The following is a 72,089-nucleotide window of genomic DNA, read 5'->3' as shown; positions in this document are numbered from 1 at the left end:
CACAAACCAGGATCATTATAGAGAGTGTGTTTGGGATGCTCAAGTCACGGTTCCACTGCCTTGACATATCTGGTGGAGCCTTGCAGTTCTCTTGAGCCACATGTGCACACATGTTCATAGTATGTGTCATGCTACACAATATGATCCTGTGGAAACAGCTGCAGCAGGAACAGCACAGGGAAGAGCCACACAGCCCACCACCATTGCCAAGGTCCCCACAGACACAGAGGGACTCATAGGCGGAGGCCCCTGAGCCTGCTCCAGTAGGCAGACAGAGGTGTGCCCAGTATTCTCAGGCCTTGGCAAAGAGGCAATGCATAGCACATACACTGACACTGTAGGGACCCCAAGGACTGACACCTCTCTCTGAATCGCACACACAGTAAAATGGATGACACACACATCACATTACCTGTAACTTACCATGTATAGGCAGTGTACTGTGTGCATCCAACATAGGCAGCCCTCAAGCACCATCCTCACAACTGCCGTAAGCACAAGGTAAATCAGTCTTCTTATCAATAAATGAATGGAATAGTATGTTCTGAAAGCATATCTATGGTAATGCTGCATGGATGAAAGGGAATGGGTTGGCCTACTGGGATAGCATCACACAACTGACAGCTATGTGGGACACCAAGAAATGTCTGGCCAAAACTGGCCTCCACACACTGTTCAGTAGTACCCAAGGTGGCAAATCCCACTGCAGTATATGTGTGGGGACAACTAACTGTTGTTCATAGGTCACAGGCATGGATGTCAGGGTGGGGGTCCCATAACCACCCCTCACACCCACACAGCAAATCAGCTGTAGAAAACCACAGAGAAATGTCTGGTAAAGGCACGCAAATGGCAGCAATGTTGAATTAACCCCCTATATACTCACACAGTGATAGCCCAGCAGGACATTCAGTTGCAGTCAGGCTATGAAGGATAAGAAGTCTGAAACTCAAATGTATGCCAGTACAATCTGACCTGGGCTCTTTGCTGATATGCCTGTAGTCCCCAAGACAGGGCACAATAGTATGGTAAATGGAACCAAAATGTAAAGCAAATATCAGCACAGTCTGTGCAAGTGTGTACAGTTGACAGGTGTCCTCCCATATACTCACACAAATACAGAAACATATATGTTTGCAGGAAAATAGCACCATAGCACACATTGGCAGGGCTGCACCAATACACAACATGTTGCCTGTCCACAATATGCAGGGGTCAATGAGCTATGCGTATGTGTGGATAATACTGTATAGATATGGCCAGCATGTTCTCCTGGCAGTTGTCTTGTACTGCCCTAGGTACAGTGCTGGCTTTGACAGGGCCATGTGCAGATAACTGCAATGACAACTGTTATGTATGTCAGTGACACCCACTGCTCTGCCACTGACATACCTGGAAGTCACAGTGGTATGTGGAATATACTACACATATTAGTGATATCTTGAAGGATGTGTAGCAGAGGTGCCAAGACTTTTGTGAATATAAGCGCTTTCTGGTACTGTTGCCAGTGATCATTCTCAATAATCCCTTTTTCTTATGTTTGGTTTTACAAATAATGGACATGCCTGCACAGCTGAATGCATTCTGTACCCACAGCCATAATTCCCAACCTCTGACAGCAAGATGTCTGGACAAGGACAGAAATACAAGGGAACAAAGGCACAATGATAGGCATGTGTTGCAAATATCGCCCTTACATGCTGAGAAAGTTGGTAGGGTGAGGGGTTTGCAATAGTGGGAATTGTCTGAAGGTTATGTATTCTGAAACAGTAACGTTTGTATTATTTTGTAGCATCACACTTCAATTATATGTAAATAACTTGCCATAAAAATACAAGTTTACATAGAAAGGATGAAACCTCTAACCAAACACCTGGACAACCTGCCAAAAAATGTATAGGTCAGAGGTATGACCACACAAGAATATGACATCTCAGGTTAGAAAGATACCACACAAGCAGGAGATCCCCAGCCAGTATATCACCAGGTTGCTGGACTGTTTACACAGCTGTGTGTCATTACTATACTGGCTGTACCCACACCTCACAAATGGCCTTGTTGGGCAAGAATTTACATATCTGACCATATAATATTGGTCTATACATCATACAACTAGTATTCCTCTGGTAAAGCACTGTGTTGATCTGAGGATGTCTGGCACTAGGTAATGACACAATACATTGCAGTTTCAGACTACAGATATCTCAGAAAATGTCTGCTAAACAAAACAAGTACCCTGAGGAAAGTCCTGTGTACCCATGAAAGGTATGGCTGTAGCACACAAAACCCTGGACTGGAGTACACCTATCTCTGGAATGAAGTCCCACCCTAACTATAGAAGATCACACTGGCCATGCTCCTACACTTAGAGAATCACAGGACATGTTGGAGTCTACATCAGAATATATAACTGCATTGTGTATATATGTCCATGCATACAGACAGTTATGTAGACCTCAACTGTCTCCACACACACACACACACACACACACACACACACACACACACACACACACACACACACACACACACATCATACAGGATTACCCTCAGCTAGCTGTAGGAGGCTCATATGTGATACATCTGCATCGGTTGTGTGAGATACACACACATATATATGTGGGTAACAGATAACATATGTCAAGCATACACACACATAGATGTGGGGAAATGAGAGACAGGCAGTGATACAGAGAGAGACACAGGGGGACACAGAGTGAGTCACACACACGGATACCCTGAGTGGCATATAGTGATGTCCTACTATAGTAAAAAATCACTAGCTAGACAGGGGTTCTAATCTCAGATCTGGCAAATGAGTATGTGTGTATGTTTGTAAGAAGTATTTTGATAAGTCTTCCACCCTGAGTCACACACATGAATACCCTGAATGGCATACAGTGATTTTCTGCTGTGAAGAGTGCATACCAGTTGTAAGCAGCTGCACAAGCCAGCCTAAAAGGTGAGCCCCATTGTGTAACAGTACTGAGGCTGAGTTTATAATATCACATCACCTGCATGTGTGTTTGTGTGTCTCCATAGGTCCAAGTATTAGGAGACTCTTCCCACTCAGTACATTTCACATTGCCCTACTTCACAAGATCTGCTGCTTTCATTCACCTTAGAAGTACCATTGGACACCAATCACTCCTATAAGCCCTGTAGCACATGCAATAATTGTGGAACACTATAGTACAAATAACTAGATAGGGAGGGGTTCTAATCTAAATACTAGCAACTGTGTGTGACAGTTGTGTATGTGCAAATGAGAGAGTGTGTTTTTGTTTGTAGGTGAAATAGTTTTAGGCCATTCCCACCCTCAACACTTTCCAGTGTGCCCCATTTTATCACTCCTGCTGATGTCATTACCCTTATCAGCACCTATGGCCTTCATCCTAGTAAGCTGCTTAGTATGTGTGATAACTGCATAAGACTATAGTACAAATTAGTAGCTAGACAGAGGTTCTAATATCAGAGCTGACAAATGAGTGTGTGTGTATGTTTGTAAGAAGAAGTATTTGGATAAGCCTCTCACCTACTGCCCTACTTTATTGCTCCTGCTGATGTCATTCCCCTTATCAGCACAGTTGGCCAGTTGTCAGCCCATTAAGCTCTGTAGCACATGCGATAACTGTGTAACACTATAGTATAAATAACTAGATAGGCAAGGGTTATACTCTCAGATCTGGTCAATGTGTCTGGATGGATAAGTGTATGTGAAAGTGTGTATGTTTGTAAAAAAAAGTATTTTGATAAGTTTCCCACCCACTGCCCTACTTTATCACTCCTGCTGATGTCATTCCCCTTATCAGCACATTTGGCCAGTTGTCAGCCCAGTAAGCTCTGTAGCACATGCGATAACTGTGTAACACTATAGTACAAATAACTAGATAGGCAGGGGTTCTACTCTCAGAACTGGAAAATGTGTGTGTGGGTGTATAAGTGTTTATGTTTGTAGGAAGAAGTATTTTGATAGGTTTCCACCCACTGCCCTACTTTATCACTTCTAAGAGATGCCACGGTGGGTGTGTCTCCCCTCCCCTGGGGAGCCGGGAGGACAGGATTCCAGACCTGGCTTCCTCAGGGCAGTCCTGTCCCTCCACCTGGGAAGGGACACCTGGACCTGGTTTCCCCGGATAGCCCTTCGCCCTCTTCCAGGAACCTCCTGCCCCCCCACCCCTTATCAGCAGCTTTGGCCAGTTGTTAGCCTAGTAAGCTCTTTAGACTATGCAATAACAGTGTAACACTATATTACAAATAATTATATAGACAAAGGTTCTACTCTCAGATCTGGCAAATGTGTGTGTGGGTGGATAAGTGTGTGTAAAAGTGTGTATGTTTGTAGGAAGAAGTATTTTTATAAGTTTCCCACCCACTGCCCTACTTTATCACTCCTGCTGATGTCATTCCCCTTATCAGCACCTTTGGCCAGTTGTCAGTCTAGTAAGCTCTGCAGCACGTGCAAGTAATACTATAGTACAAATAACTGGATAGGTAGGGGTTCTACTCTCAGATCTGGCAAATGTGTATGTGGGTGTGTAAGTGTGTATGTTTGTAGGAAGAAGTATTTTGATAAGTTACCCACCAACTGGCCTACTTTATCAGTCATGTCAATGTCACTCCCCTCATAGGTTCATTGGTGTGTACTAGGCTAATGGCCCTGGAGCTGTTACAAGCCTAGCCAATAGAAGTGCCCTGCCATTGTGCCACCTCATGTTAGTTTCCATTGCATCCATCAAGTAGAGCCGCTGAAGTGATCCCTGGGGTGAACATTCTATTACCCATCACTCATCAAGATCTCTCTGGAACAGGGTATTCTAGGAGCTTTGCTTGACATGTACGGGAAGTCTATTCCAGGGCATGTGCAGTCTCTGCATGAGAAACCTGTCCCTCCAGCATGTTGATTGTGGTAATGAGGTTAAGGTCCCTGCAGTATGTGGTGCAGAGAGGTTGGGATGTCTTTAAATATAACATTTGTAAAAGAGCTTGGTCAGACATGTCTTTGCAAGTCAAGCAGACATTGCCTATAAGTAGGCGATATGAGACCGAGAATAGCTGGAGTCTTCTGAGTCTGTCTGTATAGGACATGTGTTTAATGCCTAGGATCCTCATTGTCAGGTACTTCTGTGGCCTCTCAAGCTGTTGAAGGTGTCTAGTGAGGTACATGCCAAATGGGCCATTATATTTGACTGGTCTAATGAGGGAAGAGTACACAGAGATGATGACCTCTTTCTTCCTGAATAAAAAACCCTTGGTAATGAGATGTGCTACATAGAAGGATTTCCTGAACACAGTGGCAATGTGGTGGTTAAAGGAGAGGTTGCTGTCAACCTGTGTCCCCAGATCTCTTATAATGCCTGCAGTGTTCAGTGGGCTCCCATCAATGTGGTACTTAGTGGGAAGTGAGATTTTACCAAAGGGACTGATTAGGCATTTTGTGGTGTTAAGCTTCAGGCCATGGTTTCCACACCAGTCAGTGGTCTAAGTGATGCCTTTCTGTAGGATGCCTGCTTCACTTGTGGAGTTAATGATGACTCACAGCTTGCAGTTGTCTGTGAACTTGATCAACCAGAGTTCTTTTGTGTTAGCCTGGACTCCTGAGAAGTAGATGCTGAACAAGAGAGTACCCAGGAGTGATCCGTGTGGGACTCCACTAGGGACTGGCTGGCAGTCTGACTTCGAGCTCGCTACTTTCATGCTGTGCGTTCTATCTGTGAGACAATTTGCAACCCCTCTAGTGATATAGGGGTTGATGCCTACTTTGGTGGGCTCTTCAATAATTCCTGACTGAGGAATGGTATCAAGAGCCTTGGCCAGATTGATATAGGCTGTATGCAGTGCCTTACTGTCATACACAGCCCTGGTGACTGACTCAAAGAAGTCAATCAGGATGAGCAGGCATAATCTCCCTTTCACAAAGCCAAACTGTGTGGTGTCCAGAGTTAAGAGATTACCTATATGTTTGTTGATCAGATCCCTGATGATGCATTCCATAGCTGTACATATCAGACTCATCAGGCTAATGGGCTGATAATTCCCAGGGTCTGAGGTTGCCACACCTTTATGGAGAGGGATGACTGCAGCAGTGCACCATTTAGTAGGAACAAAGCCTAAGGTGAGGCTGTGACTGAACAGGGCACACAGATGTGGTGCCAGATATCTTTTTAGTTCATGTAGAACACAGCCAGGGATAATTTTGGGTTCCATAGAAGCTGTATTTTTGTCTGTGGACAATGCAGGTGTAACCTGGGTGGCAGTAATCCTGGGTGCCTGGCAGTCTTCTGGCATTCTGATTGTTCTTCTAGGGGGGAAGAGGGGTAAAGCTGGCACCGAATGTGTTGTCAAGAATATTGGCAATATCTGTTGGCTCAATATAGGCGGTAGTATTGTGCATTAACTCAGAGCACTTCTGGGTATTGGTATGGAGGTTCTTCATATAATTATCAAAGGATTTGTGATTGTTGCCAGTGTCTGCTGCAATTTTGCTGTCACAGCTGGATTTAGATGATTTCATGAGGGATCTCAAGTTGTTGTTGAGGATATTAAGGGAGTTTTTACCACTCTTGGGACTCCACTATTTTTTGCAACAGTTACTTCCTTCTGTTGTACAAGTTATTAATGGCAGGGGACCACCAGATTGGCCTCCAGTGTTTTGAGGATAATTTGGCAGTCATGCAGGTATTTCCCATTGGCATGGGTGCTGTGAAGTTAGCCACCTCTGTTTTTAGGAGTCCAAAGTCAGCTTTGGAGAAGTTTTTCACGGTAATTACCTTTGCGGGTGGTGTGGATGAGATGTGGATTTCCATGGTGATTACCCTATGTTGGATCTGACCAAGTAGGGATTGACTAATGTTGTCAAGCAATGGTCCCATATGTTAGTAATCAACACAGGTCAAGGATGTTGCTTTCTCTACTGGGTGTCAGAATGAGCAGGTCCAGGGCATTGGAACTGATGAATTCCAGGAAGCGTCCGGCCAGTGTATTGGTGCTTGAGTATCTTTCCCAGTTGATGGAGGGGTAGTTTATCTCTCTTAGTATAAGAGTGTTGGAGTGGACCTTGATAGATTCCAGGGTGTTGAGGAATGTGGATTGAGAGTCTAGGGACATGGATGGGGACCTATAGCAGGTTATGACATGGATTGCACTATTACCTAATGTCAGTTGTACCTGAAGTATCTCAGATGCATTATGCTGGGACACTACTCTGGAGGTGTACATATCCATTATTAATATGTAAATAATACCACCTTTGGAGCTGTGGTCCATGTTTTGAGGCTGACAGGTGTGGAATGAGTGATAGTCTGGTAGTGCAGGGGTGCTGTCTGCTGCTGTAAACCAGTTCTCTGTTACAGCACAAATGTCAATGTTCTCCATTTTGAGTAGTGCTTCAAGTGGCTGCATCTCGAGATGTAAATGTCTAGTGTTGAGCAGCATGATCCACAAACTGCATATATGCATAGCTGTTATGGTGGTAATTTGATTTGGAACACCACCTAAAAATGCACTATGGGGTGGCAAGACACTTAGTCAGTACCTGGAAACCCAGGGGGTAACAGATGCAGGCCAGCTCTGGCAAGCCATCGCAGTCTGCCAATCATGTCATCCCAAGCAGACAGATACTGGATCCCATGAGAGGGACACCAGATACTTAAGCCAATTGTTGAAGTCAATCATTTGTTGTTTGTACTTCAGTATCACTCTGCGTGAAAGTAGTATACTGCTCAGGGTTACTGTCATACGTGTCTGGCCCGCATAATCTGAGAGCTCCACCATGTCTCTTTTCATGTAGTCCAGGGAGGTGTGTCTCAGGTCATTCACACACATGGATAACAACAGAGTGATACTTGTAGTTGTTGTGGAGTGACCTGACTTGCTGTTTTATGTGTTGAATTCTGGCACCTGAGAGACAGCTGACTGTTACCTCCTCCATGTTCAACCTAGTGAGTGGTACATCTGTGTGCCTCACTATTGAGTCACCTATGATTACTGTATTAGGCAAGGTGGTTAGCCTTATGGGCTTAGGTTGAGGGGCACACTGTGTAGGTGGGATATGTGTCCTGTGGTTTGTGCTGTGTTGTGGTGGTTGAGTGGGTGTCTGTCTTGGTGGTCTCCACTGTATGGGTAAATGTCTATTGAGTGCCTCTGTGAAGGTGGATGTGTGTTTTTTGTTTGTATGTCAGAGCTGTGATAGTTGGTGTTCTGGAGGGGTATGTGTTCCATGTGGTGTGGTGCAGGTGATGACCCTTCTCCTCATGACCAGCTAGTCCAGTCTTCGCTGGAAAGTGCATATCTTCCAATTCAGTGATATAGAGGTATCTTTCACAAGTCTGAGTATTGGGAGTTTAGAGGAGAGGGTTACCTATGTACATGAGGCAGTCACAACAGTGCCTCAGAATGTCCAAGTGCACCAGGTTAATGGGCAAAAGCACAGAGAACTGCACTTTAATCATGCCAGGAGGGGTGGTCATGACTACTAAGTACTGCAGCTAATTCCATGAGGAGCGACTACTGCTGATGGCTCTCAGGTGTGCTAGAATAATTGATACAAAAACCTGTTGAAGTGCAAAGCTATTAGGCTATTTAAAGTGCAGGAGAGAAAGAATTAGCAAGATCTAAGGGAAAAACTGAAGGCAGACTTTCTGACACCTGTAATAGTTTACCTCAGCTGTGCAGTTGTCAGCACAGTAAGCTCTGTAGCGAATGTGATGACTTCATAACACTATAGTACAAATAACTAGATACACTGGGGTTCTAATCTCTCTTTGTATGGGAATCATATACTGTGCGGCTTATACCATTTTGAGTTGTGTACCACCCTGTAAATTTCCCATCCCCCTACTTTACTAGACCTGCTGATGTCATTCACCTTAGACGTACGTTGGGACTAGATGAAATCATGTACGCTCCATGGCACAGCTGATAACTGCCTAACAATACAGTAGAAATAACTAGATAATTAGGAGTTCTAATCTCAATACTGACAACTGTGTGTATGTTTGTATGAAAATCATATACTGCATGTGTTGTAGCATTCTAAGTTGTCTACTACGCTGTAAAGTTCCCATCACCCTACTTTGCTAGGCCTGCTGATGTCATTCACATTAGCAGTATATTGGGACTAAGTGAAATCATGTAAGCTCTGAAGCACATCTGATAACTGCCTAACATTATAGTAGAAATAACTAGATAGGTAGGGTTTCTAATCTCAATACTGGCAACTGTTTGTGTGAGAATCATATACTGGGTGGGGTATACCATTCTGAGTTGTGTACCACCCTGTAAAGTTCCCATCACCCTGCTTTACTAGGCCTGCTGATGTCATTCACATTAGAAGTATATTAGGACTAAGTGAAATCATGTAAGCTCTGCAGCACATCTGATAACTGCCTAACACTATAGTAGAAATAACTAGATAGGTAGGGGTTCTAATCTCAATACTGTCAACTGTTTGTGTGAGAATCATATACTACATGGGGTATACCATTTTGAGTTGTGTACCACCCTGTAATCTTCCCATCACCCTACTTTACTAGGTCTGCTGATGTCATTCACCTAAGAAGTATGTTGGGACTAGGTGAAATCATGTAAGCTCCATGGCACATCTGATAACTGTCTAACACTATAGTAGAAATAACTAGATAATTAGGGGTTCTAATCTCAATACTGACAACTGTGTGTATGTTTATGTGAAAATCATATACTACGTGGATTATACCATTTTGAGTTGTGAACCCTGTAAAGTTCCCATTACCCTACTTTACTAGGCCTGCTGATGTCATTCACATTAGAAGTATATTGGGACTAAGTGAAATCATGTAACCTCTGCAGCACATCTGATAACTGCCTAACACTATAGTAGAAATAACTAGATAGGTTGGGGTTCTAATCTCAATATTGGCAACTGTTTTGTGAGAATCATATACTGCATGGGGTATACCATTTTAGTTGTGTACCACCATGTAAAGTTCCATTCACCGTACTTTACTAGGCCTGCTGATGTCATTCACCTTAGACGTACATTGCGAGTAGGTAAAATCATGTAAGCTATGTGGCGTGTCTGATAACTGCCTAACACTGTAATAGAAATAACTAGATAGGTAGGGGTTCCAATCTTAATAATGTTAACTGTGTATGTTTGTGTGAGAATCATTTACTGCGTGGGTTATACCATTTTGAGTTGTGTACCACCCTGTAAACTTCCCATCACCCTACTTTTCTAGGTCTGCTGATGTCATTCACCTTAGTAGTACATCGGAACTAAGTATAAGCTCCATGGCGCATCTGATAACTGTGTAACACTATAGTAGTAATAGCTAGATAGGTAGGCATTCTAAACTCAATACTGATAACTGTGTGTGTGTGTGTGTGTGTGTGTGTGTGTGTGTGTGTGTGTGTGTGTGTGTGTGTGTGTGTGTGTGTGTGTGTGTGTGTGTCTTTGGGTGAAGATCATATCCTTTTTGGCTGATACCATTTTGATGTATATACCATCCATGCCTGTTTACCACCTCCTGATGGCATTACTTTATATAGTATGGTAATGGCATCTGCCTCACATGCAACATGTTAAACCATTGTGCAGGCCATATCAGTTCTCTCTACAGATGTATATAGAATATCCAGATGTTTGCAACCTATATGTGTACTGTGTCCCTTAACAATACCCATGTATATGATATTGTTGCCATATTGGCCACAGTGAGTGTAGTGACAAGCATGCCAGCGTTAGGTATCATACCTGACTGAAACATCTTGCTGATACAATGTCTGCTACACTATCACTTGTCCAGGCTTTTAGGAGCAATACATGACTCCACATTCTATTTCTGGTGGGTTATCTCACCATCCATGAGGGCATTCATAACATTACATGTTGTAAGAGGTAGTGTGTTGTGTCCCATGCATATAATCTATGTGGGGCATGTCATGTGTATGTAGTAGTACAGTATATCAAGGTGGAAATGTAGGTTTACTAATCTGTCTATTGCCAACTGTGTTTGCGTTACTGTGTGCACATCTCTTGTGTCATTCCTTACTGTGTGTATACAAAGGATATACCATTTTGCCTCACTGTCCTACGCAGTGAACTGAGGAATACATACCACAAACCTGTCATACACAGTATCATGCATGACCTCATCAAATGCATCAGGGTTGAGTGTATGGGAAAGAAATGGCAGGGACAACAGGTGTTGACAGGTAAATCTGTTACAGTTAATGTAATGGCTATGCTTGTGAGGGACCTGCTGACAGTACTGCAGTAACCTGTTCTGTATGTATAAACCTGTGGTATGTATGCAAGGTCACACTGTCTGACAACAGTGTCCCTCACACAGTGTTGCGTGCATAATTACCTAGTACATGTACATATAAAGTTTTACCTTGCCTATGACACAGTCTGTGTATTCCCACACTGCCATATTCCCTCTTGAGAATGTCTGCAGGAACACAACCTGCAGACACACAGACACCTGGAACACAAACAGAATATAGCATGTCAGACTACATTCAGTCAGTGGTACTAACAGCAATAATGCATCCTGGCGTATTCCCACACTGCCATATTCCCTCTTGAGAATGTCTGCAGGAACACAGCCTGCAGACACACAGACACCTAGAACACAAACAGAATATAGCATGTTAGACTACATTCAGTCAGTGGTACTAACAGCAATAATGCATCCTGGCTAATCAGGTACATACACCTGTATGTTTACCCATAACAAATGCAAGCAGACAGCACATTATATAGTATTACATAGCTACAATGTACTATATTTACCCCGTGCATCAGACCCATATTAGCATGTCCCTGCATTGATGGTAAGGATGACAGGGACGTGGCACAGGTATCATATGAACAGGGTGTGGTGTGGGTTTGCCAGAGGCTTTGGCTGGGCCATACGGTTGACATCATGTGTGTGTGTGTGTGTGTGTGTGTGTGTGTGTGTGTGTGTGTGTGTGTGTGTGTGTGGTGTGTGTGTGTGTGTGTGTGTGTGTGTGTGTGTGTGTGTGTGTGTGTGTGTGTGTGTGTGTGTGTGTGTGTATGTGTGTTTGGAGGGGTATGCAATACATGGGCTGTGCAGAGGTGCTGTGTGTGTCTGGAAGTGACCTGTCTGTGATACAGATGTGTGTGAGTATGTATGCACACAGTTACGACATGCGGGTGCCCTACACAGGGGTATGTTGGACAGCTGTGGACCGTACATGGCAGGGTGTCCCATTCACTGTCTCCAGCCATGGACAAGAGAGCTGGTCCTGCCAGGAGTATCACTGTCACCACCAGGCCCAAGGCCAGATGCAGTACTACTTCCTGATGGTGACTGTTGTCTGCAGGATCCATGCCCCTGGTGGGACCAGTCAGGACCACGTGCCCATGGCCTGCTCCGGTGTGATGTGGACAGCAAACTCCTTTCAGTAATGCTAGTGTCACTGCCACTATGGGATTGTGAAGGTGCATGGCCCTGTAGACTCTCAGCTGTTGTTGGTGCTGACCTACGTCCACATGGCTGATGCTCATCTCCCACCACATGCTCTAGCACAGACATGCCATGGTCGAGGATTGCCAATAACTCACCCCACCGTCTATTCATGACCTCAGTATTTTGACGTGTGGCCTCAACAAGGTCATGTATGTTGCCATGTAAAAAACACAGTTGGCATCCACCACCCTGAGTATTTGTCTAGTGTGGCATTCACTATGTGCCTGTGCATTCATGGCAGCCCAAAACATGCATCTGGTGACTCCTGCTGTGACATTTGCGACAGCGGCTTGATGACCAGCGGTCCTCCTGCGAGCACTCCTGTACATCTGCCTGTGTGGGACCTCATCTGCATTCTGGCTATGGCCAGTGTCTACACTCACACCTGCCATAGTCACCACACTAGCCTCTTCAATGCCATCACCTGCCAACTGTCCATCATCTGTGGCCACTGGTGATGGGGTATGTGTGGGCATCATCACTGTGTGCGTGGATGGTGTGGACAAGAGTGGGATGCCAAACAGTGCATAGATTCAGCCCCTGACAACCCCACCTATACCTCGCTATTCTTATCATCATTGTCAGCGTCTGCAGAGAGAATGACATCAGTTTCCAAGCGGGAAGGATCCCAAACCACATCGCCACCTGTGAGGGGAAGACAACACATGTACATTAATACCTGCACTTTGAGGTTGGCTGGTATGCACACACACACACACACACACACACACACACACACACACACACACACACACACACACACACACACACACACACGCACACACACTTACAGGTGCGGTGGCAGAAATCTGTTACACAGACCACGCATTACCCAAGTGGTGACATGAATGACCCATGGCCCTCAACATCATGCATTGCAGCCAGTTTTACTACATGTAACTAAAAATATAGAGCTCTGTGATATGTGATTAGTGTTAGTAGGTGATGGCCCTTTCCCAGCACAGACTGCACCCATGTACACATCATTGCTGTTCACCTGTATAGCACACTGGCAAGTATTACAGAACATACCTCACAACTGTGCAGCTCCTTTTAGGATCTGTAGATGTCTGGCTCATATATTTGCACTGTTTCTCTTAACCCCTGTGTTTCTCTGATACATAACTGGGATGATCTGAGGAGTGACATCACTGATTAATGACACACATTTGAGTGTCAGACCTTCAAACCAGCAGTAAATGTATGGTCACACAATTCCTGTTACACCACCAACCTTCTAAACTTACAGTGGATATGATAAGTGTACACAACCCTGTTAACATGCCATGTTCTTGTAATATATAAGATGAGACCGCAATAATGCATTTGAATATGTTACCCACCTTTCCTGTGACATATGACCTGTGCTATCCAATTGATAAACAAACAAATGTGTTATGTGTAAAATATAATGACTGCAATATGTACAATATGGTGGTTGCATAAGTGTGCAAACCCTTAAAATGATACTTTGTTGAAGCACCTTTTAAGTGACTTACAGCATTCAGGCTTCTTGGGAAGGTGTCTATCAGCATGGCACTATTGACTTGGCATTATTTGGCCACTCTTCCTTGCAAAGGTCACACAACTCTGTCAGATTGCAAGGGGGGGCTCATGTGCACAGCCCTCGTCAGGTCACACTGTGTTTTTTCTAGCTGGTGTAAGTCTAGGCTCTGGCTGGGCCAATCCATAAACATGACTGTGTTCAGGTGGAGCCATTCATAGGTAGCTTTGAATGTATGCTTCAGGTCTTTGTCATGTTGAAGGCTGACACCCCTCCCCATCCTTAGTATTCTTGCAAATGCTTGATTGATGTGTGCCAGACTTGAGTGTTATTTTGAACTGTTCAGAATTCCCACCATCATTATGAATACAGGCCCAGTTCTGGCTTTGGAACAGCATCCCCACAGCAGGCCACTGCCACCAGCGTGATTCACCATGGGGATGTTGATCTTCAGGTTAAGAGAGGTGTTGCTTGTGCACCACACGTACCTTTTGGTATTGTGGCTGTGAAGTCGATCCATAGTCTCATTACACAATAACACATTTTCACATATGTCTTTGGGAGACTTGATGTGCTGTATTGTAAATTGTATCCACCCCTGTATGTTTTTTGGTGTGGGGAAATGCTTCCATCTTCTGACCTTACCCCATAAGCCAATTGTATGCAGAATACTGGAGAGTGTTCTCACATGTAGTGCACAACACCAGTACTTGCAAGAGATTCCTGCAACTCCCTCAGTGTTGCTGTATGTCTCCTGGCAGCCTCCATGACCAGGTTTTGACATGTCTTGTCATCATTTTTGGGGGGATATCAGGTTCTTTTCAACAGCACTGTTGTCCCATATTCAATCCACCTTTTGACAACTGTCTCCACTGTGTTCCATGGTGTATGCAATGCTGTGGTAATGTTGTACCTACTCTTGACTGATACCTTTCAAATATGAGATCCAGTTGCTGCTTTGTAAGCTGTCTGCAAGCCATGGCTGTTGCTGCTGCAGGCAACTGAGCAAATGTCATGAATTTCCTTTTCTTGATGGCAGATGTGTACCCAAACAAACTGAATGTTGTCAGTAAATCACAAGCTGCTGCAATAAAATATTATTTGAAGGGTGTGCACACATATGCATCCAGCTTATTTTAAGGTTTTTATACTCCATATTTGCTGCCTAACAGATTGATTGGTTTTACGAGTGAATTGTTCATGTTATAGGTCACATTACAAGTTGGAAAAGGTGTGGACTGACATATTGTGGTCACAGTTTGTATATATCATTAACACCTGGCATCTTAACAGGGGTGTGGACACTGTTTATATCCACTGTATAAGAGCAATGTTTTAGGCCATTTGTCCCCCCATTTTGTTGGTCTCTGTCCAGAAGTCTTGCATTGACAGGTTGTGAGGTATACTACAAGAATGTTATATTCTCTTCAGATAGGCCCCTGTGATGACCACTGTGATTCAATGCAGTTAACCCCACCACAAGAGAACATGCACATAAAGCAATATAGCTATGAGTGATGGTTGTGTGACACAAAAGAACAATTTCATACTCACCAGCTTTAGGCTGCTGTCCCACATGCAGACCAGAGGGACCTAGGTGGTTGTGGGAGAGAAGTATGGTCAGCAGACTCACATGTGGCATTGGTACAAGATGGATGCAGCATGTCTGCACATTTACAGTACAACCCCCACTACTACACAATTTGATGTCCTTTACCATAGTTGTGCACTTCTGTGTATTAGAAAACCCCATCCACAACTGCAATCTGACCTGACACATGCACATAGATACCCTACAAATACAAGTATGTCTGCTACACTAGTCTAGTAATTGCCACTGGGGCCTTACCTTCACTATCCTCATACACTGTCTGGGTGCCACCCACCTCCAGCATGTGGGGGGTCTGTACCCTGATGTTGTACTAGGATGGGTGCCGCAAGGTTGCCGATGAGCTCCTAGGTGGGTGTCAGTGGGGGCTGCATGGCTGAGCCCCCACCTGTGGCTGTGCATGGCGTATGAGGTCCTTTGCTCCATGCCAGGCCTGCTCATATGTATGTATATGGAGGCTAACATCATTTACCCTATGGACAAGGTCATCCCACATGCTGGTCATCTCCTGCAGATGCTGCTGGCTCCAGCCAAACATTATGGCATGGTTCTGTGGTATGGCTTCTATGATTATATTTGCCACAGCCGCTGAGAAAGTTGTCCTTTGCTGATGTGACATTGCACCTGGAAGACATAAAAAGGGAAACACATCACAGGACTTCATTCATTTGGCAACAGTATGTACAGAACATGCACATCTACATTGAATACCAGTAGCCACCACTCACAACCACACCACACCCCTGTAATCTATCAACATTTTATCAGCTTGCATTGCACTCCTGGTCCTGATGTGTCATTTTCCCCCCAATGAGGGCTAGTTCATTTCATAATCCTGTATTCCTCATTCATGTCTGAGTAGAGGAATGACACTGGCCATCTTCCATACGGATGGGATGTGGATGGTACCGAGGCTTGGTGTGACTACAGTGTGCAATGGAGCTGAGAGCACATGTCTGAGTTTATGTAGGATGTGGACAGGGATGTTATCAGGTCCCATGGATACTTACGTTTGTTGCCTTTCAGTAGGCAATATGTACCTACTAACTGGTGATGATGGGAGGGATGTGGGTGCTGTGCATATCCACCTATAGTGATGCTGAGCCAGGGGGTGATGTTTGCCCTAAACCTATCTGCAGCAGGTTGGCTATAGCTATGTTGTGTGTATATGTGGTCTGATTTACCTCCATTACAGGGTGGTTTGTTTTATTGCCTCTGAGATTGCAGACATATGTGAAGATGGCCTTGTGATTGGCCTTGGTGGATGTGTCCAATTTGTACTCATAGTTAGCCTTACAGTACTCCACCTGTGACCTTATATGCTTGATCAGACAAAGGCTGACTTGATGCCAAGTTGGTGCCTTCTCCTAATTTGCCCTGTACAGTGAATATAGAGACCACATCTGTGGTTTGTGTATTGCTACTGTCCAGCAGTGGGGATTACTCTACTTTGGTGGAGGCAGATTTTACAAGTATGGTATTGCTGAGTCCATACAGCTATGTTGATGTTCATATAGCTGTTTGTAGTAGGCATGGGCACACAGTCATAAAACAGATGGACACCTCTCCAATTTCAAACAGATAATCATGCTTATTGCAGTACCCATGGCTGTGTCAGGGCAATGCAACAACCAGTAGCTGTAGAAATGTCACTCTGTCTGATGCACAGTAACTAAGATTCCACATGTGTACAACATGTACAGATTATTTTACTGACATTTTGCATCCTATGTCTGTTGTTATGTGGTGGCCAGATACACCCACTCATAATGATGTGCACATGTAATACCTGATATACATTTTTGTTCTATGTCAGTATGGCACCCTGTATTCACACTCTTGCTACCCAGTCATCCCTCTCAACCTGTTAGAGCAGGACATCTGTAGGACGCCACACATACATGGGAGACAATGGGGTAAAATTAGTGACACTGTCTTAATATTGCTGTAACACACTTGAGTCATTCAATAGCACATTAGCCTTTGCATTAACAGACATACCCTGGAGGATGTCCAACACTCATATGACAGGAAGAGAGGAGAAAGGCTAGGAGTGTGGTAGTGAGGGTAAGAACTTTTAATGTTGGCAGTATGACTGGTATAGGGACAGAGCTAGCTGATATGATGGCCAGAGGAAGGTGGATATATTGTGTGTACAAGAGACCATATGGAAGGGGAGTACAGCTAGGTGTATCCAAGGCAAGTCACAATTGTGCTATCAGGGTGTGGATGGGAGGGGAAAGGTAGTAGGGGTTATCCTGAAGTAACAGTATGCCAAGAGTGTTTTTGGAGGATGACATGAGTGTCTGATAGAGTGATGTTTATGAATCTGAAAATTGATGGTGTAATGATGAATGTTGTTAGTGCATATGCTACGCATGTTGGTTGTGAGATGGATGAAAAAGAGAAATGTGAAGTCTGTTGGCTGACATGGTGATGACTATACCCAAGGGAGAGACAGTGGTGGTTGCAGCAGATTTCAATGGCCATATTGGTGAAGGGAACAGAGGGGATGAGGAAGGTATGGGTATGTATGGTGTTTAGCAAAGGAATGCAGATGGTGAGATGATAGTGGATTTTGCAAAAAGGATGGACATGGCTGTGATGAATACATACTATAACAAGAGGGAAAAGCATAGGGTGACATACAAGGGTGAAGGGAGATGCACACAGGTGGAATATATCCATTGTAGGAGGGCCAGTTTGAAGGAGATGGGAGACTGTAAAGTGGTGACAAGGGAAAGTGTAGTTAGACAGTAGTGACTGTTGGTCTGTAAGATGACTCTGATTATCAAGAAGACGAGGAGTGTTTTGGCTGCACCAAGGATCAAATGGTGGAAACTGAAAAAGGGTGATTGTGAGGTGGAGTTCAGGGAAGAGTTATGACTGGCACTGGGTGGCAGTGACAATTTACCAAATATCTGGGTAAGTGCAGCACAGCTAGTAAGGGAGACAGCTAGAAAGGTGCTTGGTGTGACATGTGAATGAAGGAAGGAGTGCAAAGACACCTGGTGGTGGACTGAGGAAGTACAGGACAGTATGCAGAGAAAGAGGTTTGAGATGAAGGACTGGGATTGTCAGAGAGATGAGGAAAGTAGATAGGAGTAGAAGGAGATGATGTGCATGGCAAAGAGAGAGGTGGCAAAGGCTAAGGATGAGGCATATGAAGACTTGTATGACAGGTTGGACACTAAAGAGGGATAGAAGGACTTGTACAGATTGGCTAGACAGAGGGACCAAGCTAGGAAAGATGTGCAGCAGATAAGGGTGATAAAGGATAATGAGGGAAATGTACTCACAAGCGAGGAGAGTGTGCTGAGCAGATGGACAGAGAACTTTGAAAGGCTGATAAATGAGGATAATGAGAAAGAGATGGCTGGATGATGTGGGTATGGTGAATTAGGAAGTGCAACACCTTACCAAAGAGGAAGTAAGGATAGCTATGAAGAGGATGAATACTGGAAAGCCTGTTGCTCCACATGACATACCTGTGGTAGCATGGAGGCATTTAGGGGAAATGGCAGTGGTGTTTTTAACCAGATTGTTTAATGATATTTTGGAAAGCCAGAGGATGCATGTGGAGTGGAGAGAAAGTGTTTGTGTACTATTTTAAGAATAAGATTGATGTGCAGAGCTGTAGTAACTACAGAGGGATAACATTAATCAGTCACAGCATGAAGTCATGGGAAAGAGTAGTGGAAGCTAGGTTAAGCAGGGAGGTGATGAGTAGTGGTCAGCAGTATGTTTTCATGCCAGGTAAGAGCACTACAGATGTGATGTTTGCTCTGAGAGTGTTGGAGTAGTACAGAGAAGGTCAGAAGTTGCTTTGTGTCTTTCTGGACATAGAGAAAGCATATGATAGGGTGCCTACGGAGGAGTTGTGGTATTCTATGAGGAAGTCATGAGTGGCAGAGATATACGTAAGACTGGTACAGGATATGTACAAGGGTAGTGTGACAGTGGTGAGGTCTGCGGTGGGAGTGATGGATGCATTTAAGGTGGAGGCAAGATGACATCAGGGATCAGCTGTGAGCCCTTTCTTATTTGCAATTTTGATGGACAGATTGACAGACAAGTTCATACAGGAGTCCCCGTTGACTATAATGTTTGCAGATGACATTGTGATCTATACTGAGAGTAGGGTACAAATTTAGGAGACCCTGTAGAGGTGGAGATATGCTCTAGAGAGGAGAGGAATAAGGTCAGGAGGACTAAGATAGAATATCTATGTGTCAATAAGAGACAGGGTAGCTGAATTTTGAGGATGCAGAAAGAAGAGTTGGCAAAGGTGGATACGTTTAAATAATTGGGATCAACATTTTAGAGTAATGTTGACTGTGGAGGACAGGTGAAGAAGAGAGTACAGGCAAGATGGAGAGGGTGGAGAAGAGTGTCAGTACTGATTTGTGACAGACAAGTACCAGTAAAAGTGAAAGGGAAGGTCTACAGCAGGGTAGTGGGACCAGCTATGTTATATGGGTTGGAGACAGTGTCATTGACAAAAAGGCAGGAGTCAGAGCTGGATGTGGCAGAGTTACAGATGTTAGGATTTGCACTGGTTGTGACGAGGGTGGATGGGATTAGCAATGCGTATATTTCAGGGTCAGCCTATGTTGAATGTTTATGAGACAAAGCCATGGAGACAAGATTACATTGGTTTGAACATGTGCTGCAGAGGGATGCTGAGTATATTGGGGAAAGGATGGTAAGGATGAAGCTGCCAGGAAAGAGGAAAAGTGGAAGGCCTCAGGTAAGGTTTCTGGATGTGGTGAGAGAGGACATGCAGGTGATTGGTGTGACAGAGCAGTATGCAGATGACAGGCAGAAATAGCAACAGATAATCCACTGTAGTGACCCCTAATGGGAACAGCCAGAAGAAAAAGAAGGAGATGTTGTAATGTCAGTCTTCACAGATTTGCCAATGATTTGCCAGACATAACACAACTGTATGAGTAAATGACTACAAATATGAGGCACACATACGGTCAGTGTGCATAACAGCTCAGTATATCACATGCAGTTCAACACACGTGTGCAACAGTATTTTACTATGCAAATACCACATATAGGTCTCTCACATTTCTGAGACAACCAAGTATATCATAGTTGTAGTCAAAGTAAGATATGGATATGTACGACATCCCAGTAGCTGGCCTAGCATTTTCACAGTTAGTATTGTTCAACACACACTGCAGTAGTAGACATATGTGAGCCATCCTTTCCTGGGGTGACTCAGGGGCCTGACCTATGATCTATGTCACTGCAGACAGACCCAGATGCTATGGCCATAGGTTCTGATCAGCAATATATCAGTACAGCAAGTCTTGTTGAGACATATATGTTACAGTTCCTATTTTCCATTCTTACATACACGCTACTGCAGCCCATTACATGCTTACTTGTTCAACGTACCTGTTTATTTTATTAAAGTGTAGCTGGTTATGTCCTGCTTGTTTTTTATTTTTATTTTTGCTGTTTCTCTTTCTCTCTCTGTCTCTCTTAAGGATATAGGGTGTATATCTCTTTTGCATAGGCAGCAGCTTGCCTTTTGCAGGTAATGCTCATGAGCAGCTGATGGCCTGTGCATAAATTGGTGTCCCCCACTTGCTAATTGCTTGCAGGACAGCTGTGTTGTTATTCATATAGCCAATGGAATGGCAATACACTCCTATCATTGAGTACATCATGTGAGCATCGGCCCTTTTCCTTGCCAGTGAGGGGAACTTCATGGAGGTGTGTGAACAACAGCATCACAGAGGGTTTTTGGAAATACCTCTTACAACCAAAACTGTGGAGACAGGCCAACAAAATGGGGGAGAATATTCCAGACATAGGGAAAGAATATTGCTGTTATATATTTGGATTAATGCTAGTCTAACAGGGTTTTTTTGAACATGGAGTTTCTGCTTGATTTTAACTCTGTCAGTGTTATGTGTTTGACATAACTCTCACCTGTACGGCTATCTGCAGAATGGCCAGAATTTGGACTCCTATGTTTGGTGTGTTCCTCAGACATTTTTTGTCTTTGGAAAATCAGTAGCATACTCTGGGGATTGCAGTCAGTAACTACTAACATCCGTTTGTGTTTCTGACCTCATATCCCTCAGAAAAGATATGTTACAACTAACCCTGTTACAACTCAACATTCTCAGTTTATAACAGCAATATTTCATATATGCCCCTGTTTTGGGCTTCTGTCCCACAATTATGTTAGGCTTGTCCAGATGCCATGAAGTAAGAGATTGATAGGTATGGTATATGATTATTTAGTGCCTACATTCCTTACGATATCCCAGTGATGTATCAGACTGCCAGACATGTTATGTGGAAGAGGCCTTATATATGAGGGGAAAGCCTGGACATTCTGTGGGACTCTGTACAATTGAGAGAGCTGTGTATTTTTGGCAATTGTTGACTGACTGTCAGGACTGTGTAGCAGTATATTGTGTCAATGTTATTTGGCTTGTGTAGAGAGGGGCATGGATGTATGTGTTATCACTCCTTTTCTATCTACCTGGGCATGCTGTTCCTGTTTATGGTGGTCTATTGGCTGTAATTTATTTTAGGGGAAATCTGAGACATGTCCCATACCATGGTCAGGCATCATAGTACACTGTGAATTGGGCCAGTATATGTGAGGGTAGTGTGTGAGTGACAAACATGTTGAGATGTTTTTGCTCACATAGTCCTTATACTGTACTGTTCCTTTGGCTTACTGGTACATCACTGTGACTGTGGTTGAATTGGTTGTGGGTATGTATTTTCACACTGGTGACTGTTTTTCAGTGCTGTGACGTCCCTGTAGTGCCTGATATATTTGCCAATACATGAGTAATTCCCCCAAGCAGATTTGAGTTAGTGTTGGGTAAGTCTGACTGTAGTTTAGACAGTGCTTGGTGACATGCTTAGCAGCTGAGTGTAGTTTTCCTAATGCGATATTATGTCTGGATATTTGTAGGGTGTACTGTTGCCTGGCCCCCATAAGTGTTGTGTATTTCTGACACATCAGTGGGCTGATGTGAGGATTTCAGTCAGTAACAAGTGGAAGTAAATGAGTGCTGGACTTGTGCTATTTCAGTCAATATATGTTAGGACAAACATGAGAGTGTTACTGCAGCAACTGTGTCAGCTTATCTACTACAGTATTTCAGATATGTCTCTATTTCTATGGCTTTCTCCCCCCACTTTGTCAGGACTGGCCCAGGTTCATTGCACTAAGGGGTTCTGAGCCTACCTCTGGACTGTCTGGATTGTTGCAGCATGTCCAGGTTTATTGCTCATATTTCTGGTCTGTCCCACAGATGCATTATTTTTATATCCCTGGTAAATCACTGTGATGATCTGAGGATTTCTGACAGTAAATGATGACATACATTTCAGTTTTAGAACTCACATCCTTCAGAACATGTATGCTGAAAGAAACCTTTATTTATATATATATATATATATATATATATATATATATATATATATATATATATATATACATATATATATATATGGGTTCACTTCTAAATTTCGAAATACTGAAATACCGAATTTCAGTATTTCGAAATTAGAAACCCGAACGTTCACAAACCCGACAGTTCACAATCGCGATATCACAATCCCGAACACTCAGAGTACTTGCCAATAAGGATATAGGCTTCCTGTATCGTTAAGTAGTTGTACGTTGTACCGACAATATCATGGCGTCCAACACCATAACTCCACCAGGGAATGTGGGTGAAACATATACCAGGGTGAAATCACAGAAGGGAAAGGATGTCCTTATAATAGAAGGGTACGTTTACCACCTTGAAAAGACAGCGCCGCAAAGGAATTATTGGTGCTGTAAGAGGAAGAGAGCTATGAAGTGCAAGGGGAGGGTAATAACTACTGCCGTTGCAGACGGGGAGGAAGTGTTAAAAAGCACAGCACACATGCATGCAGGGGACCCAACAGAGGCTGAGAGGTACAGTATGTGTGCAGGTTTAAAAGAGAGAGCACGCATTTCACGGGATGCACCTTGTTTACTTGTTGAGGATGTGCTAGCAAGCACTTCTCTAGATGTAGTACCTCATCTCCCAAACAGAAGGGCTTTGCTGCAACAAGTGGGGAGGGTAAGACGGAAGGGCACCAGACTTATCCAAAATAGATGTGTCACGTTACAAGATGTAAATGTGGAGGAGGATGCACTTAAAGCAGGCAGCTTCATATATAAGTGATGTTAGTGGAGAAAATGTTGTGTTGGTGTTCACCACAGTCAATAACTTGAATGATCTTAGTAATGCAACTATTTGGTTGATGGACGGGGCATTCTTCTACAAGGGGGAGATATGTAGGCAGTTGTATAGCATTCACGGTCTGTTACGCTGTGGCGGGTACAGTAAGTCCATCCCACTATTGTACTGTCTCATGACTAAGAAGTCGTTGTGGGCGTACAATGCCATGTGGGATGCTATTTTCCAGTTATTAGAGCAGTATGACTTACAAATAGATCTTAGGTATGTACTGTGCGACTTTGAGATAGCCACCAAAAGGAGCATAGCAATGAACTTTAATGGGGTGAAATCGAAGGGGTGCCTTTTCCATTTTAGCCGTAATATATGGCAGAAAGTCCAACAGCTGGGACTGACTAAACTTTAAAACAATAACCTGCGGTTCCAGCTGAGTGTGAAGTGTTTGATAGCCCTGGCATTCCTACCAGAGGATGACGTGGTAAGGGCGTTTAGTGAACTTAAGAGCAGGTTTCCGGCTAGAGGGTCAGGAACTTGTAAAATACTTTGGGGACTGCTATGTGTTGGGGAGGAAAAGAAGATTTACCACTAGGTCTGCCTGTGTCGCTAGGTTTCCGCCTCTATTCCCCATTAGTTTTTGGAATGTGTTTGACTTGAATACCTTGTGTTTGCCATGCACGCAAAACTCTGTGGAAGCATGGCACCGGAGACTGAAGTGTTTGTTGGGGGCAAAGGCAACTGATTTAGGACTGCTTATGCTTACATTGGCCAGAGAACAGGATAGGGTGGATGAACTTAGAAGCCGGCTAAGTGCTGGTAGTCCGCCCACACCTAAATGACGTAGACTTATGGTACGTCAACAACAGTTTGAACACATCCTGGCCAATCGTGAGTCGTACATTACAGAGGAATTCCTGCTTGCAATAGCACGTTTACTGCAGTTATAAGCTGTGCATGTGTACTGGTTATGGAAATGTGTGTTGTGTATCATGTGAGGTGGTGTGTACGCGGGTTTAAAGCGATTCTATGCCTTATGGGTGTTTTGCAAATGGTGGAGGGTGTAAAATATGAAAATCAGACGCCAGAATGTGTTTTTTGATATTTTGACGATTCAAGATTGTAGCATGCATGATTGTGAACTTCGGGTTTGTGAACGTTCGGGTTTCTAATTTCGAAATACTGAAATTCGGTATTTCAGTATTTCGAAATTTAGAAGTGAACCCATATATATATATATATATATATATATATATATATATATATATATATGTGTGTGTGTGTGTGTGTGTGTGTGTGTGTGTGTGTATGTGTATATTTTATATGCATATATCTATTTATATTATGCATATATTTGTCCATATATATGCATCTCCATACATATATACGTGTATATGTATAAATATGAAACCTGACTGATTCTATGAAACTATTCCCTACTATTGAATGAGCATATATTGGAAAAAGCATCAACCAACCTTACAGCTTAAATGGTGTAGTGGTCTATTGCTCTGACTATGGTGTACAGGGCCCTGGGCTCAAGATGTGGGAGGACTGATAATTTTGTTGCTCTTAGAACTGCTTACTCACACTTACACCTGCAATGATTCTTTCAAAGAAAAGAAAAAGGGGTGATAGGAAAGTGATGAAAAAGTGGCATGCAGAGGGAAAAACAATAAGAAAGATAGCTACAGATGTGCAGGACATGTGTACAGGAGGTCCATAGCTGTCCATTTCTTATACAGCAACAGCCATGCATTTATACAGAATTTTGAGGTGAATTTGGACACTCAAACTCAAACCCCAGAGAGATGGGTGAAGACAACAGAAATGTGCTGTTAAACCTGCTGAGCATTGCTAACCATTGCCCACAATTCATTCTCATAACATACCACACTAATGACTTCATTTAATAAGTGTATATGATCTCCATGGTCTGTATTATAACAATGATCGAATGTTGTTATATTGACCCCTAAATGTCGAAAATCCAAAACAGCGAACAACCAGAACAGTGATTTTTTCCCAGGGGAATAAATCTCTGCCCCCACAAAAAAAAAACAGTAAACACTAAATAAAGTGGAGGGCTTGGCCCCCCCCAAATTCCCCATACTTAAATATACCAACTCTGAGATCGCACTACTGTGGAGGAAATGGCACAACCCAGACGGCTGGCCTAGAAATTTCTTTCCCTGGGAAAAAATTAGCTGTTCCAGCCTTTTGTTATTTTGCCAGTTCGACATGTAGTGTTCGCTCTAACAGCATTCAATCATCTGATCGTTTGCTGTTCTAAAGTACACCCGATTTCCATTACATGACAGGGCTGTATGTGCTTTCATCACAGTAGCAAGGGGTGTAACTGTACTGTATGGGACATGTGTATACATGAGTGTTTTCACATGTTATATGCACTCACACTTCCATTTTACACCAGCTACACTACCCTGAGTGATAAAAATATCTTACCACATATTTTAATACGAACATAATACTTTTAACACTGCTTTCCAATATAAAATTGGATTGCTTGTTGTGGTACACGAAAGATATACACTTGCATGCAAAGCTGGGACTCTGACCACTGCACTATCTTGGGTTGGGGATTTGAGCTGTATATTTTTATTTATCAGCTATTGGATATTTACATTATATTACTATATTAAATGGAGAGTATTGAGGTTTTCAGCCATGTCATTGAGGACTGCTATCATGCCATTTATTTATTTATTTAAGTTTGATGACCGGGGAAGTCCACTGGGCCAAGAAGAGCCTGTTTTCAGTGGAGGCCTGGGGAGAAACGTTCCACAATAATTGCAAGTTACATTTGACATGACATGACATAATGGCATACATTTCAGTTTCAGACAATTGCAAGTTACATTTGACATGACATGACATAATGGCATACATTTCAGTTTCAGACTTGCTGCCTTCTGAACATTAATGCTAATGCATAACTTGTTTTCTATCAACTTTCTGTCTGTCCTCTGTGCATATGGGATGACACCAGTGCTCAGGCTATGGTTGACTACACTGCAGAATGGGTCTGAGAGCCCATGCCTGTGTTCATGTTGGATGCAGACAGGAACGGTATCAGGCCTATGGAGACCTCTATGTGTTTCCTTTGAGAGGCATTGCAGACCTGCTTCCTGATCATTAGGGGAGGTGGGCAGGTGCTGTACATGCACATGTGTACTTATGGGGGAACAGGAGGGTGATGTTTACACTTCACCTGTCTGCAGCCGGTTGCCTATATCGATGGCATATGTGTATGTGGTGTTATTGACCACCACTACAGAGCAGATATTTGTGTTGCCTCTGGAATTGCAGACACATGTCTGGAAGGCCTAGTGATTGGCCTTGGTGGATGCTTCCAGTTTACACTCACATACAGCCTTAGAGTACATCACCTGTGACCTTATTTGCTTGTGCAGAACAAGGTGACATGGCTTTCAATTAAACACCTATTCTTTCTTGGCCTGTCCTGCGATTATTTCCACCTATGATGGTAGTGTGTATTGCTGCTATCCACCACAGATGTTCAACTTACCTTGAGGGAGTTGATGTTGTCTTGTTGGGTATTACTGAGGTCATAAAGCTATGTAGGTGCCCACATAGTATGTGGTGTGGGCCTGGACACTGCTGATAGTTCCAACATATGGGACACCCTTCATGTGGGCCTTGCACATTTTCCTTGCCTATGCAGGGGGACATTACAGAGGTGTGGGGCTACAGCTTCACAGAAAGTAGGTGGAAATACCTCACAGTTAAGGACATGTGGAGACAGCCCAACAACATGAGGGAAAAATCTCCAGAATTGAGTACAGATTGTATGTCATTAATGTTGTTATACACATGGAGGGTTGCTAGATTGGCAGGCTTCACCTGGACATGCATTTACTGGCTGACATGACATCTGACAGTGATATGCCTCTGACATACCTCTCAACTGGCATGTTGTCCACAGACTGGCCAGATGTTTGCCTGTTATGTTTTGTCTGTTCCTCGAACAAGATCTGTTTTTGTGGGGTTGGTAGGATAATGTGAGGATTGTAGTCAGTACCTGTTGACATCCATTGGTGTTCCAGACATCATATCCTAAAGGGATGTTATGTTACAACAACAGGTATAACACCAGCTACTGTTTCAGTTTGTAACACCATTATGTATGATATGTCCTTCTTTCCAGCCCCCTGTTCCACAAGTACATCATGCATTGTCCAGATGTCCTTTACTATGATGTGCAGAAGTATGGTATTATCATTAATTACCAACTGCACTCCGGTTATCATCCCAAAGACCTGGCAGACTCCTGACCATGGTATGGAGCAGTGGCCAGGATTATGGTTCCACACCCTGGTAATTCTGTGGAAATCTGTACATATGACAGTTATGTATGTCTGGCCATTGTGAACAGACTGCCAGGACTGTGTAGCAATGTTGTGTGTAGATATTTGTTGGGCCGGGTAGGAAGAGTAGCAGATGTGAGTGTCATACATCCTTTACCTATCTGACTCTGCATGCTGCTATAGCTGCTGCCGGTCTATCACATGTCTGTATGTTTGTAGGGGCTGACTTTGAAATGTCCTGTAACACCTCAGGATTCCCAGTACACTGTGAATTGAGTCAGTATATGTCGGTGTAGTGTGTGACTAGCAATCAGGATATGTTTGTTCAGACAGTTGTTCTACTTTAGAGTTAATTTTGGGTACTGGTATGTTGCTGTGATTGTGGTGCAAATGTTTTTGGGTGGACATTTTTGCACTTTCTGCTTTTCAATACAGTTCCATCCCTGTGGTGCATGCTATATTTGAATATACATGGATAATTACCCAGCGGTGATGTGGGGGAGTGTCATGTTGGTCTTACTGTGCTTCATAAGGTGCTGGGTGACATGTTTGGCAGCTGTCAGGGGATATCCATTCTGTTACATCACTGCGGTCATACCTCTACACTGTCCAGAGGACTAGACACTGTCCAGATGAGTGTCTCATATGTTTGGTCTGTTCCACAGACAGTTGCTGTCCTTGGCTACTCTGTAGGATACTCTGGGGAATGCAGTCAGTAAATGCTAACATCCATTGGTGTTACTGACTTCACATCCCTCAGAAAAGATATGTTACAATAAAGCCGGTAACACCAGCAGCTGTCTATACTTATAACAGCAATATGTCCAAAATATCCCTGTGTTTGGGCCTCTGTCCTCCAATTATGTCAGACTTTGTCCAGATGTCATGCACTAAGAGGTTCAGAGGTATGTAGTATCATTATTTATTGCATTTATTCCTGCTACCATCCCAATGATGTCATAGACCCCCAGACATGTAACAAGGAAGTGGCCATAGATATGAGTCCTGTGCCTATTCATTCTGTGGGAAACTGTACATTTGAGAGGTCTGTGTATGTCTGCCCATTGTTAAAAGACTGTGAGGACTGTGTAGCAGTGTAATGTGTACATGTTTTTTGGGCTGTGTAGGGAGGGGGTACATGTGAGTGTCATGGGCCCTTTTTATCTGACTGTGCATGCTGCTCTGGTTTCTGGTTCCCTATCTCCTGTATATTGTTTGTACATGCAAACAGTGACATGTCCCGTAACACCTCAAGATTTCCACTACACTGTGACTTGGGGCATTATATGTAGGAGTAATGTGTGAGCGGCAAATGGGATATTGTTGCTCACACAGTCATTATAATGTAGTGTTCAGTTTGCTTACTGGTATGTTGCTGTGACTGTAGTGCAATTGGTTGGGGGTATGCACTTTCACACCAGTGTCTGTTTCCCACTAGTGTTACATCCCTGTAGTGCATGTTATATTTGCTAATGCATGTGTACAGCCCCAGAGCTGGACTTGGGTAGTGTTGTCAGTCTGATTGTAGTTTGGACATTGCTTGGTAGCTCAGTGTAGTTTCCCTAATGTTGTGTTATGTCCAAATATTCGTAAGATGTCCGGTTGTCTAGCCGATATCTTTGGTCTGTTCCCCATAACTGTTGTGTATTTCTGACACATCAGTGGGATGAGGTAGGGATTGAGGTCACCAACTAATGAGAAGCAATTGAGTCCTGGAATTGTGATTTTTTTCAGTCGATATATTTTAGGACATACAATGTTACTACATCAACTTTAACAGCTTATCATGTATTTTGGATATGTCCCTATTTTCAGGCCTTTGTCCACCTACTTTGTCAGGCTTGGTCCGGGTTCATTGCACTAAGGGGTTCTGAGCATACCTCTCCACTGCTGGGATTTTCGCAGAATGTCCAGATATTTGGCCCATACTTTTGTTCAATTCCACAATTTATTTGTATTTGTCAGGTAAATCACTATGATGATCTGAGGATTTATGTCAGTAAATAATGACATAACATTTCAGTTTCCATCCTCATATCCTTCAGTAATTGTCTGCTGAAACACACCATGTTGCTGTAGCAGATGTCTTCATTTGTAACAACAATATTTGAAATATGTCCCTATATGTGGCCCATTTCCCCACCCCCTTTTACAAACTTTGTACAGTTTTCTTGCACTAACAGGTTGAGAGGGATGGCTCTGAGGTATAACTGTACTGCATGTTATATATATATATATATATATATATATATATATATATATATATATATATATTTTTTCCCCTTTCTTTATATTTTTATATATGTATATCTATATTATGAATCTCCCCTGGATTTACTAATCTTCCATGCAGGACTAGCTTAGTCCTGCAAGGAAATGGCCATTTAGGAGCAGGATGGCAGCGCACCATGCATATTAATGAAGGCATGCTGCCTAAGCTCCAAATCCTACAGGGAGCATGTAAGAGTGCAGGGGGCGTGTCTGAGAGCAGAGCTTTTAGAATATACACGCCCCACAATGAAGAACAGCAAAAAGGCCAAAAGAATGAGTGAGACTGCTCATAGGTGTCCACATACCCCCCAGCAACATCCTCCACATGTACAACAGCAATAGTAAATACAAAGAAAATAAACGTACCATTTTTTTTATGAATCCAATTAAAGCTAACCGTAGGTGCACAGGTCTGTCCACCACTTAGCTATGGTTGATGCAGCTTAAATGGCTGAAGAGGATAAAAAGGAAGATATATGCAAATGAAGCAGTATAGCAATAGTGTAGTGGGCAGAGCGTTCGCCTTACAAGCAGGCATTCCCAGTTCGAGTCCCACTACAGCACATTCCATTTTCCATGTCAAATCATGTTATGACCAATATTTTAGTTGCATAACCTACTAAATAACATATATTTGTGAAATGGAGTATTGTATTAAATGCAGATGTGAGGTGTCAGTGTCATAATGTTGCAAAGTCCACAGATAATCACGTGTCCCATACAGTATATGTACACAGAATCATGGATACAAATGGAAGGTAAAATGTGTAATGAATGATAACTCCAAACAGCTTACAAATCCCCAACCTTCCCAAGAACTATTAGACATTACTGTCTAAATAAGTGCAGTTGTAAGCAGGAGTAAGCACTAGTAAGCAATTGTAAGCACCATTAAGCAGTAGTAAGCATACGTAAGCACTAGTAAGTGGGTTTAAGCCCGTTTGCATGGAGATAAGCAATGCGCACACAGGTTAAGCAATATTGAAGCTAACTCTCTGTAAGCATATTTAACCGGAGGTTTGCATTGCTTACCCTCACGCAAACCCATGCAAACCCGCTTACAAATGCTTAAAAGCACATTACTCACTCTGTATCCAATGGCCCTTGTTCTGCCCAGCAACAAAATAAGTAGCCCCCGCAAGGCTTGAACCCAGGGCCCTGCACACCACAGCCAAAGTGATTTACCACTAAGCCATGTCAGATATACATAACACTGATGTTTTCACAAACATATCATCCACCACAGTCATTCAACAGTACAGGAAATGTATTTAAACATGAAGATGTATGTGTGTGTGTGTACATATATTAATATCTAAATAGATATATACATATCTGTATATGTAGATATAGATATATAAATATATACATATATATATATATATATATATATATATATATATATATATACATATACATACATCTATAGATATATATGTCTACATCTATATGTGTATATATATATATATATATATATATATATATATATATATATATATATATATGTATATATATATATATATATATATATATATATATATATATATATATATAGCTATATATATATGTAAGGAGATATATATATCTATCTATATATATATATATATATATATATATATACCTATATAGGTATATAGAGACATACATCTGTAGATAAAAATAGGAACATAAAAACATATATGCCACATGCACCATTAATGGGGCTGAAGGGACCCAAACAACATACCTCTTTTATGAATAGGTATCCCCCCCCACACAGTCAAACACGTCTGCCCTGCAGTACACTACCAACTGTTGCAGATCCCATAACCAGGACCTGACACAACACGGGCACAAGATGTTAACAGTACTCCATCCCACCTGTATGATGTCAGGACTATCAGTAATATATCATATAGTACAGTCTGGCTACCATAAGGAATGTACAATGTGGAAGCAATCAACATCCCTAGGATACATATACATAAACACATATATGCAGATGGAGATATACATATGTATGTATATATGTAGAAGGTGCACACAATATGGAACAGTCACTATGCCTACAGTCACCACCTTACCAACTGGACACTGTATGAGCCACCCATACAAATGACAATCGTTGCCTGCAACATATACCCACAGAGAGGTCAAAGGATATAATACCACACACAGGTTTGCATACATGGGAAAACTTTATTTGTGTACTATTACAGTTGTATATGCCATGTCATATAGCTGTTTAGACACCGACATCCATATAAACAGAGCAATGCAACTGTTAAATGTCTGAGAGCAGAGCTTTTAGAATATACACGCCCCCGCAACGAAGAACAGCAAAAAGGCTGTGTAATCACCCAGAATGATGCCGCAGTACAAGGACAAAATGATTGACTTCAACAATTGGCTAATCTTCTGGTGCCATTCTAAAGGGATCCAGTATCTGTCTGCCTGGGATGACATGCTCGACAGACCATATTGCTTTGCCAGAGATAGCCTGCATCTGTCACCCCTGGGATTCTGAATACTGGCTAAGGTTCTTGCTGCCTCTATAGTGCCTTTTTTAGGCAAGGTTCAAATGACAAATTCACCACCGTAGCAGGAACAGGCAACCAAAAACTGAGGGTGATGCTGCTCAATGCTAGAAGTCTAAATCTCAAAATGCACTCACTCAAGGCACTCCTTAAAATGGGGAACATCGATATCTGTGCAGTGACTGAGACCTGGTTCAAGGCTCCAGAGAGCACCCCTGCACTACCAGGCTATAACTCATACCACACTTTTCAGCCATGTTACCTGGACCAGAACACCAAAGGTGGAGGTTTGTCCATATTCATTAAGGATATCCACACCTCCAGGCTAGTTGTTTAGCATATTGCAGCCGAGGTTATCCAAGTGCAACTAACTCTGGGCAAAACTGTAGTCCAAATTGTAGATTGCTACAGATTACCCACCATGCCCCAGGATTGCCACTCCTCTTTTCTTGATGTACTGGAAAATATTAGGGTTCAACCAAGCACCCTAATAATGGGCGATTTCAACTACCTCACCATAAACTGGGAAAACTACTCATGTACCAACTCCTTTGCTCAACGCTTTCTGGAATTCATAAACTCCAATGCCCTGGATCAACTTATCCACACCCCCACCAGGGGCAACAATATCCTACATCTAGTCATTATGAACATGAGTGACTGGTGTTCCACACCTGAAGTCAATGCCTCATTGGTCCGATATGTCCATAAGCTAATTACCCCAGATATTCACATCCTTCCCCCACCCCCCATTAAGGAAACCATGGTAAAAAATTTTTCCATAGCCAACTTCATGCTTCTTAAGACAGAAGTGGTGAACTTCATGACACCCATGCAGACAGACAATACAGTTACGACTACTGAATCCTATACAATTGCACTTTATAAGCACTTACATGAGTGCATGGATCTTGCTATCCCAAACAGAACCAAGACACTATCCTCCAAAAAAAGGAAGCCAATCTGGTGGTCCCCTGCCATAAACAAACTGTAAAACAGAAGGAAGAAACTGTTGCAAAAGAGAGTAAAATCCGATGTGTGGAGGAGCTCCCTGGTCAGCCTCAGTAAGAAGCTGTGATCCCTGATAAAATCCTCCAAAGCTAGTTACGAAAACAAAATCGCCACTGATTCTAAAGACAACCACAAAGCATCCTATAGCTATGTCAAGAATCTCAATGGCAACACTCAGATCTGCTCTGAGTTACAGCACAATGGCACTAAATATACAGAGCCAACTGATATTGCCAACATCCTGGCAGATAGGTTCAGTGCTAACTTTACCCCATTCTCACCCCTAAAGAGCCCATTTCTATACCAGAAGAATGCAAAGTTCCTGTAATCATGGCTGCACAGGTAAAAACCACACTCTCAAAAGCCAAGAACACAGCATCCATGGGAACAGACAACATCCCAGGCTGCGTTCTACATGATCTACAGAACGAACTGGCACCCCACCTAAGTACCATGCTCAATCATAGCCTCACCTCAGGCTTTGTCCCTGCTGAATGGTGCACAGTGATGGTTATCCCACTCCACAAGGGGGGAGCCACCACGGACCCCGGGAACTACCACCCCATTAGCCTGACGAGCATGATCTGCAAGGCCATGGAACGTATCATCATGGAACTTATAAACAAAGACATTGGTAATCTCCAAACTCTGGACCCCACCCAGTTTGGGTTTGTAAAAGGTAGATCATGTCTCCTAAACCTGATAGACATCTTTGAAGCAGTTACCAAAGCCGTAGACAAGGGTAAGGTGGTTCACACAGCCTATCTAGATCTTGCCAAGTCTTTCGACACCATCCCCCACTCTGGAATTATAGATAAACTCACTAAACTAGGTATAAATCCCTATGTCACAAGATGGGTTGCAACTGGCTCACTGACAGAACCCACACTGTGAAAGTAGCAGACTCCAAATCTGACTTCAGACCAGTGACAAGTGGAGTTCCACAGGGTTCAGTCCTGGGTCCTCTCCTGTTTGGTATCTACTTCTCTGAAGTACAGGCTAACACAGAAAGTCTTTGGCTAACAAAGTTCGCAGATGACTGCAAACTAGGAGCCATAATGAAAACTCCTAACGATGTGGACATCCTACAAAAGGGCCTCACTGAGACAGATGCCTGGTGTCAAAGCCATGACCTCAAGCTCAATGCCAAAAAGTGCATTGTCATCCCCTTTGGTAAAAACTCTGTACCCATGAACTACAACATAGGCAGTAGTATACTTAACACCGAAAGTGTGATAAGAGACCTTGGGACACAGGTGGACATTAGTCTCTCCTTTGATAATAGCATCACCACAGTAGTCAGGAAATCCTTCTACTTGGCACCGCTCATCACAAAAGGTTTCTCATCCAGGAAAAAAAAGAGGTCATTGTTCCCCTCTACTCATCACTCATTAGACCCATTATAGAGTACAACACCCCTTTTGGTATGTACCTCACAAGACATCTACAACAACTGGAAAGGCAGCAGAAATACCTCACAAAGAGGATTACCGGCCTCAAACAGATGCCCTACACAGACCATCTCAAAAAACTCCAGCTTTACTCCATTGCATATTGCCTACTCAGAGGTGATCTCTGCCTAACATACAAAGCTATGTCAAACCCAATGCTGTTGGACATGCTCCACTTAAGGAAATCCTAATCCTTCCGATCTACATGCTCTAGGGACATAAACCTTGTCACCACAATAAACAGAACATCCCGGAGGGATAGATTCCAGTCCCAGAGACTTCCCATACTCTGGAATAAGCTACCTATCTATATCAAACAAAGCTCCTCATTAGCACTCTTCAAGAAAAATCTTGATGATTGGATGGGAAATCGGAAATTCACCCTGGGGATCACCTTTGTGGCTCTGCTGACAGTGGCACAGGAAAATAATTTTCTTGGGTGGCAAAAGCCAGGGTACTTTTTTGGCTGGGCTTGTATAGGCCCCATGGCCAATAGCCTAGTACCTACCTATGAAGCTATAATCCTATGAAGCAGTTATATTAATACAGTAGTCTGGAAAGGTCTACATGTGTTGCTGTCCAGGAAGAGTCCTTCAAGTAGTACAATAGTAAAGACAGACTGGGCCACAGAATAGCAAACAACCAACAGTAAGTAATGCAGATGTATAGTCCAGCATCCTCTATCTACACTCTGTACACAATCCCTAGGGGTAAAGACCTCAGTTGACACAATGTGATGTATCTGTTACATAAGGTATAACTGACACCATCACAATCACACTGACAATCAGAACAGTCTGTATGGCAGGAGGCAGTAGGCCTGCATTTACCCAAGATGAATTATATGGTAATGTACTTACAGATACCTTAAGGCAGCTTACCCCTGATACCCCCACATGTTGTAACAGCCGAGGTTAGTTATGGTTTGAGCATTTTGTCAAACGAAAAGCGCTTTACCATTAAACTTGATCATCAATATTGGAGTTTATACTTTGTTCACCTGTCAAGTGTTGCCTTGTTTGCTTCAGTTTTGTTCGTTGGATTACTAGTTTGCTTGTTTGCTTTTGAGTCTTTAGTTATGGTGTATCCACCCTAGACTCAATAATACAGGGCCATATACCACTGTTACATACACTGACCTCTGGAGTGCCTAAGGGCACACATGTATTGTCTAGGTGAAGCCCACACATATATGGACCCAACCCCACAGTATGTGTGGGGGACACAACAGCAATGGACTGATGGCAGGAATGGCAGCATGACATTCTCAAAGCCCACTACATAACTCCTAACAGCATATCATATGTACAAAGACTGGTATGTAGGTGGAGGACAGAGGCTGGAACACAGACCCATATGTGTAAAACTGTTGTCATACACTAAGCAAGTCATTGTTGTTACAGGATAGTCTGCAACATACCCTTAGTCAGGAATATGAAGTTAGAAACAGAAGTGGATGTATACATGTACTGATAGCACTCAACATACACACTGCCAGTGATATATCTGACACAAGACCTGTGTGGTAGACAGACAAAACATAATAGGCACACCTCTGGCCATAAAGAGGATATGACCACAGTTGAGAGCTATTCAGACAGACTGCATTCCAAGTTAAACTAGTATGCAAACTCAAACCCTGTAACACTGGTGCTATACAATGCATACAACAACACTACTCACAGTCTGTCTGTAGTTCTGGAACCTCCTACAGATATGTAGCTGTCTTGAGTGTGGAGGTTCTCCTGTAAGAGGTATTGCTACCTGCTGTCTGTAACACTGCTGTCCACACGCAGGAATGATGTCCATTATACAGGAAAGGTAAAGGGACCACGCCCAGAAGATGTAGGGATTTATAGTAGTTGGTTGCCATGACAGTGGTAATTGGAAGTACTACATGGCATTCTGCATGCAGATAGCAAGTGGAGGACACTGATTAGTGCAGAGGCCATCACCTGATCATGTGCATCACCTACAAATTCCATGCTGCAATCTATCCAAACCAGCTGTCATAGGAAAAAACTTCAAAGACCAATTCACGTAAGGTTCAAGCAAGGCACCCTTTATTAACTTGCAGCAAGGAGACAAAGCATGCTGGCAGAATGGTTTGTCTGAACATTAATAATTAGTATGGTATTTTTATACAGTTCTTTCCATGTCACACAGAAATGTTACTTCTATTGCGGACGTAGTTAGACACAGCTTTCTGTATTGTTCTACAGAAAATGTTACTAGACTAATTGCTGACTAGTTGAGAATAACTGCTGATTTACAAAACATTTGAGAAAAACAACCTGGCCTTGGGGCTTATTTTAGCCCACCACAAACTTTCAATTCTTCAATTGTGCAGTTCTAATATATGTGTTACATTTTGCCTAGATTCAAGGTACATTTCTAGCTTGAGTACAAGTAATGCTGACTACGGTTTATACTTTCAAGTATCCATTGTGTTCCTTATCAAAGCTTCTAACAGCTGTGTACTTTCTCATGGCATAAGCAGAAAATCAATAACTCTTTGTTAAGTCTCATGACACTAGTAGAAATGAAACACTTCTTGTTATTTGCTGACATTAGCAGAAAATAAAAAGCTTCTTGTTATGTTTCTAATAGCTGTGCAGATTCATGCAGTGTGAACAGAATAAATGTAGTAACCCTTTTAAACCTCGATGCACTAAGCATGCATATTACTAATACATATTTTTCTAACATTTCCCCCCTTTTAATACTTTTATTCTACTTCCAAAATAAGCATAAACAGTTTTTTTTCTTCCCCTAACCTCTTCCTACTCAGGATTTGCAGTTAAGAGAGTCATTCAGTTTAAACTTATGAAAACATTTTCAATTTTTCAGCAATTCTTCAAGTTCAGCACCTTGGTATAAGGTTTCTGAAACTGACATGTCTATAAAGTCTTTAATCAGTCTTTTCATGCAGGGGATGCAGCAGCACACACATACCACCAGAAGGATCATTCCTACACAGATGGCAATCAGAATGTTCATTAGGATACTGCCCCACCCCCCAAACAATCTCTGGAAAAAGTCTGTCAATGGATTTGGTCCTGGCTTGGTCATAGCCAACACCTGCTGAATTACCTCAAGGTGATTGTCTATCTTGTGTTTGTGGTCAGGAATATACAAACAGCACTCATCCTGGATTAAAGGGCAAGTACCTCCTCTCGCCACTAGGGTGAAGTCAAGAGCCATGCAGTTTTGAAGCACTACAGTTCTCATGGCAGTCAGTTTATCAGTCACCAATTCTATGGCAGAAAAGGTTGCATTGCTCATTATTTCAAGAAGTTTAGACAGTTTTCTCAATTCCCAGATTGATTTTGTTGCTCCATATGCTGGCAGTACACCTGCCCACGAGATGATGGTATCACCCAAGTCCATATGTGACAGTCCATTTTTCCCTAGGTCCACAGCATGATGGTTTTTCCAGCCCACATTGATTTGCCCCACTGGATTGACAGGCTTCTTGATTTCTCGTCGAACATTCCAAATTTTCCCTTGAGGTAAAACTGCTGTGTGTCATATGGCCGGAACCAGGTACCCCAAATAACAACTGCTGGACCAATTCTCAGGTAACCACTTATATGCTTTCCTACCACATACAAAGTAGCAATCTTCTACTTTGGTAGTAACTTTACTATGTCCTGGCTCTGGATGAAACATTTTTTGTCAACTATAATCAGTTGTTTATAGAGGTCAGCATTATGTTTTACTTCATCAGTTGTCCTATGCATCAGTTCAAAAAATGAATCATAGCTTGTGTTGCAATAGGAACCTGTGTTGTCAGTTTTATTGTAGCATCTATAGGGAACAGTCACATTGCAATTGCTCCAACCCACCTGAACTGTATCATTTTTGTAAAAACATACAGTCCCCTTCTGTCGAACAGACAAGTGCAATGCTACTTTATCTTGTGATGTGACATCTGATGTATCATAGACTAAGTTTTCCCAGGTCTTGTTGGCTCCTAGGGGGACTGAAGTTAACAATAACCCCCTGTATGCTGTTGGCAAAGCTGTGCAAGTCCAGCAGTTCGAAACATTGAAGGTCTCAGCATACATATATTTGATTGCCTGGTAAGTGTTGAAGTTTGGGTGCCACTCTACGTGCAACTCTCCACACTTATTCAGTTCAGTTTGTGTGGCTGGGTAAAGGAATGACCACAACAAAAAGATTATTGTCACTAGTACAGTTGACAGGATGATTATGCCATACTTCTGAGGAAACGGTTGTTCTGCACTCCTGTTTTCTCCGACTCTTCCGAATAGGTACATTTGGATCTTACTGGATCCTGTCATCTTTATTTCAGACATGTGTTCTTACTCTCTGCCATAATAGGACCTTCAGCACCGATCATTTCTTCACTGGGGTTGAGACGGATCAGTCCTTTTGATCTGACCCCCCTTTGTAGCCAGACTTTGTGCTGAGGGCCCCGATGGAGAGGTAAGATTTTTGTCCAGTTCAAAGTTCTTAACTAGTTTGCAGTATGTCAAGTGGATCCACGAAGCTCGCTCTGCTATCTTGACTGCAGTGGGTGTCAAAAGAAGCACCTGGTATGGACCTTCCCACCTTGGTGATGACCAATTCTTCTTCTTTACAACTTTTATCCACACCCAGTCCCGGGGTGTCACTGCCACCTCTGATGTCTCAGTTTGTTTTCTATCTGAAACAGAATTTGACTGCAACAGATGTTTAGAATTCATTAACTTCCTCATATATTCAGCTAGTGTAAAATCAACTTCCTGGTCTGAGGACATGAGAAGTTTCCACTGGGGTGTATAATAAGCCCTTCCAAATAGTTTTTCAAAAGGAGTCAATCCTTTTGCAGTCAGAACAGTTCTCATGCTCAACAGCACCAGGGGCAAACAATACAGCCAATTCTTTCCTGTCTCAGCTATTAATTTTCTCAATTTGTTTTTTAATATACCATTATGCCTTTCAACTAGCCCTGCAGATTGTGGATGGTATGCACAATGATTTTTTAAAGAAATACCAACATGCTTACTTAACTGCTGTATGGTTTGGTTTACAAAGTGTGTACCATTGTCACTGTAGATCCTTTCCAGAATGCTGAATCTAGGGATGATTTCTTTGACAAGTACTTTTGCCACTGTGGCTGCATCTGGATTTTTGGTTGGAAAGGCTTCCACCCATCTGGAAAACATATCTACAATGACAAGACAATACTTCTTATTTTCACATTAGTTCAATTCTATGAAATCAATACAGATAGTGTGAAATGGATATGGTGGTGTAGGGAAACTCCCTTGCTTGGGCTTTAACACCCCTTGTGCATGATGTTTGTTGCAAATTTGACACATCAAACAAAATTTTTTAGTGTAGTTTGTAAATCCGTACGTTGTGAACACCTGGTTCACCAGCTGTACCATCCCCCCTGTTGAGACATGGCACTGCCCATGGCTCAACAAAGCTGCATATCTAAACAAATTAGATGGTAGTATCGGTTTCCCTTCTTTAGAGATGTACAGCCCCTTTTCGAGAATTGCTCCTCGTTTTACCCATCTTTGTTTTTCAGCTTGCGTAGTGAGTGGCTGCATTGTTTTTAACATTTCTAAGTCTAAAATCTCAGAGGGTTGTAGTTCCTCATTTAAAAGAAATACTACTGTAGCTGCTTGTTTTGCAGCTGTATCAGCTCTTGCATTACCTTTTGAAATCCTATCTTGTTGCTTGGTGTGAGCTGTGCATTTACAAATGGCTACTTTCTGAGGTAACTGAATAGATTCTAAAAGATCTAAAATAAACTGTGCATGATTTATAGGTTTGCCAGTAGATGTTATCATTCCTCGGTTTTTCCACTGTTGCGCAAAAACATGTATAGTAGAAAAAGCGTACTGGCTGTCAGTAAAAATGTTTACACATTTACCCTTTGCTAAGATACATGCCCATGTCAAGGCAATCAATTCTGCTGCCTGTGCAGATAAGTTGTGTGGTAAAGGTTTTGCTTCTATAATCTCAGTGTCAGAAACTACTGCATATCCTACTAGGTTCTGTCCTGCAGGACCCCTTTTGCCCGAACCATCCACGTAGTATGTCACCTCGGCATCATCCAAGGGGACATCCGTGAGATCTTTTCTAGGTAGTGTCTTTTGCTCAATTACCTGCAGGCAGCGGTGCGGTGTGCCATCTGCAGGGGTCGGGAGCAGAGTAGAAGGGTTCAGAGTTGTGCATCGCTCAATTGTCATGTGAGGTTGGCTCAATAATATAGTCATACAGGAAAGATGCCTAACAGGGGAAAGATATGCCACCTTTTCTTGTAGTAAAATAATTGTGACTGCATGAGGCACTCTCAAAGTGAGAGGGTGGAATAAGACTACTGAGGTCAAAGCCTGTACTGCCATTGCAGCTGCAACTACTGCTTGTACACAGTGGGGTAAGGATCATGCCACTGGGTCTAGTTGTGATGAATAGTAAGCAATGGGGCGTTGCTTATCCCCATGCTGTTGTGTTAACACTGATGTCATATAACCTTGCTTACAATCTACAGTTTGGAAAAAACGTTTATGGTAGTTTGGTAATCCTAGAACTAATGAGGATGCTATTAACTGCTTCAGTTTGCAGAAAGCAGATTCTGCTTCTGGTGTCCATTGTAATAAATCCTGTGCTGCCATAGGCTTCTTATATATAAGGTCAGTCAGAGGTGCAGATTCCAAAGCATAGTTTGTAATCCAGCTCTGGCAAAAATTAGTTGTACCCAGGAAGGACATCATTTCCTTCTTGGTAGTGGGTTTTGGTGCTTGCAAAATTGCTACCTTTCTGTCCTCATCTAGTGTTCTGCCTTCCTTGGATATTACATATCCCAGGTATCTGACTTGTTTTTTCCAAAGCTGCAGTTTATTTTTGTTTACCTTATGTCCTTCAGTGGCTAAAAATCGTAATAGCGCTATGGTATCTTCTCTACAATCTTGCTGGGTGGGGGCCGCCAGCAAGATGTCATTAACATAAAGTAAAATCTGACTGCCTCTTGGTGGGGTGAATTCCGCCAAGTTGCTTGCCATTTCTTGTGAGAATATCGTTGAACTTTCACAATACCCCTGTGGTAGTCACGTGTATGTATACCTTTTCTCCTGAAATGTGAATGCAAACCAATACTGGTTGTCAGGGTGTATCGGTATCGAAAAGAACGCATTGCTAATCTCTACCACAGAAAAATACTTCTGTTGAGGTTTTAAATCATTCAACAAGGTGTGTTGGTCTGGCACCGTAGGTGCCCTTGGTATTACTGCATCATTTATAGCTTGTAAATCTTGGACCATATGCCATTCTCCATTTGCTTTTTTAACTGGAAATAAGGGTGTGTTACATGGTGAATCGGGAGGTTCTACTAGTATCCCTCCTTTAAGTAAGGCTGCTATAATAGGCTTTATCCCTGCCTCTGCATCTTTTCTTAAGGAATACTGTCTTTTCTGTGGTCTAAATGCTGACTTTGGTGTGATAGTTACTGGTCCCGCTGTACGAATAAGTCCTACATCTGACTTTCCTGTTGACCAGAGAGATTCTGATATATTCTGTAAGGCATTCTCTTCCTCCTTTAATAGGAGTGCTAATCAGCTGTCCTTGCTAGACTGCAAGTGTACGGCTGGGTGGGTCTGAGTTATCCAATTCAGCTTCTGTATTTGTATTCCCTGTTCTGACAGTTCTAATTCTGTCTGTTTCTCCCATCTCGTGACTTTTTCTCCTAGGTCTGCCCATTCTATATTTTTGTTCTTGGTTAAGCTAACATGTGGTAATTGATTAGATTTATAAAGTGCAAAGAACTCCTGGGGCAATGAACAGCTGGATACACTGTTCCTTTCTTTGTCCCAGTACAGGTTATGTAATATCAATCTGTTTGCATGATTTTAAACAATTCTTGATCATATTCCGTATCAGGTCCTGGTGTGCTACAATAATACAGGGTACAGTGCAACAAGTGTTGCTTATCAATGTCAAGGGAGGGGAACTTGCTGATGGCTACATTCATTAATTCTTCAGTCACAGTCCCTGGACCAGTTGTAACCAAGTCCTGGCTGTACCAATAAAACATTTCACCCTCCGATTGCACTGCAAAGGTATCAATTTGTCACTGTGCTTCCATACCCTGCATGGTTGGGACTACTGCTATACCAAGTAGTTGTATGGGGTCTCTGCCCAAGAGGTTTACTGGGCATTTTGCAGAAACAACAATTTTGCTTTTCTGAGTCAATCCTGAAACTGGATCAGTTATTGCAATATTACGGGAGAGGGGCTCCCGATACAGCTGTCCATTAGCTGCTTTTACCAGTGTGTAATCAGGTGACTCCATGTTTTCTGGCATTTTGGAGGGATGTATCAGGGTTCGTGATGCCCCTGAGTCACACAAGAATTTGACTTCCCTCCCTTCTACCAAGAGTGTAACGTCTGGTTTCGTGTCTGCTAAATAGAGCTCCAAGCTCAATAAAGCTAGGTCTAATATTTCATTTTCTTCACTGTCACTAACTTCTTGCACTTCCTCTATCTCTTCTGTCACATCCTCTACTCCCTCTATCACATTCTTATTTGTCCTTTCTTCGCTATCCCCTTCTAGTGATTCCTGACTACCATATAATCAGTCCTCACCCTCCTTGTCTTCCGTGGCTGCCTTCTTATTTTTCGTGCAATCCTTTGCCAAGTGTCCCTTTTTACCGCATTTAAAACATTCTCCCCTTTTCTTTCTCCCTTCAAAGTCCTCTGATCGCTGATCAGATTGTTTGTTTCCCTGTGCATTTTTCTTGCCCTTTTTCCCGGACTGTACTACATAAACTTCTGCTCCATCTTCTACAGAAAATACTTGCGCTTTCTTTTTCTTTTTGCTATTAAAATGCCTTTTGGCATGCCTAGCATATTAAGTAATGACTGTAACCTGCTTATATGATGGTCTACCATGTGTTTTGTAATAAAACTGCTTATAGGTGCAATACTGCCCTTTAAAAATGCATTCTTTAACTGCTGTTCATATGGGGAATCTTGTGTTTGATCTTCAGGAACCTGCATTCCTCAGTGGTTATTAAAACATTCTAATAGTCTGGCATAATACCGGTCAATAGTTTCACCTTCTTGTTGGATGCATTGATTAATGCAAGTCCAGTATGCCCTAGGCTTCCATTTTTCAGAGATGTGGTCTGTAAGACCTTTTACTCTGTTGTCTAATTCTGCGCTGCTATGTAGGAGGGGTCTTTGTGCAGCATCACGGGGATTCCAGTTGCCACTAATCATGTGCCAATCTGGTCCCACAATTTGTCTAACTACTTTTTCTACCTCTTCTCTGTTTAGGTTATAACTCAGCCTCATTCCTTGCAAATCTTCTGAGAATTTTCTAAAATTAACTTTTGAATGGGGAATTCCCTCAGTGGCTTTCCGGACATCTTCCGGAGTCCAAGGTCTATACACTAAAATAGTTGGGTCCTGATTATCTTGTCCTGCCTGAGGATTAGGTACTTCTATAAGTGGCCATATTTCTTCTTCACTCATAGATTGTGAATTCTTAACCATTTGATATAACTTGATGCCTTCATTTGAGTTACCTGCCCTTGTTCGAGACCTGGTCCTGATGGGATCTCAAATATACGGTTTTATTTTCATAATGCCTCTTTCTTCAGTGACCACAGGATATCGTGGGGGTGGACTAACCTGTTCACTTGCTTCATATTCTGGTAAGGGAGGTGGAGGGGCCGATGCTATTACTAAGTTATTGTCCTCCTTATCTAAAAACGTTGTTTCTGAATTTTTGTTCTTTTGTTCCCTACGGTTTACTTCCTCAATCCACCTGTGTGCCTGAGGAATTCCTAATTTACGTTGCTTTTTTACCCGACCTTTGGAATCGGTTTTGAGCTGTTTGACAAGTTTGATAAGTGAGGATTTTTCTAATTTCCCATCGAATTCATATTTATTAACCCATTTTGAATAATATTTAATATTGTTGGCACACTGCGACTGCATGTATTTTGCATCTTCTGTTAACGGCAGATTTTGGGGTCTTTTTGTGCAATTATTACCCATTTTGTTCTACCCTTTTGATCATTACGTAACTTCTCTTATTTTTAACGTGGTACCATGGATTTTGTTATAGTCTCTTCAGAATGACTGCCTATTTATTCTGTTTCTCCTGATCTATGACAAGACAGTAATCTTTTCTGTCCCTGACTTGTAAGCAAAAATACAGTCTTGACAGAAACAATACAAATCTGGTCCCTGATCTAAAACAGAAATCAGGAAAAAGTAGATTCACCTTACCTGAGCCTATGTGATTGATCACCTGATTCATGGAGACCCGTCCTTCAGTCGCAGATCAGAAAGTGGCTGGCCTCTTTTGAACGACAATTCAGTCGGAGAGCTTTTCACATAAGAAGAACCGATTTGGTTTCTTCCCCGTACGGTTTCAACCACCTGGCCCATCTGATCTGAGGTGAAGAGAGGTTCGTCGAAGGACCAATCTGTCAAAGGAAAAAACTTCAAAGACCAATTCACGTAAGGTTCACGCAAGGCACCCTTTATTAACTTGCAGCAAGGAGACAAAGCATGCTGGAAGAATGGTTTGTCTGAACATTAATAATTAGTATGGTATTTTTATACAGTTCTTTCCAGGTCACGCAGAAATGTTACTTCTATTGCTGACGTAGTTAGATACAGCTTTCTGTATTGTTCTACAGAAAATGTTACTAGACTAATTGCTGACAAGTTGAGAATAACTGCTGATTTACAAACCATTTGAGAAAAACAACCTGGCCTTGGGGCTTATTTTAGCCCACCACAAACTTTCAATTCTTCAATTGTGCAGTTCTAATATATGTGTTACATTTTGCCTAGATTCAAGGTACATTTCTAGCTTAGGTACAAGTAATGCTGACTACGGTTTATACTTTCAAGCATCCATTGTGTTCCTTATCAAAGCTTCTAACAGTTGTGTACTTTCTCATGGCATAAGCAGAAAATCAATAACTCTTTGTTAAGTCTCATGACACTAGTAGAAATGAAACACTTCTTGTTATTTGCTGACGTTAGCAGAACATAGAATGCTTCTTGTTAAGTTTCTAATAGCAGTGCAAATTCATGCAGTGTGAACATAATAAATGTATTAACCCTTTTAAACCTTGATGCCCTAAGCATACATATTACTAATACATATTTTTCTAACACCAGCTCATTCCATTTACTGGAGAGAGACTGAGAGAAAGAGAGAAAGAGAGAGCATGAGAGTGTGCGTATAAGGCAGAAAAAATAAAAAAAGAAAACCATCCAGAAGAGTCTGCAGAACAGGTGTGTGAATTATGCATGTATGTAATTGACCTTAGTACTTGGTCCATAATAATGGGATAGACAATGTGGAATGATTTATATGTGCCTTCAGGTGTTTTTATAATGATGTTAAGCTGAACAACTGCTAAGGACAATAGACTCAGTCACTGTGGGTAGTGGGCCATACCCATCAACCGTGCAGAGCGGCACTGACTGATAAGATGTAAGCTATAATAGTGTGTGTTGTGTAATGGGAAGTATGTATATTACATGGCCAATAGCTGGTTGTGAAAGTAATGCCAGTATGATGGACATGTAGGTTCTACAGCCCACCTCTTGCAGGATACTCAGCTCAACCTGTATTGTAGAATGCAGGAATGCCATAGGTGTGTAATAGGGTTACCTGCAATCTGGCCCTACATATACCCCCTAATGTCAGGCTGTGTCCATATGTGGCACCTGTCTGTGTTCTAGCAAGGCAGAACAGTGCAGCTGTGCAAGAAGGTGTTGTGAGATTGTTGAGCTGATGTCTGAATGTACCCCACATATAGGTATGCATATGTGTACATATGTCACATATATAATATATAAAGATATATATGTATATGAGCATGTATGTCCACAAATATACAGATACCCATGTGTAGACATATATATGAGCACATAAATACATCACATATATCTGCACATATATAGATATCTACATATCTATATGCACGTCTACATATATACAAACACACACGCAAACATATATGTATGTAAATACATGTCCCCTATATTACTGCCACAGAGCTGCATGCTATGTGTGAGGAAACAGCACACATAGCAATACACACAGATATCTACAGCTGTCAGTGTGTGCAACATGGATGGGTATGTCACATGTGAACCCCTTGTTGGGACCACATTGCCCTTGTCTGTGAAGTATGGAATGGGAATATGGGGATGTATGGCAGGTATAGTTGTGGAGGACAGCCTACAGGGGTGGTATGTGACACATGTGGTGAGTAAACACCCTGGATGGTGTGTGTGGTCTGTGATGTGGAAGCCCCATGGGCCCCAATATGGACACAATGGGAACAAGCCTCCCACCCACTGCTACTCACAACAGCAGTCCATGTCCTGAAGGTACTTGGCCTGGAGGCTGAGCAGGAGGAGCATGTGGGCCCTGTGAATGTGTACTGGGTGCCTCAAGGTGATGTAGCACATCCCACATGTGTCGGTGAAGCTCGTCATGGAACAGACCCTAGACCTGACCTCAGGGGACGGGAACATGTCTGTGTGTGCCTCTGGGGCGGACAATATCTCCTGGGTTGGTTCCACTTGATGGTATTGCTGAACCAGTACATGAGGAGGCCCCAGGGTGGGACACACATGTGATGTGGCCTGGTAACATGGGCAGATGTGTTTGGAGAGGTGGTTCTGCTGACCAATAGTACATATACATGCTATTGTGTCACTGTAATAGAACATATGTTGGTAGTAATAGTCTACACAATCCCAGAACATGTCCAACAGCATGCATAGATAACCGCAATAACACAAAATGTCAGATGTGCAGCACACACATAGCAAGCATACCACAGGCATATATGGAACCATTGTGGCCCTGACAATAGCATGCAGGTGAATAATCTGTAACAGGCCAGCAATGACAGTTTTCACACAGGGAACATGGCATCAAACACATTGCACAAAGCATGGTACAGTACAATATCTGCCCCAATGGTACATATGCTATAGCCATACCTATTGAGTTGTGTGTACAGTTTGTTGTCACTGATATGGTGAGGGGGTGACAATGATGTGTATTAAGAACTGTGGTAACCTTGCTGTATGACTTGATCACACCTGTGTCCATCTTTATGTCTTTCAATCATGATGTCTCATGGAAGGCTGCCAGCCTACACAGCAAAATAAAAATGAAATCTTGCTGAATGGACTCATACAGCACTATGCAACCTTGTTTGGCTGCGCTGCCCATGATCAGAAGGAGCAGACCGCCCTGTGGAATGACCTAGTCCACAGGGTCAATGATGTCGGACTGCACAACTGCAGTTATGAGCAGGTCCGACATCATTGTTCTGACCTGCTTCGCAATGCCCATTGGCGTGCTGCTGCAGTCTGGGGGTTCACCTCGCTACAGGAGGCCATGCCATGCATCACCCCCTGACACATGTGGAGGAGCTCCTGGCCAGCCTTGTGGCACCTGCCCATCCAGCCAATCACCAATCGCCAGACACCTTTGAGGAGGTGGGTGCCACCCACACACCAGCCAAGAATCATGCAGGTAAGTCCACAGGGCACATCCATAGACCACTGTTGCGTATATATCCACATTGGTACAGGTAGATTATGCATATCTGACATGTCATAGATATATTTTGTTGCTGCATAGTAGTGATAAACAGATGTCCATATGTGGTAGTATTGTGGAAATGTACTGTTGATGCATTGCAATACTGCAACCACACTGTGGCAATGCCACAGTTGTGGCCACTGACTTTGCAACTCCCACCCTCTTATGTAGGTCCCTCCGGGATACCACCAAGGCAGCAGCCTGTAGCTGGTGAGTATGGTTATGTAGATGCTTGCCAATACACTGGTCATGTAATGGCAATGGTATATTCCTTGCACACATCTAACACACCTACCCAGAATGCATGCTGTACATATGCACGTATTGTTGCTGTGAAATCCGTGACATCACAGGAGTGACCATGATGGGGTATTGGAAGGGTATATCAGACACCTCCACAGGGAGTAACATAATGGTGGGAGACATGGCCTACAGTAGGGACACATATGGAACAGCACCCAGAAACAGTGCAACACCAGTGTATATACCTGTAGGCCAATGGCAACTGCTGCAGAGATACACTATGGCATAAGACATTACAGTGCTCCACATTATCAGCTGGGACTAGGCTGTAACATGTGGTGTTCAGTGTATGGGACACTGCAAAGTGACACACGTGTAGGGCTTACTTGTCATGCATCTGAAAAAAGGATGAAGGAGGGGAGAGGGGTGTCAGTGTGACACACCAGTGCACTGCAGCAGGGATCCTAAGGATGCTAAGAATGGCTGTATCTGCACATAGTCAGTTTCAGGACCTGTGGCACCCATAACCCTACCCCCACAGCAATAGTGATGGCAGTGTGTGAACACTAAGGGATGTGCACATGAGTAGACCTTGCAATCATACAAATTAGGGGGACGTGTAGAGCAGACTGAACATACACTGGCAAATGCAGATGGCCCACGCTAGTATACCTCTGACAGGAGTAGTGACTGCTGTAGTACACACAACAAGAGGTGCGACAAACCATCATGATAAGGGTGTGCACACATATGCCCACACGGTGTGTATGCATATTGGTCAGCATCCGCAACCTAACGCATTCCGTAGACACTGCACATGAAAGTGCAGGACATATGTCACATATCAGGCTCATGTACTGTTAAGATACGCAGTGATGTGGTCCCATGGCAGATCAAGGATGGCTGCATCATATCAATAAGGGTGTGTACTCCCCCCATAGCCACGGTATGCTCTGATGGTTTTCAGTGTAAGAGTATTGGATTGGTCATACATGGTCCGCTGATGTTGAGAGCTGTGAATCAGACATCAGGCATTCACAAATAACATCTGTCCACATATCATCCCAGTTATGTGTTGCTGGAAAACATAGGGGCTGTGAGCATTAAAGCTGACATAACCGACACATCTGTACACATTCAGCAATGGACTGTACACCGGTGAGGTGTGGTGCACAGTGCATGGCAGGCTGCAGAACAGATGCACAGCAATGCTGTGTACATAGGTGCAGTGGTATCCAGGGGAAGGGAATTCATGTAGTGACACAGCACATGCATCACACACATGTATACTGTTACTAGCATGGACTGACTATGGCTGCACTGCATGCTGTTGGGTACCATATGTTATGCATGTTGACAGAAGGGTAATAGGAGGACTGTATGTACTATCATTGTGCAACCTCACCTGTATGTGTGTGTGCATCCTGGTGGGTAGTTAGTTTGTCTGTAGGGTCACTCTGGTGAAGTGGAGGGAGTTTGATGCATGTAGGATGCATGTGTGCATGTGTGTGTGTTTGTGTGGCTGGCCATGTCTGCACTTGTATGATTGTGGGGTGTTCATACAGCAGTACCTCCCTCTGGGATCATGCAGTACATGGACATGGACTGCCACATTACACACCAGGAATACTTGTCATGTGTGTAATCACAGGACAGCTGATAGTATAATATGGTCTGTAGCATGCAAGAGGCATTGAGAGGGAAAGTAGACACCAGGTACACCCTTAATATCACATGCAGCAAAGAGGTCACCTACACCCCATGTATGCAACACCACAGATGCATTGGGGAAGTACTAGTCAACACCAGAGAGTGTATCCAAATATTACAGGTGTCACATGATAGGCTGATTGAGCAGCATATCTGGCATGTACTGAGCATTACATAGACATGACACACCAGTGCGCAATATTACAGATAGAACATAGTAGCCCACACATATAGGGGCCATGCTTATGATGTCCGGACATACACAAGGTGAACACCGAATGATGGTAGTGAGGCCATCTAAAACCACTACACACAGGTCAGGCAGGTAACGTAGTAACAGGTCTTGCGATCACTTGTGTAGGCATTTAGAGGACGGATATGTTAATGAGTGGTATCAATGTGTGTATGCTACCAAGTGTGATGCAGAATGGGGAACACATGGACATATACATGTAAAGTCACGGAGAGGTAGGTATTATGGCGGTGTGTGTGTGTGTGTGTGTGTGTGTGTGTTTGTACTCTTAGGCAATGCTGTACAGGTTTTAAAGTGTGTTTATTGTTTCTCCACACAGGTGGCGAGGTGGGTCAGGGTCCCTCCTGCATGCAGTCTGATGTTGGTGTCCATACAGACACCGAAGATGATGATAGTACTGTTGAGGCACAGGTGGGGTTGTCAAGGGCCGACACTGCGCCATCATTTGACACCCCCCTTTTAGCCACCCCAACGCCACACACAGTTTCGGTGCCTATACATACCCCATCACCAGTGGCCATAGCGGAAAGACAGCTGGCATTTGGTGGTAGTGCACAGGAAAGTGTGGTAACCATGCCTACTATGTCTGGTCACAGCAGGCATAGCCAGATCTCCAGCAGGGCACCACATAGGCAGATGTCATAGGGTGCTCGTGGTAGGGCCGCTGGACATCATGACCCTGACAGAGGCAACATAGCTGGTACCAGCAGGTGCATGTTTCAGGCCATCATGGCGGTGCAGGCACATATGGAATGTTACACCAGACAGGGCCTGAGGCTGTAGAGGGCTGTGACAACATCTGTGAACTGTCTGTGCCATCCGTGCTTATACCGAGCTCATGGATAGATGGCATGGTGAGATGATGGCCCTTATAACCCGTGGTATGTCCATGCTTGAAGGTGTGGTGGGGGTGCAGCGATGGCTGCATGGACGTAGGCCAACACCAACAGCTGGCAGTCAACATGTACATGCTAGGACAACAAGGGGCTCCTGTAGTGGCAGTACCAGCCCCGGCAGTGCAGTACCATACCACAGCAGACAAAATGCACGTGGTCCTGGCCAGTCCCAGGAGGGACCTGGTACCAGTAGAAATTTGTCATTGGCAGGTGAGACTAGCACATCGAGGTCTGTACCAGGATCTGCCCATGGAACCCCTGGCAGGCACAGTCCACGTGTCCGTGACTGGAGGCAGTGAACTACACACCCTGCCAGTTATGGTCTGCAGCTGTCCATAAACACCTGTGTAGGGTAGCCACATGGCAGAACTGTGTGCATGCATACCCACACACTATACAAACACACCTAGGGCAACCCCATACCCACACACACCACATCACCACACCCAGCTCACCTCAGTACACCCCTCACCCATACACATGGTGTCAAATGTATGGCCCTCCCTCGGCCTCTGGCAAACCAACAACACACCCTGTGCATATGATGATACCTGTGCCACATCCCTGTCATCCATACCATCAATGCAGGGGCAGGCTAATATGGTTCTGATGCACATGATGACTGTACTACAGTGTACCACAGTATTGCAGTGTAACATGTAAGGAGTGAAGTGTAATGCATATATGTCAGGTAGTGTAGCCATCCAGCAATGATGCATTATAGCTGTTAGTAACACTGGTTGAGTGTGGTCTCTGTAATGTTATCCATTTGTGTTGTAGGTGTACATGTGTCAGTACGAGGATGGTCTGCGTTCATATTCCACAATGGGGTATGGCACTGTGGTGACACCATGGCTTTCAATTATCTGGGGTACAGTTGAACACATGTCACAGATTAGTATAATGGTTATTGCCTCTGACACATGGACAGGTGACCCGCTGGGGCATTTATACCCTGCAACCTGATATAGACCAATCCACATACACGCACACTGTTACTTGGCAACACTGGGACTAGACCCCTACCTAGGTATATAGTGATACTGAAGTGTGTGGCTTACATTGCGCACACCACACATTGTTTAGGGTGAGGTGTGTCCCAGGTTACATGTCACATGCAGGACATCCCCAGACATGTACAGTATGCTAATGGGGGATGTAATGGGTGTATATGGACAATACGTAGTGTGACATACCTTCATAAACACATTAACAGACACATAACAGGCAGACACACATCCAAGAGACCAGAGTCTATCACTGCTAACTAACTTGACCATGTGTCCAATGTGTTACAGGTAGGCTGCACACAGCACATGCATAACTGGCCTGGATTGTGGAATCATTTACCTGTATAATTGATGGTGACAGTGGTAGCCATAATGTGGTACATGGGACATATACCAGGTGTACCTTGGTGTAATGACAGTGTACACAGCACCCACATCCCCCTGTGGGTATTGTACTCCCTGAAACCCATGATGACACTCTACCATACCCACCATCACACATTGGCCAAGACTGCGATACAACCTATAGTATACTCCAACAGTGGTACTACAGGGATATGCATTTAATGCACATGCCACACACATAGTAGGGTGTTGCATTGTCATGCCTCACCTATGGGCAGCAACAACACTATCTGTACTACTGTGTGGCAATGGATATTGTAATAGGAGTATGTGGCTTCGGAATGCTGTACTCTACAGATATACAGACATGCACCCATACACACACTTGCCAGAACACAATGGGTATCCCATGCCTATCAACCAATTTGTACAACACTGTTGTGCTGGTAATGCAAGACTTGTGTAGCTGGTATGGAGAGGAGCTTAACAGGGTACATGTAATGTCTCATACAGCAGCAGCCACAATTGACTATGTCAATGGGTGTTGCAGTGGTTGTGAAGGCCCTCATGGAATTCTCAAGTACAGGTGTGCTAACACACAGATACTGCTATACACAGTCATGCACATGTTTACATGTGTCAGTACAGGGGTGCATCGCTGCAGGTGGTCATAGCTGTGTATCTAGCTATTGTCCAAGGAGAGATGGATTGTGTAGGGGTTGTGTGTACAGTGGTATCCTGCCACCTGCCATGTGGCAGCAGGAAATCTATTGACAGACACTACTGTGGTGGCCCTCAGGGTGAGAAAGACATGCATCAGCAAATCCTCCAGGTGCCTCCTGCACATGGCCGCTGGATACCTGCCATCTGCACATCTCTACAGGGACTGACAGTCATCAGCTTGGCAAGTAGCTATGCAGTAGGATGAGTGTGTTGACAGACAGATGTTTGACAACAATATTTATGCCATAACTACATGTCAGAAGATCTCACTAACATGTGCCGTACAGACGGTAGTCTATAGTTACATTCCACATGTCAGATCATTACCCAGTAGGGTTATATACTGTGAAACAGCTTACACACCAGGGATACAACAGGGAGGCCTCGGAGTCCAGCTATGGCTGCAAGTGTGCCTGTTGTCAGTACTACATTTAGCACTCTGCTCTTGCCTGGGTAAGCACTTTCAACAGTAGTTCTGCCATGATACACTATGTGCCAGTGTGACAGCACTTACCCTGAGTCACTACACCTGTATGTAACACATTCACATGGATGACAGTGCTGTATAGGCCTCATATACATCTGTGTCCTACACATGACACTCACACCCCTTGCTGCTGTAATGATAGCACATAGGCGCATGTATTGTACATGGCATTACATGCACTTATTACAGATGTCATTACCCTGCTATGTTATCAGACTGGGTGGTGTGAACTGGTTACCAGGGCTAAGCCATGCTGAGCAAGTATCAACATTGCTGCAATATAACAACTGAGATGATGTGCGCACTGGTAAGCAAAGCCTATACTGTGTAAGCACCCGTATGTTTACCAGTAGTTTAGCATGGCTTAGCTTCGCTCAAACCCACGCAAACCCACTTAAAGCTGCTCAAAACTGCCTTAACGGCTCTGTATCTGACAGCCCTTGTTCTGCTCAGCAACAAAATAAACAGCCCTTGTAGGTCTTGAACCAAGATCCCTGTACACTATTGTCACAACACTTAACCACTACCCCATGAACAATGTGAAGACAGCTGGTGTTTTACCAATATATCTGTCAATACACATGAGTAGTATTGAACAATTGCCTTTACTTCCACAATTGTGTAGTACTTGGTATTAATATGACTGTTGCATCACATATGTTGTTTAATCATAATGTACACATAGCAGATACATACAGTGAGATACATCTGGGAGGGTATACACAATTGTGAGGTTTACACATGACAGGAATATGGATATATACATATAATAGGTCAATATATGTCTACATGTACATACACATGTATACTCATACATATGTCTGTATACACATCTGTATAGTGCAACATATATATGGCCATGTGTACATCTCTTCATATGTGCATATATATATATATATATATTTGTATATATAACTATATATGTATGCACATCCTATGTGTACAGATATGCCTATTTATGTGGGTATATATGTAGATATCTATAACTATATGTGCATACATCTCTATTCTGATTTACCTATTACTGTCAATATATATGTAGATATCCATACATATATGTGCATATGTATCTCTATCTGTATATGTGTAGACATATATTGCCCTGTATATGTATATATTTGAGTGTTTATATGTATATATATGTACATATACATATCCATCTATGTATGTTGATATGTATATGTGTATATATCTATACAGATATATGGATAATTATATATACATATATGTTCACCATATGTCCTGAACATGGAGTGGAGTCCTACCTCAGCCCCAATAATCCCAACCTCTTAGTGCAAGAGGATGTCATGTATGTTTTGCAGGTATATGTGTAGACTATTGCTGCTGTAATAGGGATTGTCTTCACAAGCATGTTGTGTGTGGGAGGTCACATCTGCTTTTAACATGTGCGTCATTGGCTACTGACAGACATCCTAAAGACATCATAGTACAGTACCACTGCTAGCACAGTAATGCTCCTGTGGACTACAGCAGAGATACTGACCAATATATGTGGACATTCTGACACAATCTGGACAGTCCAGAGGTATACACAGACCCCTTAGTGCAAAACATGTGGACCAAGCCTGACAATGTGGATGTTAACAGCCATGTAGATGGGTATAACACATAACGACTGGTATGCATTTGCCCCCATAGGTTATGCATTCACACACCCCTGTCTGTCCTGACACATAATAACTGCTGGTACAGAGGTGCCATGGCCACATACTACCCACTAGATATTGACATACATCTGTACAGCATCCCACTGCTCTGTCTGACATACATGACTGTTAAGGGAGGCCCAGCAGCAGTACATCTGGCAAGTATCTGGACATGAGATATGGCCAATATATGTGGATAGTCTGACAAACTCTGCTCAGTCCAGAGGTATACACAGAACCCCTTAGTGCAAGACATGCGGACCAAGCCTGACAATGTGGATGTTAACAGCCATGTAGATGGATATATGATGCAAATACTGGTATACATTTGCCCTCATAGCTTATGAATTCACACACCCCTGTCTGTCCTGACACATAATAACCAGTGGTACAGAGGTACCATAGCCACATACTACCCACTAGTTAGTGACGTACATCTGTACAGCATCACACTGCTTTGTCTGACATACATGACTGTTATGGTGGCCCAGCAGCAGTACATCTGGCAATTATCTGGACATAACATCTCACTGGCCCAACACTAAGCTGCTAGGCATGTAACAAAGCACTGTGCAGGCTACAGGCAGACTGCCACAACACTGGCCTACATTTCCTATGGGGGAATACACATGTACCTGCATATATAGCAGGCTCTACAGGCATGTCACAGCACAGAGTAATAGACACCTGTGTGAAAGTGCATAACCACAAGCAATGTGAACACAGCCACTGCCACATATGGTAAACTAGCGTAATATTACAGTATATGGACTATCTGATCAACACCATCCTCATATGTGTCACGTACACACTAACCCTACATATACTGGGCAGCTACACAGTGTGGTCTGATGCCTGTCTGTGGTATGGGACATGTGTGTGTTTGGCCCTACAAACATGTAAGCTGATAGGGTAACATACAGTGGAGCAGCATGTAACATCTGATAGAACAGGACCAAGAACAATGACATCTACCACAGTCTGTACACAGGCCAAGGTACATATCCACAATACACACACTTTTGACAATCACCATAAGTACACATACCTCAGTACTGCACACACAACCACAGAATGCCCAGGTTATGTCCTCAAATATAACCCTTACTATATATAACATGTGTAGCAGTCTGATATCTCACTGGCATGTTATCAGATATGATGTCAATAAATATGGTGTACAGAACATATGCACCTCTTACTGCATGACATATGCACAAAGGTTGACAGAGTTGTGGCTGGAGGCACAGACACAGGGCCAATATTGACATGTTGCTGTGATAACCTCATACATTTACTGTTGTAACAGAGTTTGTTGCAACATATGTCCTATGAGGGATATGAAGTCAATAACTCTCATGGCTGTCACCATGTACTGACTGCAGTCCTCACACTATGCTTCTGTAGTTCACAGATAGGTGCTCTGTGGGTAACACAAGAAACATAAGGCACCACACACTGCCCAGTCTGCAAATGACCCTACAGATGGGGGGTTTCCTCATAAACATAGCACTGATATGACAGGAATTAGAACATGTAGGACAGCCATATCCACACACACCCTGTTAAACCAACATTACTCCAAATGCAGTATAGCAGCACTTACAGTCTGTAGTCAAGTCAGGCATACCTCCCTCCTGTGTGCTGGCCTGTTTCCACAATGTATGTCGTTAGAGGTAAATCCCCAATCCATCTGTGATGCTGTTTGCCAAACAACAGATCTAGGTCCTGCTCACAGTGAATGAAAAGGCCCAACACCAACATGATGTTCCTAGCTATTGGAGCGTGTCTCCATGCATTTGACTATAGGAATGTTTCCACAGCTGTTCCACATGCAATCATCTAGAAGAGGGCTGCAATTTATGCAGAGGCCATCAGCTGATCGTGAGCATCACTTACAATACACATGCTGCTGCCTAAGCAAAGCAGGTGTAAGTCTCCACATCCACCATAGAGGGAGTGAGAGAGGCAGACAGAGGCAAGGATAAGTCAGGGAGGGGTGGGAGAGTAAAACTTAAGCATGTTTGTGTCACACACCTACCAGTACAGGGTATTAAACTCCTGACTGACTATGTATTGCTATCACATGTCTATGCAGTTATTGGATGTGCCACATAGGTTACATGTTGAGAAGCCCCCCAAACATATATGTGTTGGTGAGTGACATCTGCAACAGTGATTTGGTAGCTTTACAGATGGTGTAGTACATGTGCCTGTCCGCATGAACACGTGTCAGCATTAACACAGCCACACTCTCTCAGGGACCCACACACATTGACACACTTGGCAGGGTCAAGAATACATCCACCACTAGTTAGATTGCCACAATACAGTACTGTGCAGGTATCACATGCACCACAGGGGTTATCCAGAGGTTATATGGGCAAAGGGTATGTGGAGGTGTCTGACATCAGACAGCATGCTTCAGTATGCCAATGGGGGTTTTAGTGAGTGTGAATGTGGACATAGGCATCATACACCACACACAGACACAGGGTGCCAGTATGGACATGCATGGGTGCATTGCTTCATGGGTGTGTAGTGGTCGACTGTGCCAGATGGCTATACAAGGCTAGGTGATGAGTATACCTTGGCATCAGGCCACATGACAATGGTTTGTAGTGTGACTCAGGAGTGTGGTGTCTGGATTGGCCCACACAGGTGGGTATTGTATTCACCATCCAGTCACCTGGGTAACTATTGTGTGTGGCCATTGCTATGCATTGCTTGCCATGTATGTGTTCCTTAGTCCATGACATGGACAGTGTCTGGGATGTGCACATGTCCCACAGGCATGTACAGTGATATGTGGAACTGTACCTGGGGTGTCTGGCCCATGTTGTGTACATAGATTGTTATCATCAAATGTGCCAGTCCTAGCTTCATGTGGCGGGAACTGTTAATGGACAGCAGGTTGACCCTGCACCTAAACTGATAGCATGATACAGGTATTCCCTGGTGTCAGTGGCATCTGTCTATACAGGGCATGCATTTAAGGCATGGTATGTCCTTTGTGGGTCACATTTGATGGCACCAGAGGTGTTGCAGTTGTCCAGTGGGGAACATAGGGAAGGTGCACTGTCTGCATGTACGTGCCATTTGGACTGACAGAGAGGGTGCCATGGCCTCTGTAGCCCACTGCAATCACACCATGGTTACTATCAGTGGGCAATATCCAAGGTACTTCCATCATAGTGGTTGTTGCCTAGGCAAGTGTGTGTGTGTGTGTGTGTGTGTGTGTGTGTGTGTGTGTGTGTGTGTGTATGAGATATGGGTTGAGAGTGTACTCTGGGTAATACAAGGGTTGCTAACTTTGTTCACCAGACCTTGATGTCATATGTAGGGGTATGGATTTGCACCCCAGCCTCTCAGCTATTTCATATCTGTTATCCCTGTAAGGTGGACAATGTGACATATACTAGGGCGACCATATAAGAAACTTGCAAAAACTGCTAAACAATGATTCCAGTTGTTACACACTCACAACCTCCACACAGGATACGAATGACAAACACAGACACACACACATCTGCCATGTCTGGGATTAGAATTCCTACCTAACTAGTGTATCACACTACAGCAGTACGCAGTTATAGGATGCGCCACAGAGATTATGGGGTTGTTCCTTCCCCAAAGGTGTATTTCACAGTGAATGACATCAGCAGGCTTGGCAAAGCAAGGCATTTGAATTGTAATGAGTGTGACTAGCCTAAAAAGTATTGCTCCCTACACAGGACATAGAAGCACACATACAAACATCCACACTTGCCATGTGTGGGAACAGAATGCCTACCAGAGTTCTATATCACAGTACAGCATTATGCTGTTATAGGACGCACCATGGAGACTACCGGAGTACTCTTTCCCCAAAGGTGTATTTCACAGTGAATGACATCAGTTGGCTTGCAAAAGTAGGACATTTGATTTGTAGTGAGTGTGAGTAGCCTAAAAGCAGTGGGCTGCCTATACAGACAGAGACAAACACAGTTGCCATGTCCGAGATTAGAACTCCTACCTAACAAGTTTATCACACTACAGCAGTATGCAGTTATAGGACATGCCACAGAGATTACTGGGCTACACCTTTCCCAAAAGTGTATTTCACAGTGAATGATATCAGCAGCCTTGCCAAAGTAGGTCATTTGACTTGTAGTGAGTGTAACTAGCCTAAAAAGCATTGTTCTCTACACAGACAGAGACACACACCTGCCATGTCTGGGATTATAACTCCTACATAACTAGTTTATCACACTACAGCAGCACACAGTTATAAGACGTACCACGGCGATGACTGGGCTACAGTTTTCCCAAAGGTGTAGTTCACAGTGTATGACAGAAGCAGCCCTGCCAAAGTAGAGCATTTGAATTATAGTGAGACACACACAGTTGCCATGTCTGGCATTAGAACTCCTACCTAACTAATTTATTACACTACAGCAGTTTGCAGTTATAGGATGTACCATGGAGATTACTGGGCTGCATCTTTCCCAAAGGTGTATTTCACAGTGAATGACATCAACAGTCTTGCCAAAGTAGGGCATTTGAATTGTAGTGAGTGCGACTAGCCTAAAAAGGCATTGCTTTTTACACAGACAGAGACACACACACACACAGTTGCCATGTCTGGGATTAGAACTCCTACCTAACTATTTTATCACTCTACAACAGTACTCAGTTATAGGATGCGCTACAGAGATTACTGGGCTACACCTTTCCCAAAGGTGAATTTCACAATGAATGACCTCAGCAGGCTTGTCATAATAGGGCTATGGAAAGGGCAGTGTGCATGGGCCATAACCCTTTCATCTAGAGGTTGACATACCACATGCGGGCACACACAGGGTTATATTCCGCAGGTACATGTATACAGCTGCTAGATGACTACTTCCTTGTATAGTCATGTTGCACAGCTTGCACTTGCACCACATAGTCTGTAATGCTGATGGATACCATTGGCTAATGTCTATAGTGAGTGACATTTACACCTCATGTGGTTGTAGCCACTTGGCTGTGTGCTGGGTGGGACAGGCCTCATAATGGATGGCTCCTTGTCACAGTCACTCACTTTCACACATCTATGTACATCTACTTTTGGCTTATTATAGTGTGTTGTCCTTGGATATATGTCTGTATTCCTATCCACTGTGTGTGCAAAGCATGACTGGTGCATACTGAGGAGTATATGCACTGACATCTGCAACTGCCAGATATGTATGGTCCACTATTGTTTGCAGACATGGGCTTCATAAGTGTTTGAGCATGCCCAGTATGCCCTTCTGTACTTAATGTGTGGATCAATTCCAGGTAGTTTGTACTCCAGTGCAGACCTTTGTGTTGTACACCTACAGTTAGAAAACTGTTTCTGCAGGGTATCCATCGATCATTTGCCAATATGGGGACAAACTGTGCAGGAGATAGTGTGTGCTGTAGGTGATTGTGTCTGTGTTGCTTCAGCTACATGGTACTGCTGTTAGCAGAGATATTCAGACATGTGTACTGTTATACACTGTGATGTTTTCTGTCCTCATGTACTGTCAGGTGGACATTCTTGCTCACAATGATGTCTTGGGGGACAAAGGTGACTGCAGTGGTGTCTGGTATTGTGGCAGGCACCTACATATTCATGGTAAGTTATGCCATTCTGGAGGGGGAGCTGCAGGCACTTGCTGTTGGGTCTGTGTATCTGGTTCAGCACCTTGGTACAGTGCTGGCAGAGGATCCCATACATGTACATCCATCAACATGACAGTATGGCCTTATCTTGTTGTGGCAATACCTCACAGCTGCACACATTCACACAGGTTACCCAGAGGCAGGGGCCATGAGTCAGGACATTTCCCCTATTGTGATGTATGGCCAGGTATGCAGCCACATATGTATGTGTTTGCAGCCAGGGATAGTAAGTGCACACAGCTTTGTGTCGGACCTTGCACATTCCATGCTGCCCATGCTCCCACACCCACTTCTGTTATTCTATCCTCTTCCATACATTATGCATACATTCTCTGATACTTTCCCTAAGTTTATCACCCCATCACAGCTGTGTTTTGGTGTTGGTCCACAGTTCATGCAGTGGGACATGGTGGACATGTTACTGTGGCTTGTCCACATGGCCTTGCATATGGCTTATGTGGAGTGTGTTATGTTATTTGGGTGTCCATGAAATAACATGCATTGGCAGTACGTGTGAGACACAGGCCTTTGGCAGAGGCCTGTGGGCCATTTGGTGTTGATGTGGGCCAGATGTGGCAGGCCATTGCTGTCTGTCAGACTTACAGTCGCAGACCACCATACAGTATATTCCCCTGGGGTGACAGGAAAGGTGTGTTAGGTGTTCATGTCAATACCTTCTATCAGTCTTGATCAGGTGGAGTGGATGCTGGCAGGATGCAACCTATGGCTAAGGACTCACCTGCATGGGGCAACTGTACTGCATGCTACATTCTTTCGCTATTGCCATGTACAGGTGGGGTTATATTGTACCAATTCCCCACAGCAGGGATACTAACAGAGAGGTACCTGTGGGTGGTGTTTGGGTGAGATGGGTGTATGTGTGCTATGGACACTACTTGATTCTGACACACAGATATACATGGGACATACCACTTATGCTGGCATGTGCAGGTACATCAACTGTTTCCCAGTACATCAGTCCTACCTCCTTTGTGATCTGCAAGTGCTCGGGCAGACAACACCGGTATCCCATACTACAGGACCAGATAATGTGATGCATACCTGTTTGTACAATTCCAAGGGTGTGTCCATTTCACAGTTACACAACATATACTGTATGTCTGGGGTACTTTCTCCTGTGTACTGCTTGTATATCGAGCCCAACAGCCATGCCATATCAATCTTTCAGATGGTGACACATATTACCACCATACATTTACAATGGCTTACTGCTAGCATGTGTTATACTGGTGGGAATTGTCTTTGGCACTGCAGTTGTGAGAACTTGGCCCTGTCATTAGCAGTAGTGGGCAATGGCCACCATGTCATACATACTGACAACTCTCACACAATACGAAACACACACCAACCTAACACACACATACCTGCATATAGTGCAAATGCTACAATATATCCTGCTACCTTGGCCACCTGTGGGCATCTGTGCTCCACTGCTATTATACTATACATACATGTTACTACATGTCTACATGGGGTTGTGGAGGGCACATCTGACTGTTTCTACATTTCTACACAGAATTAGGGGGGCACACCTGACTATTTCTACATCTCTACACAGGATTGGGGGGCACACCTGACTTGCTACATTTCTACATAGGATGGGGGTGGCACACCTGACTGTTTCTCCATTTCTACACAGAAATGGGGGGGGGGCACACTTGACTATTTCTACATTTCTACACAGGATTGGGGGGGCACACCTAACTGTTTCTACATTTCTGCATATGATGGGGGGCACACCTGACACTTGTACACATTTGCTATGACTATACTGGTATGTCAGGTACTCCATTTCATTCTGTATTCTAACCTATCATGCTGACAAAAGGCATATCATTGTACTACAGGTCTTAGGTTTGATTGACCTACATATTAGTTTCTGACTTCCTAACCTTCAGAACCAACATCCCACTGCCTGACCTGATGTAGTCTGTCTGTGTAGGCCTGGGGAGGTGGTTACCCATAGGCATCTTTCAGAGGCCATAACACAGCCTTTGTTTGTGTTTATCTACACCTGTCCTGCTGGCTGAGACTGTTGTTGGGTATGTGAACCTCCCTGACTGCCATGTGTGAGTCATATGGACACACATGTGACCCAGCACATTTCCTGCAGTGGGTTTTGTCACCCTGTGTAGTACTGGCTACTATGGTGACACCCGTATTTCTTATAGATCTCGAGGTGCCACTATAGGTGTCTACTATCTGCTGGCATCCTATTCAGCCACCCAATTCCCTTACATGCTCACATCCATACCATACATACAAGTGAGTACACATACTACTCCAATCAGCAATCGGTAAGGGGAGTGACTTACTTTGTGGGTGTGCCAGTACCAGGGATGATGCTGAGGCCTGCCTATGTTGGATGTGCATAGTACACTCCCTATACATGGTTGAGCACAAGTAGTGTCATGTTTAGCATCCCTTTTACTGTATGTGCGAGTCAGAGAGAGGTGTCAATCTCTGGGTCCCTACTGTGTCAGTGTATGTGCTATGCATTGCCTTTTTGCCAAGGCCATGGCATACTGGGCCTGCCTCTATCTGCCTACTGGGGCAGGTTCAGGTTGTTCCTCCTCTGAATCACTTTGTGCCTGTGCAGGCTTTGGCACTGTTGGGGGGCTGTGTGGCCCTGCCCTGTGCTGTTGCTGTTGCAGCTGTTTCTGCAAGATCATATTGTGTAGCATGGCACACACGACGACAATTTGGGTACATGTAGCTGGTGAGTGCTGCAAGGCTCCACTGGATGTATCCAGGCACCGGAACCGTGACTTGAGCATCCCAAACACACACTCTATTATGAGTCTGGTCTGTGCGTGTGCCTCATTATGGCGTTCTTGTTTGGGTGTGTGTATATTTCTGATGGGTGTCATTAGCCATGGCTCCAGTGCGTAACGAGCATCCCCCACTAGGTGACCATAAGGGATGTCCTCATTGGCAAATCTCTGGTACAGCTGCATCAGAAGCCAGATGTGGGAATCATGATAGCTTCCAGGTTAGCCAGCACACACATTCATTATAATGTCCTGGGCATCACATACGACCTGGCAGTTGATGGAGGGTAAGCCCTTGAGGTTGATGTAGACCCTACCCCGCTCACCGGGTGGTGCTTTGATTCGTATGTGCGTGCAGTCTATAGCACCCACCACCTCAGGGTATTCTGCTATTTGGTGGAAGAGACGCATATTGCTGGCCAACTCCTCATGGGTGTTGAGGAAATATATGTGCTCACTGGCATGTGCTGAGATGGCATTCAGGAACTGGTAGAATACTCTGGATGCCGATGCCTGTGAGATCCCCATGAGATCTGCAGTTGGGCTTTGGGAGGTACCTGTGGCTAGTATTCTTAGGCCTACACATACCTTGGTATCCACTGGGATGGGTTCCCCTCTGTTAGTTCAGTGTGTCAGGCGTGGCCGGCACAGCTCAACAATTTGAAGTAGGAGGTTCCTGTCCACTCTATAGCACTCCACTATCTCCAGCTCATGTAACCCTTGGTAGGTTACCCTGGGTCTGTACACTCTTCTCCATCTCCTCACTGTGGGTTGGTCGACAGCATTCTCATCCTCACCACCCTCGGCTTCTTCCACATGTTGTTATATGATAGCTGCCGCAGCCCCTATCATTTTGTTGTTTTGTTTATTAAAAGTTCCCCGCTTGTATACACCACGGGTGTAGCGTATGGGAAAAACAGAGGGAGAGGTGTTTGCATAGTGTGTGTGCCTTCTGTGAAAGGTTGGGCACTGGGCTGGCAACTCGACACCATAAAACTCCACTGCCAATCATGAGTGGACAGGTGATCCACTGTGCCGACCCCTAACCAGGAAAAACCAAAAGAAGAAGTATAGTAGTGTTCTGGGCTGGGCTGGTCTGCTGCTTGCGTAATTGGATGATTCTGATACATTTCACCTGCCAGCTATTCTAGTTCTCCTAGATTACCTTCCTACTGCTGTTTTCCCTTCCCATTGCCTTCCTGTTTGAGCCTGGGTGCGTGCCATGCAAACAGAGTGCTGAAATGTGCACAGAGCTGCTATTTCCTAGTTTACTTTTTTTTTTCCTTTAAAACCCGGTGTGCAGCATGCACACTTGCTTAGGTGATGTTTGTGTTAATTTGTATTCTATGGGTAATGGATGAATATGGAAACCTCTGACAGTTATTGGCCATTATAATGTAAAGAAATAGCTTTCAGCATATAACAGAAATATATGTGTAACTAGTTGGACAGGCAAACCTCTTGGCTTAGGCAAATGGTACTGTGGTAAGAATGTTCACTTTATTAAGAAGAATTAAGTAAATAAGTTATTTATGAGTTACTATTCAGACATATACTGCTAGAGTAGGTGATACTGTCGTACTACAATGGATAACTATGAAATGTGTAGTCATCAGTGGGCTAGGTGCATGACCATCGGTGATGCATGAGTACAGTGGATGTGTAAAATGATGTTGTCATATGCTGAAAAACAAATGTGCATCTACAAAGTTCTGAATCATGCATATTATGAACATTATTAAATAAATTAACAGTATGGGAATAGAATCCATACTGATATGGAGAGCAGTCATCCTGTCTTCTCAGTTATCCAGATGAGATACTTTTTAGAAAAGCTAATTAATGGGTATAAAAGCCATCTATCTTATATCTTTGGGACACAGTGATATCTCTAAAGTTCATAGGAATCCTCTCACTATGTAGGATAGTGACACTTTTGGTAGGGATCCACTAGCTCTCTCTACACCTCGACAACTCTCCAGCAAAGCTCTTTAATTATTTATGGTGGAAATGGTACTTAAGTATGGGTGCACTTTAGGTGCTCTTACTTTCAGTGATACCTGAGTCATAGGTAGCTGATAAGGTAAATCACCACCTGTTAGCATTTCTGTTTTGGAGACTATTACCTTTGTTAACATTAACCATTCTCAAATGTACCTGTTTAGTTATTTTTATTGAAATTGTATGCTTTAAAACAATGGCTTGTAACTTAATTCAGTTCTGTCTGAATTAACTTTATGTTTACAGGTTTTGCCATCTGCATTAGGGACATGTATTCATTCCCATAACAGTTGTATAGACAGATTTACATAGCCAAAGTCAACAATACATAAAGAAGTATTTATGGATCATCCATATTTCTGATGGGTAGCTCCATACACTTTGGGGTATATGTATGGAAACCTACGAATTCTGACATTATCTGTATGTATGAAGTCCTTTGAGTGTTATGGATATTTCTTCATTGATTTTTTTTAGCACAAGCTTATAACTACTGGCTCAATATAAAAAAGGATCCATACTGTCAGTGGCCTGCTTATGGATGCTAAAGTTTTATGATGTTTTCTGTAAGTTGTTCAAATGTCAGTTTGTGTAGTATTTGAATAGGAAATGCATGCAGACTCATGTGGCATGATGCTGTTGTCTTTAGAATCTAATTCAATAGATATACAGTGTAAGGTTCAGATCTTACAGTTTCTATAACCTTCACAAGTTACGTTGGTTTTACAACTGTTATGTAAGTAGACACTGCTGTTACTTTTTATATGTCACATTACTGTTTGTCACAATCAGTGTTTCACAGACATTTGCATTGCACAGGAATGCATACTTTTTTATGGTGACATATACTGTCTACATAATCATCTGCATAACTGGGCATCCACAGGAATATACTCATGTGCACATCACTGTCTTTCAGATGGCAAACAGAAATAGGGTGACAATTTCTACCCACAATAAAATGACATCATACTAAGTGCTCTGTGACAACATTGATTGAGATTCCTTGAAAGGCCAGGGAATACAACATGGAGGAATGAAGTCTGGGCCAACATCACCAACATGATTAATGTGGTTGGAGTTCACAATAGATATGATGAGGCCTGTCAGTGATGCTGCTCTGAAATGATCCTCCATGCAGCAAACAAGTTAAGACAGTATGACAGATAAAAGGATGTCACCAGTGGTGGACCACTATTGACTCACCAATGAGATCACAATATTTCATGCCTATCTGGGTACAGCAACTGGGGAGTGACACATCCCTGGGGGATGGGATAGAAGCAGGAGTTCCAGGCCACAAACAGACACACACACACACACACACACACACACACACATATATATATATATATATATATATATGTGTGTGTGTGTGTGTGTGTGTGTGTGTGTGTGTGTGTGTGTGTGTGTGTGTATGGGTCTACTTAAAAACATTGAAATTCAAAACACTGACACCATAGCATCAAAATCCTAATGCACTGAAAACCCAAATCAATGAAAACTAAGGAACACTGAAAGTGTGCATCATAACATTGAAAACTACAACGTACATGTAAATAACATCCTCTCCACCTATAACAACACCAAACTAACAAACACACTTTTTACTACATTTCTGCAGGGGGCATGCTTTGCCCTCCATACTCCCTGTAAATTAAATATACCAACTCCAAGATCGCACTACAGTGGTAAAACGTTAACTTGTGCTTGCTAGTTTGGTGTTGTTATAGTTAGAGGGGATGTTATTTACATGTGTGTTGTAGTTTTCAATCTTATGAAGCAAAGTTTCAGTGTTCTAAGGTTTCGTTGTTTTGGGTTTTCCATGTTTTGCGTTTTCGATGTTATGCTCTCAGTGTTTTGAATTTCAATGTTATGAAATGTCAATGTTTTAAAGTAGACCCATATATCTATATCTATATATATATATATATATATATTTATATATATATATATATATATATATTTTTATATTTATATATATATATATATATATATATATATATATATATATATTTATATATATTTGTGTATATATATATATATATATATATATATATATATATATATATATATATATATATATATATATATATATATATATATATATACCTTAATTGTATGGCACAGATGGCTGCAGAGTAAATAATCACATATTGCTGTTGCATGCGTATTCATGTATTATCATTTTTGATTTACAGCAGCAGAATTGAACCATGCACACTGACCCATAGAAGGTGATGAAGATGAATGTAATAACATGTATTCATACATGCAGTACAGACAGAACATTGCAACCAACATGTGTAATGCTGTTTGCATTAATATCCACAGGTCCAACGACTGTTAGGCAACACAAGGAAAGGGCAGCTGAGTGTCTCCATACTGTGTTACTGTGATCACTGCCTGTTATTTCCTCAGCCTCATGTCATGGCAATGCTGTTTACTGTCATATTGATAGTTTGATAACATTGTACACTACAGGTACATCCAGTGGGGTCCCAAACCATGCAGGTGCAAGGTCAGACAGACCAGGTATGTTAAAGCAACAGATTCATGGTTTGCAGCAATGTGTAGCAGACCTGTGATGTATGACATTAATGTCGCTGTTTTTTTCTACACAGAGACATCTGGCAAAAATGTGCAGCCCCTGTTACTGTATTGTACTTGTCGTGCTGTCCATATTCTGCTGTTTGCATACATGATGGTGTTGTCTTTCTCTTTACTTTCCCACTGCAGGATCCACAGTACAACACACAAAAGCAAGTCTGTTAGTGGTATGTTATTATCTAACTTTCATTCATGTCATTGCTGTTGCTCCTGTTGTTGTCCACCATTAATATTATGTCAAGTCTGTTCGTGGTATGTTATTATCTAACTTTCATGCATGTCATTGCTGTTACTCCTGTTGTTGTCCACCATTAATATTATGTCAAGTCTGTCCGTGGTATGTTATTATCTAACTTTCATGTATGTCATTGCTGTTACTCCTGTTGTTGTCCACCATTAATATTATGTCAAGTCTGTTCGTGGTATGTTATTATCTAACTTTCATGCATGTCATTGCTGTTACTCCTGTTGTTGTCCACCATTAATATTATGTCAAGTCTGTTCGTGGTATGTTATTATCTAACTTTCATGCATGTCATTGCTGTTACTCCTGTTGTTGTCCACCATTAATATTATGTCAAGTCTGTTCGTGGTATGTTATTATCTAGCTTTCATGCATGTCATTGCTGTTACTCCTGTTGTTGTCCACCATTAATATTATGTCAAGTCTGTTCGTGGTATGTTATTATCTAACTTTCATGCATGTCATTGCTGTTACTCCTGTTGTTGTCCACCATTAATATTATGTCAAGTCTGTTCGTGGTATGTTATTATCTAACTTTCATACATGTCATTGCTGATACTCCTGTTGTTGTCCACCATTAATATTATGTCACGTCTGTTCGTGGTATGTTATTATCTAACTTTCATACATGTCATTGCTGTTACTCCTGTTGTTGTCCACCATTAATATTATGTCTTTCTTCCCATTTCTGGACCAGACTGCATCATGATCAAGTGCACAAACAAGTGGTATGTCTATGGAAATCCTACTGTCTGTTTTAATACTGTTCAAATGATTCATGTTGGCAGTGATGTGATGGTGCACATTATTTTTATATGTATCACATATGTCATGTATGTTGGCTGTCTAACCTAATTGTCAAGTTTCTGTTATGTAGATTCCATGATCCATTCACACAAAACTTAATGGTAAGTAAGTATTATCTGTAACATCACAGTGAGATATATGTATCATATGTCTGTACTGACATCCAACATGTCACGTAAACATGTTGTCCTAATCTATGACATCTGTCTCCTCTTTTAGCACAACTATCTATCTCCTCCATTAGCACATCCAGTGATCACAGTGTTAGATTGGATCTGTTTCAGTATGGTAGCATAGATCCTGGCGCATAGGACAGTGACATGGTGATACAGTCCGGGCAAGTTGGTGACAGTTATGTGGATGCTGCTGTAGCCTCAGATGTGGAGGAAAACTTGTTCAACCATTATGAAAATGAGGGGACATTGGATGTTGGACAGGATGAGGCCAGTAAACAACAGACACAAGTTGAGAATGCTGCCGCTGGTGATAATGGAAGCAGTTCCCCACAACTCATTGATACTGGCTATCACACAATGTAAGTGTGCTGATGGTGTGCGCGGGCAAGTGTCAGGGGGTGTCCACCTTACTCCTACAGGCAAATGAATGTTCACATCAATGCCTGAAATTGTTTTGCACACCAGCTGTCTGTACAGCATGAAAGACAGGAAAGCAGACACAGTGAGGTAATAGTGTCATTGGCTGTTAGGATGAAAGCATGTTATCTGTGGCATGGTCAGTAGAATCCCTGACCTCTGCAGCACTATAGCAGTACTGCAGTACAAACAGGGTTCTGCATGCCTTCACCTTGTTCAGCCAATTGCCACATGGCAGAGGCAGGCCCCACTCTCAGCAGATCTAATGTTGCTCAACGGAAATCTGTATCTATTCTCCAATGTGCACACACTTCTGCGGCCGGTCTATCTGGTATGGGCCCAACACTCATGACCAGACAATCAAGTCACAGTCAAGCTCCTTCACCTCCACATGCTTTTGGCACTCCCTCAGTCTCCATTGTGGATCTGGGACAAGTGTTTCCTTACATGACATGGAGCAAACTCCAGTGTAAGCCATCAGCATGGGTGCCCTAGACTACGTTAGAGTAACATAGATAGTTGAACACTCTGTCCTGTACTATCTTCTCAACCCATGGCAATGATGGTTGCTGTGCAGAACACTGACAATGCCATCTGCTTTTGTTCATTGATGTGTGATGCCATGTGAGTCCAACAGTTTTACAAACCATAGCTGGCTCCATTTATTGCATTACTTTACCCATACTGTACATTGATATCTTTACTTGTGATTTTAAAAGTTGTGCTTTATGTCCTGCATTGTTTACCAGTTGGCAGTTTATTATAGTGGAAAAAGTAGAAATGTGTTGTGCTGATGTGTGTTCCTTAATATGTGCCATACAATGATACAACAATCTTAGTTTGTGTGCATACCTGTGTCATTTGTGTCCTGAGTTGATGATCCCTGTTGTGATGGATTTGCATATGTTTGTAATGTTATATGTTATGATTATGTTGTTACGTCTGATGCTCAGTGAGTACATCTAGTGTGTACTTGCCATTAGATGCAATCTGTGCTGCTGTGTTGGGGCA

Source organism: Protopterus annectens, chromosome 5.part0 (genome assembly GCF_019279795.1).
Source record: "Protopterus annectens isolate FY-2018-M chromosome 5.part0, PAN1.0, whole genome shotgun sequence".
Classification (NCBI taxonomy): Eukaryota; Metazoa; Chordata; order Ceratodontiformes; family Protopteridae; genus Protopterus; species Protopterus annectens.
Note: the sequence above shows the minus strand (reverse complement) of the source record.